The sequence below is a fragment of the Mesoplodon mirus genome (assembly GCF_964341445.2).
Source record: "Mesoplodon mirus genome assembly, chromosome: 11".
Taxonomy (NCBI): domain Eukaryota; kingdom Metazoa; phylum Chordata; class Mammalia; order Artiodactyla; family Ziphiidae; genus Mesoplodon; species Mesoplodon mirus.
Window position 1 is genome coordinate 36,374,891 of NC_138987.1, and position 69,827 is coordinate 36,444,717.

The 69,827-nt window shown below is 52.8% G+C and overlaps 3 protein-coding genes across 3 annotated transcripts in view; all 3 read right to left on the bottom strand.

Annotated features, from left to right (window-relative positions):
- DNAL4 (dynein axonemal light chain 4) overlaps nt 1-5,032 on the bottom strand; it is a 12,199-nt gene extending 7,167 nt beyond the window's left edge. The window contains exon 1 of the mRNA XM_082635855.1: nt 4,948-5,032. The gene's annotated coding sequence lies outside the window, so the exon portion shown is untranslated. The remainder of the gene's footprint in view (nt 1-4,947) is intronic.
- A 9,118-nt stretch (nt 5,033-14,150) lies between these two features.
- NPTXR (neuronal pentraxin receptor) lies at nt 14,151-36,128 on the bottom strand. Its single transcript, XM_082636584.1, has 5 exons — nt 35,223-36,128; nt 22,489-22,714; nt 21,443-21,690; nt 18,667-18,846; nt 14,151-18,355 (listed from the first exon to the last, which is right to left on the bottom strand). Exons 1-5 carry the CDS (start codon nt 35,793-35,795, stop codon nt 18,131-18,133), a joined length of 1,452 nt encoding a protein of 483 aa, XP_082492710.1. The 5' UTR covers nt 35,796-36,128; the 3' UTR covers nt 14,151-18,130.
- A 15,985-nt stretch (nt 36,129-52,113) lies between these two features.
- Nucleotides 52,114-62,254, bottom strand: CBX6 (chromobox 6). Its single transcript, XM_082636579.1, has 5 exons — nt 62,105-62,254; nt 61,881-61,924; nt 61,661-61,726; nt 61,452-61,518; nt 52,114-56,983 (listed from the first exon to the last, which is right to left on the bottom strand). The coding sequence occupies exons 1-5, from the start codon at nt 62,171-62,173 to the stop codon at nt 55,982-55,984; spliced, it is 1,248 nt and encodes a 415-aa protein (XP_082492705.1). The 5' UTR covers nt 62,174-62,254; the 3' UTR covers nt 52,114-55,981.
- Between the last annotated feature and the right edge of the window lie 7,573 nt (nt 62,255-69,827).

Below are 69,827 nucleotides of genomic sequence, written 5' to 3' on the forward strand. Positions count from 1 at the left end.
GACTCACAGAATGAAAAGGAACAGTTATAGATGATGTGTTTCCAAACCCAGAGAGGTAGGAGAATTTTTTATGATGCTGTATCATTACAGTACAGCTACAGTCATTCAGCCACGATTTTAAAACCCTGCTGATAGAATGCTACCGAAAATAGCAGAACTAGAGGTTTTAATAACCTTATAAATCTTCCATGCAAATGAGTGTGTGCCTGGCAGGATCAGGCCAGGAAGAAGTTGCGTTGGGTCTAAAAGAGAGCCCTTTAATAATGTAAGTGTGCCTCTGGCCAGGGCACTTGAATCTCCTGGGTACCAGAGCTTGACCGTCCTGGGGCCTGTCCTGGCACACAGAGCCAGAGGCAGCCTTGCTCCCTCTCTGCCCTTTATTCTCCTCCTTACCCAAGGGCCCCTCTGAAGCTTTACACAGCCTCGCCCATGTCTGATGCGAGGCTTCTCCTAGGAAACAGGAGGCAGAGGCGGGGCTCTCCATCTCATCCTCTTGTCAAAGCCTGTGCCCCTTGTTCTTCTGTGGCAATGACTTCAGTCCCTATTTATTATTTTGCTTTTGAAGTGTTTGGGAAGAATCCTTAAGAGGGTTAGGGGATGTGGGAAGGAGGAAGGAAAAGTGAATGAATTCTGGGAAATAAGGCCAAAAGTGTCAGCCAGCACCCCGACCCCCCACCCCAAGCCACTCAGCGCCTGGAACACGCTTGGCTCGTGGACCACGGCTCGCCACCCCTTACCACCTTCCGGCATCCGAGAGGTGGGAGACACGCTTGGAGCACGGCATCGTGCTCCACAGGCAGGTCTGACTTCACACCTCGGTCTGTCTCGGATAAGCGTTTACATCTCTAGGCCTTGGTTTTCTCATCTGGAAACTGGGCCTAAGAATAGACTCTGCCTCACAGTAAATGTCAGCTCTTGCTACTGGTGTGGAAGGAAGGGGAAGTGCAATGCCCTTCTTCATATTCCAGCCAACTAAACAGCTAAATGCTAGGCCAAACAAACCAACACTCACCGAGTTCCCCCCTCCCAGTGCTGTTAGTACTGAAGCAGGAAGGAGTCACAAGGAAATTTGGTAAACACAGTTGGGCCGGGGGCTGTGGTGTGGTGACACTGCGCTTTCACACTGACTGCCTCATTTCATCCCATAACAACCTGTGGGGGCGGCACCCGCTTCCAGTTCTCAGACAAGACACTGGGGCTCAGAGAGGTTTGGGGGCTGGCCTGTGGGCACACAGCCAGCAATGACAGAGCCAGGATCGGAGCCCATGTCTATTCTTCTGACGCTACCTTCTGTGCTTGCTTTCCTGTCACAAGCAAGTAGGAAACAAGACAGTAACACAAATAATGTCAAGCCTCGGCAGCCACTGGTCCAGCCCCCTGTCCAGGCAGGCCTCCTACTTCCAGCCGTAACGGGGCTACACACACACTCGGCACCTTGGTTATCCTCCTGCCTTTCCCTGACACGTCCGCCCTCTGACTTCTGGCAAACAAAGGGCAAAGCTCGTAAGGTGAGGAGAAAGGAACTTAAGGACTTGAGAGCATTCGTCTAAGATGTCAGTGGTGAAGTCAGGAAACAACACGGAAGATCTGGATTTCACAATCAGTTTAAAATGCATCTGGGAGGGAGACGCAAAAGGGAAGAGATATGGGAACGTATGTATATGTATAACTGATTCACTTTGTTATAAAGCAGAAACTAACACACCATTGTAAAGCAATTATACTCCAATAAAGATGTAAATAAATAAATAAATAAATAAATAATTAAAAAAAAATGCATCTGGGACTCCCCTGGTGGTGCACTGGTTAAGAATCTGCCTGCCAATGCAGGGAACACGGGTTCGATCCCTGGTCCGGGAAGGTCCCACATGCCGCGGAGCAACTAAGCCTGCCTGCCACAACTACTGAAGTCCGTGCGCCTAGAACCTGTGCTCCGCAACAAGAGAAGCCACCACAGTGAGAAGCCCGTGCACCGCCAGAAAGAGTAGCCCCCGCTTGCCGCAACTAGAGAAAGTCTGTGCAGCAACAAAGATCCAACGTAGCCAAAAATAAATAAATAAATAAATTTATTTATTTATTTAAAAAAATGCATCATCTACTATAAAAGAAAGTTTTAAGAGTAAGAAAGAGACGATCGCAGGATAAAGAACAGTCCTGCTCAAGAAAAGTTACCTTTCATGCACACAAAGGCTTTTTTTTTTTCACATCACCCTTATTTTTTCTCATTTCACTGAGGTCCAGTGAAAACTTCTGATGTGTCTTAAACCAGGGGGAGGGAAGGAAAGAAAGAGGGAGAGAGGGAGAGAGAAAGATGAGGAGGTAGAGACCAAGACATTTTCTTTATGTATAAGATGATGCAATAAACAACACTGACTCATGTGGTACACCCTCATGGACATACCCAAATCCAAACATTTTTGTCAGGATACAAAGTACAACAAAAAGCCATAACTATCACAGACATCAGCTCCACAGGAGAACAGATGCTTACTACAGACAGCGGATTACACAGTCTCCCACCCCCCACTTTCCCACCTACCTCCTCCTTTCCCACTCAAGAGAACAGATTTGCTTGAACGTAAGGGACTAAGAATGACGTTATCACAGAAATGAGTTGGAGTTTGCCCTGATTTACTTTTTAAAAAAAATCAGTCACAATTGCTAACTATTGGTGACATCTCACAACCAGTCACGACTCAGCAGTGCATCGTGAGTCCAGACAATCACCTGGGGCTGAAGGACTTGCTCTGTTCTCTGACAAGTCCAATGTCTGACACATGGCAGAAGCCCAACAAATATCTAAACTGTAATTAAATTATATTTCATTTGCCCCCTGGGAAGGGAGAGGACTTATCAAATCCATTCAATAACATTAGTCAAGCACTGACCTTGAGCAAGACAACAGGATGGGTGTTCATTTACTCCCCCTAAGAACTCTGTCAGATGGGCACTATTATCCCTGCTTCTCTGATGAACACTCAGGCTGAGAAAAGCAAAGTGACTTTCCACCCGGCTAATAAACAGAGGAGCTAGGATTCAATCAGCTATATATGACTTCAGGATTAAGCTTTTTCAACTACTCTGCTATAAACAAGAGACAGTCTCTGCTTTCAAGGAGCATACAATCCAATATGACAGACCAACACACATACACAAGGAATTAACTATGGTTCATGGCAGAAAGCAGTAAGTGCCACAAGCCGGGTGCAAAGGTAGAGGAAATAGGAGAATTCTGGAGGGGGCAGAGGACAGCAAGAAAAGCTTGGTGGTAGGGGCAGCATTTGAGTCAGACCTTAAAAGGTGAGCGGGAATCCTGATGGGTGGGCAAGGTGAGCAAGACCTTCCAGGCAGAGAGATGAACAAACACAGTGATGTCAAAGCAGAAAGCTCGAAGCGTTTTCTGGGAAAGTCCAACAGTCCAATTTGGCTTGAGGACAGAACTTGGCAAGGGAGAAAAGAGAAAGTAGGCTGGGAAAAAAGACTGGGGTCAGGTTGTGGATATATAGCAGGGCCCTAAGACCCAGGCTTAAGAAGTATGGATATTTTTAGTGGAGAAAGAGAAGCCCTTTGGAAGTGTCTTGGGGGCTGGTGACATGGTCATGTTTTGGGGCAATTATCCTGGTGGGCTGGGTTAACGGGAGGGGAGACTGGAGGTAGGAACACCAGTTAGGAAGCTACAGCCATGGCCAGGGTGACAGGCATTAAAAACTTGAACCAGGACGGTGGCTTTAGGCATAGAGAGAATGTGAGACCCTTGCAGAGGCACAATCAAAGACCCGACACTGCCTAAGTGGGATGGGCGTGGCAGAGTGACAGAGGATGCCCCAGGAGGATGGTGATGCCACTGAGACAGACAGGGGAAGTCAGGTAGAACAGATGGATAGATAAAGATGTGGGCTGGTCTGACTTTTGAACTCCTGAGTTTAAGCTGTTGGTGAGATACACAAATGGAGGTGTCTCATCAGGAGCAGGGAATCATGGAATCATGGATTATCAGGGGCAGGAGGGAAGCCATCAAGCCCAAGCATCACATCAATATATCAATCTCTACTCCAACCCCCACTCCCAAAGTCTCCCTAACCATGGAAGCCCAGGAGAAAGATCAGAGCTAGAGATGTGGATTTGTAGGAGAAACGGAGAAATGACAGCTGACCATAAGGGAGCTGGTGACACTTCTCAGACGGGGAAAATGTGCGGAAATAAGAGACAGAGGAAGGAAGTTCGTATTATCCTCAGAATCCCCAAAGGAGATGTGCTGCAGTATCCTAATTCTATATATACTCAGACTGGACTCCAGAGAGATTAGGTAACTTGCTAGGGTCCTGTAATTGGGAATCCAAATTAGGTTTGCCAAGTCCTTTTCACTACACCCGAAACTTCCCAAAAGGACCACATGGTCAGGGAAGCCTACAGTTGGGTCAAAGAATCACATCCTAGAACGTCAGCGTCAAAGAGACCTTAGAGATCATTCAACCTAACTTCCCGTTTACAAATAGGGAAACTGAGGCCAAAAAGGGAAATGACCAGCCTCGAGTCCCAGCACGTCGTCAACTGCCCAAGTGAAGCGGTCTGGGTGGAGGCGATGGCGACCACCGGCCCACCCGCGGGAGGAGGGGGTTACCCTGCGAAAGACAGGGGATCAAGGCGCGAGGAGGAGTTGGGTTAGGGAGGATGAGGGATCGTGAAGCTGGAGAGGACCTCGGGAGGGTAGGGAGGAGCGGCCTGCAGGGTCGCGACGGCGAAACTGTCTCGACAGAGCTCGCAGGTCCCCGAAGTGGTGGTGGAGGGAAATGGGGGTTGGGAGGACCTGGAACTGGGGACCAACAGGCAGGAGGCTGAGGTGGGGCCTCCGCGGTGGGCGAGGCCCCGCCCGCCCCGCAATGCCTCCCGGCCCCACTTCGGGCCGGCCCTCCCCGCCCGGCTGCCCACCGCTCCCCCAGGCCTCACCTGCTCCCGCGGGGGCCGGAGCCAGGGCCTCAGCGAGCGCACCCCCCCACCAGCGTTGTCAAGGAGGGAAACAAGAGTGTCTTAGCAACAGCAAGGAAGTCTTGCCCCCTCACCGGACGTTGACGGAAATTTTACTTCTTACTGGTGAATAAAAACGTCAATCAATGTTGAAGGGCCCACAACGTAGAGATTTGCGAGGAAAGGGGCGTGGCTTAGAGGTTGGGGAGGTGGGGCTTCACTTATAGTTGTCTTAAGTGGGCCTGAGGAGCCGGGCACCTTAAGAAGTTCTCCTTTCAGAGAAACTTTGAAAAGCAGTATTGCCTGGTGAGTTTCTTCTAGTCATTCGAAATAACAAATGCAATTTGTCGGTGTCGTGACCCTAAGATGCCACTTTATTGGGATCTCAAAAGCCTAATATTAAGTAGCATTATGTAGGGCTTTTACAATGAGTAATCGCACCTGATTCTCACCACAATGAGATGTGGTTACGAATACTATTCGAATAGTATTCGTAACCACATCCATCTGAACTAAGGTTCAGAGAGGTTAAGTAGCTTGTAAAAGGAAAAAATCAAGGTTAAGTTCCTGGAGAAGGAACCCAGGGGCTCTTGCACAGCAGCACACCCTCACATAGTTGCCTAGTGCTAGCCGTGGGAGACATTGTACCATCTGACCTAAAGATACCATTGTCCAGAGCCTGCCTTTTCTTTCCCTTAGGAGAAATTAATCTGAACATATGAGTACAACTAGGGAGAAGGGAAAGGGGAGAGGGGAGAAGAACCTGCAGATTCAATTATTTGATTGGTGGATCAAAGGGTCAGTGGGGTACTCCATATTTTAACCATTTACCCTATCATGATGGGTACTTTGGGTGGAACCCCACTTCACATTCGTTGGCATTTACTGGGAGCTCAGCCCTGGCCAGGTGCTGATGATTCAGAGGGGAGTAAGATGAGGACCTTGGTCCCAGAGAAGGCACTGTCCAGTGTGGGGAAAGTCTTGTCAACAAATAGATAGAGAGTAATTCATTCTACCTGTGCTCTGGTAGAGGTGTGGGCAAGGTGCTGGTTCTCTCCAAGGAGGGAGGAACTAACTCTCGGAACAGGTGGTGCTTGAGTTGGCTGAGTCTAAGATGACCAGCGGCTCGGAGGGTACACATAGTTCACTGGGGAACTGCTGGTGGTTCCATGAGGCCTGGGTAGATGATGAATGTGGTGCAAGTGGGAAGGGGGATGGTGAAGACAGTGGAGGTGAAGATGCAGAGGGGAGTAGGGTTTTGAATGCCAGGTTCAGAGAAGTGAGGTGAGAGTGGGGGAAAGTAGCTGCTGGAGGGTTTTAAGTAGGGCAGAAACATGGGCAGATTTGAGTTATGGAAAGATCACTTGGATGGAGAAGATGGTAGACTGGATTTGGAATGGGTAGGTGAAGGCAGGCACAGCAGGTTTAGCTTTGAGACTTGGAAGCTTGAGGTGCGCCAGGCCTTTGCCGATTCCCAACTTGCCTCCCTGGTGTGTTCTGAGGGTCCACAGGATGTCTGACTCAGCCTCCAGATTTCCTCAATCCTCTTTGCCAAGTTTCTCCAAGAGATGGAAGGTGGACTTTGAGGGGGATGAAGCTCTTGCTTCCGCCTCTGATCCAAACTTCTCCCAAAAGGGGTCCACATTTGCTGTCTTCTCTTTCTCACCTCCCATTCATTCTTCAGCCCACTGCAATCTGGCTTCCACTCCCACGACACCACCAAAATTCCCTCTTCCATGGTTACCAGTGACCTCCTGAAGAGCAGAATCCAATAGATCCTTTTAGTCTTTATCTTAGTGGACCCATCCCCCTGCTGGCATACATCTGTCGACTACACCCATCTACGTGAAATTCTCCACCCCAAAGATAGTGCCTGCAGAACTCTTTACAATGCAGATTCCAAGGCCCCACAGCATCAGAATAGTGAAGGGCAGTAATCTGTATTTTTCACAAGCACCCCTGGTGCACACTCGCCATTGAGAATCACTGCTCTATCCTAACACCTGGGGCACCTCATTCTCCTGGGTCTCCTCAAAACTCTCTTCCTTTCTGGCTCCTTCTTCCTTTGATCTCCGTGCCCACCTTGACCCTCCTCTTATCAATGGTCTCAAATTCCTTCCTACCCTAGGTCACCTGCTCATCAGCAGGAGTTCCCCTTGGTCATGCTGCCTAGAGTATTTACTGGAATTGAGGGTTGGGTGTGTATTTTGGAAAACCTCTCTGGTGATTCCAAACACTCTTCCAGGGAGTTATGTCACCCCACACACATCTTGTTGAGAATTGCTACCTTAAGGACTGTCCTTTAGGGATCTCAACCACTCCCACTGTTCCATTGTCAATGTCCTTGTAGATTCTGATGGCTCCTGTGTTTCTCTCTCCAGATTAGGCCTCTCACTGGAGCTACAGGCCTAAATATCCAAATGCCCCCTGGCCATCTCCACCAGAATGTCCCACAAACCCTTCAAACTCAGTGTCCCAAAGTGAACCCATCTTCCTCCAACTGGCTCTCTTGCATCCCCATCTCAGTAAATGGCACCACCACCACCGGCAGTTGCCTCCAGCAGAAATCCGGGAATCTTGTCCTTCCCCCTTCCGCCTACCGTCACCCACCTCAAATCAATCACAAGCCTGCTGATTCTAACTCCTATGTCCTGAGTACAGCCCCTTCTGGCCATCTTCATGGCACTCCTCATGTGCACAGCGCCACGATCCCACCTGTATTACTGCAATAACTTCCTAATAGGACTACCTGACTGCAGTCTTGCCCTTCTGTAATTCACCCTCTATACCACAGTCAATGTGATACTTCTAAAACCCACATTTCACCACTGTGTTCCTCTCTTTAACAACTGCTTCCCTCCCTCCACAGTTCCCCAGCGCCTACCAACTGACATCCAGATGCCACGACCTGGCATTCAAGCCTGTGGCGTGGCCCGTGGGCACCTCCATCTCCTTCTTGCGTCTCCTTCCCCTGTGCTTTATGCTCCAGCCACTCCAGCTCTCCTGGCTCTCCACACATTCCACACTGCTCCCCACCTCCCTGCATTTGCTCACGCATCCTCTCTGCCCACATTCTTCCTCTGCCCGTCCCTCCTTTTTGGCTGTAGGAGCTCATACTCTTTTGGTCTTAGCCTGCACACGTTGGGATTCCACCACTTGCGACCAGAAAAGTCCTTTGTACTCCGATCTCATCGGGTGCATGTTCCTGCCTCTGCTCTTCTCCGCTGTTTTATACTTGAGTTTAATTCTCTGTCTTCCCCTGCAAGCTCCTTGAGAGCAAGGACTTTGTCTTATTCATGTCCACATCTCGGTGTTTCACACAGGATCCAGCAGAGAGTAGGTGCTTTGTAAATGTTTCACGAATAACTATATGAATAAATGAATGGGGTGGATAGGATCCTACCCTACTTCTTCAGACTCAGCTCTTGTCGATCCCCAAGATTCAGCCTACATTCTAGCTACACCTCTTCATGCACTGTTCATGCTGTTTAGAGCGGTTAATGGTGGACAGCCTGGAATCAGTTAGCAACTGCATCAGCTGCAAGTAACAGATATTGGAAGGATAGTGACCTAAAATGACATAAATTTATTATCTTACAGTTCTGGAGTCAGAAGTCTGAAATGGGTCTCAGCAGGCTAAAATCAAGGTATCCCCAGGCCTGCATTCCTTCCTAGGCTCTAAGGAAGCCTATTTCTTTCCCTTTTTCAGTTTCTAAACACTTCCTGCCTTCCTCTGACACTGACTCTTCAGCCTCTTTCATATCTAAGGACCCTTGTGATTACCTTGGGCCCAAATCAGATAATCCTAGTTAATCTCTTTATCTCATGGTCATCTGATTAGCAACATTAATTCCATCTGCAACCTTACTTCCCTTTGCCTTGTGACAACATATTCACAAGTTCTGGGGATCAGGAAGTAGACATCTTTGGTGGGGGGAGGAGGGCATTATTTTACTTACTATAGTCAGTATGGGTAAAATTTTCACATGTAATTGAAAAGAATGTCTATTCTGTAGTTGCTCTGTTAGGTCAAGTTTGTTTATCATTTTGTTCAGATGTTCTATACTCATGCTGAACTGTTTTTCTTCTGCTAGCCCTATACATTATTGAGATAGGTGTGTTCAAATATCCCACGACAATTACAGACTTGTCAAAGTTTCCTTTGTTTCTATCAATTTTTACTTTAAATAATTATGCTGTTAATACACACATACAAATTTATAATTGTTATATCTTCCTAAGAGACTGACTCTTTATCATCATGAAATGTGCCTTTTATCTCTAGCAGTGATTCTTGTCTTAAAGTCTACTTTGAACTAAGTATAGCTACACCAACCTTCTTTGAATTAGTGTTTGCATGGTGTATATTTTTCTACCCTTTTAATTTCAACCTTTCTATAGACTTATTTTAAAGTCCATTTCGACAATATTAATATTTTCATTGGAATATTTATCTTTTAATATTTAATGTAATTACCCACTGATATTAAGTTTAGGTTTAAATCAATCACCTCACTATTTTCTACTTATCCCTCCCTTTCTGGGTTCCTTCTTTTCCCCTTTTTTGGCCTTCTTTGGATTTTTATTATTCTATTTCTTTCTCCTGTACTAACTGGTTAGTTACATATTCTTTTACAGTCTTTTTAGTGACTACCCTAGGAAAATTCAATATCAATCCTAGACTTGTTAAACTCTAATGTAAAATTAATACTTTTACTACTTCCAGGACCCTGCAAGGACATTAGAATATTTTAATTGCCTTTACCTCTTCCCACTTTTTAATTCTGTTGCTGCCATGAATTTCAAAGCTCACAGACATAATTTTTTTCCAATCAATACTAAGTTAGATTTAGCCACATATTCACCCTTTCCTTTGTTCTTCATTGGAATCTCCATACTTCATTTCAGGACCTTTTCCCTTTCTCCCTAAAGAATTTCCTTTAGTCTGTCCTTTAAGAGAAGCTCTGTTGGTAACAAAAAACTTTGGTAATAACTATTCTGTTTTTCCTTTGTCTGAAAACATCTTTATGTCATCCTCATTTTTGAAGGGTCTTCAATGAATATAGAGTTCTAGGGTGGCAGTTATTTCCTTTCAGCACTTTGAAGATGTCATTTTATTGTCTTCCTTTTTCCATTCCTTCTATTGAGAAGTTAGTGGTTGTTCTGGTCATCCATCCTTGGAAGGTAATGCATCTTTTCTCTCTGAGACCATTTAAGAATTTTTCTTTGTCTTTGATTTGCAGCTGTTTCACTATCAGAGTCCTAGTTAATGGTTTTCTTCGCATTTCTCATTCTTGAAGTTCCCTGAGACTCTTGAATCTCTGGCTTAATGTCTTTCAATGGTTTTTGGAAAATTCTCAGACATTGTCTATTCAAATATTATTTCTGCCCTATTTGCTCTCTCCATTTCTGGGGCTCCTTACATGTTAGATTTTTTCATTATGTCCCATATTAACCTTTTAAAAAAATATCTTTATTGGAATATAATTGCTTTACAATGTTGTGTTAGTTTCTGATGTAGAACAAAGTGTATATGTATACATATGTATACATATGTATATGTATATATGTATATATATATGTATACATATATCCCCATATCCCCTCCCTCTTGAGCCTCCCTCCCACCCTTCTAGGTTGTCACAAAGTATGGAGCTGATCTCCCTGTGCTATGCGGCTGCTTCCCATCCATTTTACGTTTGGTCGTGTGTATATGTCAATGCTACTTGCTCACTTCGTCTCAGCTTCCCCTTCTCCACCATGTCCTCAAGTCCATTATCTATGTCTGCGTCTTTATTCCTGCCCTGCCACTAGGTTCATCAGTACCGTTTTTTTAGATTTCATATATATGCATTAGCATACGGTATTTGTTTTTCTCTTTCTGACTTACTTCACTCTGTATGACAGACTCTAGGTCCATCCACCTCATTACAAATAACTCAATTTTGTTCCTTTTATGGCTGTGTAATATTCCATTGTATATATGTGCCACATCTTCTTTATCCATTCATCTGTCGATGGACACTTAGGTTGCTTCCATGTCCTGGCTATTGTAAATAGAGCTGCAATGAACATTGTGGTACATGACTCTGTTTGAATTATGGTTTTCTCAGGGTATATGCCCAGTAGTGGGATTGCTGGGTCATATGGTAGTTCTATTTTTAGATTTTTAAGGAACCTCCATACAGTTCTCCATAGTGGCTGTATCACTTTACATTCCCACCAACAGTGCAGGAGGGTTCCCTTTTCTTCAAACCTTCTCTAGCATTTATTTTTTCTAGATTTTTTGATGATGGCCATTCTGATGATGAGAGGTGATACCTCATTGAGGTTTTGATTTGCATTTCTCTAATGATTAGCGATGTTGAGCATCTTTTCATGTGTTTGTTGGCAATCAGTATGTCTTCTTTGGAAAAATGTCTGTTTAGGTCTTCCGCCCATTTTTGAATTGGGTTTTTTGTTTTTTAATATTGAGTTGCATGAGCTGCTTGTATATTTTGGAGATTAATCCTTTGTCAGTTGCTTCATTTGCAAATATTTTCTCCCATTCTGAGGGTTGTCTTTTTGCCTTGTTTATGGTTTCCTTTGCTGTGCAAAAGCTTTTAAGTTTCATTAGGTCCGATTTGTTTATTTTTGTTTTTATTTCCATTACTCTAAGAGATGGGTCAAAAAAGATCTTGCTGTGTGTGATTTATGTCATAGAGTGTTCTGCCTATGTTTTCCTCTAAGAGTTTTATAGTGTCTAGCCTTACATTTACTTTTTAAAAAAAGATTTAATTTTACTTATTTTGGGCTGCGTTGAGTCTTCGTTGCTGCACGCGGACTTTCTGTATTTGCGGAGGGCAGGGGCTACTCTTCGTTGTGGTGAGCGGCCTTCTCCTTGCAGTGGCTTCTCTTTGTTGCAGAGCACACGCTGTAGGCACGTGGGCTCAATAGTTGTGGCGCACGGGCTTAGTTGCTCCACGGCATGTGGGATCTTCCCAGACCAGGGATCGAACCCGTGTCCCCTGCACTGGCAGGCATATTCTTATCCACTGCGCCACCAGGGAAGTCCCTGGCCTTACGTTTACTTCTTTAATCCATTCTGAGTTTATTTTTGTGTATGGTGTTAGGAAGTGTTCTAATTTCATTCTTTTACATATAGCTGTCCAGTTTTCCCAGCACCACTTATTGAAGAGGCTGTCTTTTCTCCACTGTATATCCTTGCCTCTTTTGTCAAAGATAAGGTGACCATATGTGCATGGGTTTATCCATATTAATCTTATGCTTTTTTTCCTGTCCTTTCGTTCTTTCCCCTCTGTTTTTATTAAGGATCATTTCTTTTGAGGTCATAGAGTTCACAATTCCTTCTTCATCTGTGTCTGGGCTGCTGTTAGACTTACTGAGTTCATAAGCTCAGTTAATGTATTTTTCATTTCTAGAATTTTCATTTGAATATTTTTTTAGTTTACAGATCTCTGTTGAAATTCTATTTGTCATCTACATTCTTAGTTATATTAATCATAATTATTTTCAAGCCTGGGTCTTATAACTCCACTCTATGAATCTCCTATAGAGATCGTTTTAATATTAGACTTTTTATTTTGAGATAATTATAAATTCACATTAAGTTGCAAGAAATAATAGAGATTTTATGTGCCTTTATCCAGTTACCCCCAATGGTAATATCCTGCAAAACTATAATGCAATATCACAACTAAGATACTGACACTGACACGATATTATTCCAATTTCCCCAGTTTTACTTGTACCTGTGTGTATATGTGTGCATGTGTGCATGTGTGCCTGTGCGTGTGCATATGTGTGTTTATTTACTTCCATGCAATTTTATATGTGTAGGTCTATTGGCCCTTAAAATTTTTTTTTCTCTTGATTTTCAGTCATTCAGTTTTGTCTCCAGATATGTCTGATAATTTCTTATTGAATGCCAAACCTTGTGTAACAAAATATGTGAGTTTGGATAATGGTATCTTCCTCCAGAGAGACTTTACTTGCTGGAAAGGAAGAAACGCCCCTTGGAGATCTCTGACCATGAATTTAAAATGAGAGTCAACACACCTCGGAGCCCTGTGCCTTTCCACATCAGCGGTCAGCTGTGCAGGGGCTGGCACGAAGCAGGTAGACAGTGGGATTTAACCAAGGTTGGACAGTGCCAGCTGAGTGGGACAGAGGGAGAGGGTGATTGTAAGTAAATCAGTGCAAGAGAGGATAAACAAGGCATATCTGCCTGCAGCTTAATTTTGCTCAGTGGTAAGTAATTAAAAGCAATATTTTAAAGCAAATCTGGATTCATTCTGGAGCAGAATGTGGAAAGGAGTTTTACATATTACTCGGTAGACTTGAAATATGGTTTTCCTATTTGAAGTGCTGCTTCAGGCTATACCCTCTGCTCCTTATGAGGTGAATTTCTCTTGTTGGAAGTTTGGGAAACTTTGGGAAAGTCTGAGAAAGCTGTTCTGCTGGTGTGACCTGCCCCTGTTACCCCTGACTGGTGTCCTGGCATTTCACAGGGACCATCTAAGGTCCAACTAAGAGCAGTGATAATATTGCTGGAGCAGGAGGGTGGAGGCTGTGCCCCTAAGACGGTTGGCACAGGGAGGGCTGGGGACCAGATCAAGACCTCTCAGGGGTTGGGGGGGTGCTGGAGGGGTGGGTGAGGGTAGCAAACCCTGTGGCCGAGAGTCAGTCTAGAGGCCACACGAGTCAGAGGAGTCCAGGTAGACTGTGGGGAGGGGATGGGTTGAAATACAACAGGGCCCGCCCTCTCCCCTACCCCATCTCCCCAGGACCCCAAGGGAGGCAACACTCTGGGGGTCCAGGCAAGTAACTCAGGCAGATTGGGTCTCAGGGAACAAGTCAGGGACCTGGTTCCCATAACTGGGGCACGAGGTGGGGATGAGGTGTTAGGAATGAGGCCAAAGCCCAGTTATCAGAACTAGGACACTTTCCATGTGGGACCTGTGTTCTTTACATCCTTCCTGCATAAACCCTGGGAAAAGCGGTGTGTCTACACCTGGGACCTGGCAGAGCCTGGTTGGGGGGCACAGGTGGGTTTGGGTGAGGTTTTGGGGCACCAAGGTGGCACCTGTTCTGGCTTTGCCTACTGCCCTGCCCCAAGTAGTAGCCACTTCATTCCCTTCCGGCAGCCCCAGGGTAGCCCCACCCTTGCAAGAAGAGCCCCAGAATAAACATCATGTTTATTTTGAACATTCAAATTTACAGAAACAAAAAAGTAACAAAACCTTGACATATCATACACACACACACGCACACGCACGCACGCATGTTGCATCTCATGTCACTTTACAAAATCAGGCAGGAGGAGAGGGGGAGGCGGGTCGCCAGTAGGATGCACTAATTTCACAGTGTCCGACAGCTCGACATGCTCTCTCACTGCTCAGCCTGGGCCCATGTGAGCCCCTTCCCCACCCAGCAGGGTCGGGGGTGGTGCCGGGAGGAGGAGTTTAGAGTGGCAGGCAGCTGGGACAAAGAGGGTGAAGAGAGTGAGTCCATCTCTGGGACGGGTGTCCCTTCCCCAGTTTGCTCAGAGCAAGGGTGCTGGGAAATGTAGAAAAGGAGGGACCCATTTCAGGGGTGGGGGGGATGGGAACGGGGGCCACTGCGTCACGGAGAGAGCACTGAATGCAGAGTCAGGTCTCCCAGTGTCCCGGCTGGGTGCCCCCGGGCCCTGGCATCCTCTTCTGTAAGACGAGGGCTTTGGAGCCCTTCCTGCCCAAATCTGTGGTCCTGGGTCACGCACAATGGTGGCAAGGTGATCTGCTCCCTTGGGATGTTGATTAGGGGCACCATGTGCCACAAGGTGGGAAAACTGGCAGATAAGAGCTGTGAAGCACCTGGTGCAGGGCTGGACCCAAAGCAGGGGTTTGAGAAATATCAACTTTCTCCCCTTTGCAGCCTGGGATTCTCAGGAGACGCCCAGCTTCCTCTCCCCTTTCAGCTCTCCTGGAAACTCCAGCTGGTGAGAGCAGGGCAGCCCGCACAGGGACATGTTCCCTGAAGGGGCTGAGAACCCTCCCACGGCCTCACCCAAGGGGACCCTGGCCCTGGGGTCAGCCCATCCTGCATCTCTGTTCCTCTCGGTGGGGTGAATGGGGTCAGGAGCAATGGATGACCAAATCCCACTACACAGATAGTGGCAGTGCCTGTCCCCTCAGGCTGAGGGGTGGGTCCTGGATGTCACCTGCCTTGGTTTGAACTCTGGACTCTGTCACTTGCTGGCTGATTGACATGGGCAGGTTACTTAACCACACTGGGTCCCAGTTTCTCTACTTGTATAATGGGGCTAAGAACAATCCTAGCTTAGAACTGTTGTGAGAATAAATGAGTTGATCCCCGTGAGGTGCTCAGCATGACGCCTGACACTTAAAAAAGGCATAACAGACTCCAGCCTCATTTTCAGCCAGGAGTAGCTTGAGGATGCAACTGAGCACCATTTCTCTTCCCCGTCTTTTTGGCTGTGCCTGGGAGCAGCTGAAGGTCAAAACTGGAGTCCAAACAGCAGGCATTCAGCAAAGGTAAGAAGGATGATCAGTAGATGAAAGGAGGGGTGGGGACTTTGGGGCGTTCATCTTTCTGGAATGGAAATGGGGATCCAGGCCACTCACCAATGGCCCAGACTTAGAGCCTACAAGTGTCTCCAGTTTGTTCCTGTTCCCTCTGGAGGGATGACCAGGGTGACTCAGCACAGGTCAGATGTCTCATGATCACGAGAAAGCATAAAGGACTTGGGATGATGCCTTTGGGTGGGCTCAAGTGATCAAACAAGTTCTTTCACCTCCTTTTCAAGACCCTTTCTTTCCCCCAAGGCCTCCACAAAAGCTGTTCCCTTAAAAACAATAACAGAAACCCAATAAAACCCAGTGTCCCCGAAATCTAAGTTCTGAATTCCGCCGTCACCCCAGCAACAGCATATGTCATTATGAGACGCTTGACCCCCACTGGGGCTGACGTCATTGGCTGTTACCAGGGCAACCCAGATCTCGGCAGGTTCTGGCTGAAGTGCACCATCACTCCTTCTAGGCGGAGTTGGGCTGGAGGGGCTGAAAGGTCTTTCTGTGCTCTTGAAAAGGAAACGAGGATTTGGGGGTTGGAAGCAACAAGTTTTGGAAAAGCCTCCATGGCCCTGGGACCCACAGTCTGCAGTTCTTGCCTAGTGCCTCAGGCTAAGTGGACGTGGGGAACGGAGACAGGGACCCAACAGGGGGGCAAAAAGCCACCAGTACCCATCTGACTCAGGTAGCCAACAGCTGCCCAGACACCTGGTAGGTGACTGGCAAGGGGAGGGACACCTGTGTTCTCAGGTCTCCATTCCTGCCAGAGTGCCCGGGGATCACACCTCTCCTCCCCTACCTTCTGGGGATGGGGGGTGGGAATGCCAAGATGTTTGTATGTTTCATAAAGGAAGGTGGGCCAGTGGGCATGCTAGAAAGCATTCTGACCTCTCAAATATCCATTCTCTCAGGTATAGGCTGGACTCAAAGACTCTCATGGGCAGGAAATAGGGTGTGGGGGAAAGAGCACTGGGTTCTAGTCCTGGCTGTGCTCCATCGTGCTGCGTGATCCTGTGCAAGTCACTTGCCCTCTCTGAGCTCTTCTCCATCTGTACAAGCAAGAGGTCAGACTGGGTGGCTTTTCTCAGCTCTGATATTCTCCTACTCTCTTGGGCAAGCTGGTGGGGACTCAAGGGTAGGAACCAGGAAGCCACCAGCCCTTTGAGACACTCAGATAGGCAAGGGTGCCAGGCTGGGGGAATCCAGAAGAGCTGATCTTTACAATCTGTGTATGAGGTTGGTCTGCTTTGACCCTTGCCCTTGCCCCTGACTCTTCGGAGCCAGCTTCTGACCCTGACCCAGCCTAGCCAGATCCCATCTGCTGCCCAGTCCCAGGACCTACCTCTGCTGTGCCCCTCAGTCCTTAGGCAGGTTCTCAGGCTTGTCCCACCCTATCCACCTGAAATCACAGACCATCTCACTTTTGATCTGGAGAGCTCTCAGAAATGACTGAAGCAAGGGCCTCAGTTCATAAATGAGGAAGGTCAGCCCGGAGAGGGCGGGGGCTTACAGCAGGTGAGCAGCAGGGCTGACCAGGAACCAAGGGCTCCTCCTCCCCATCCAGTGCCCTGCACACTACTCCATGCTTCTCCCTACCCTCTCGGCTCCTTCTTTCCATCCCCCAAAGGCTGCAGGGCCACGCAGAGCGGGTAGGTATTGTGGGTCCCCTGGGGTATGTGCCTCTGTTCCATGCTGTCCCCAGCCCAGGCTGAAGTGGCCCAGGCCCTGTCCTGGATGTAGAAGGGGAGAGGTGACCATGCCAGTGGGCACAGCTGTGGATGGGCGCAAGGGGTGACTATGGCCCTTTGGCTTCCCGGAGTCTTGGTCCCTAACCCTCCAGGCTGAAGCTGGGAAGGGAGTGTCCTGGAAATTGAGGTGGGGCTGGGCCAGGCATGGAACCAACATTCAAACCACTGCACACGAAGAAACAAGGAAAGAGGAGGAAGAGAGGGGTGCAGGTGGGGGTGGGGTGGGGGGAGAGGCTCCATCAAGATCCCACCGCCCTTGACCGGCAGCTGGTAGAAAGATAAAGGAGGGCTGAATCTGAGTCTCCCACGGTTCTGTCATTCCCTCTCAGCTGGGGGACAGCTCTACAGCCTGTTATGGCCCTGAAGAGGAAGGGGACAGGCCTGTTGCATGGGGGACAAGAGGGCAGATAACCAGCCCTGCCACTGAGACAGTGGGCCCGTCCCCCATACACGACCTCATGGGAGGAGCTGTGAGATCAGTGGAATCAGTTGTGGTTGATGGACAGGGTGGAGTGGGAGGTGAGAGATGGCTCCACTCTAATGCCAGCGGTGGGGGTGGTGGTGAGAAGAGCTGTGGGCACTGACACGCACCCACTGCCAGGCCCTGGACTCCCCCCAGGCTTGACCTGTTGACTTGAGTTGCTTGTCCTCATCCGAGTGGGATTAGGGGAAAGCCATCAAGGGCAGGGCGTTCTGGAGGTGTGGGTAGAGGTGGCAGAAACGGGAGGCGTGGCCAGGAGTGGGGCAAGAAAGGAGGCCAGTGTGTGGGTAGGCTGAGGAAGCAATGTGACCCCGCCCCGGAAGGCCCCCGAATTGGCAGGCAAGGGGCCTGGATGAGGTGGCCCCTCATGCCTTGGCCCGTCCCTTGCAGACATCAAAGGCGGCCTTCGTTGCACCCCCAAAGGTCTCCACCAGCTTGTCTTCCCAGGGGATGATGTTGCCTAGCAGCGGCCCCGTACAGTTGGCAATGCCCAGGACCTGGGCAGGTGTCAGGGTGTGGTCCCAGAGGTTAAACTGGGCAATGTCACCCACGAAGGCCTGGGTGGCATCAAACCGGCCACCTAGGGTATCCTGGACCAAAAGAGCAGAGAGAAAGAAGAGAGACATGGAGTGAGGGAGCAGAAGAGACAGGCAGGCACTCAGAGTCAACCCCCTGTCCCTGCTGAAGTCCTAGCCCCTCCAGGTTCTAGCCCCGCCCCAAGGTTCTAGCCCTTTGGGCAAGTCTCTGCTCTCTCTGGGTCTCACTCAGTCTGGCCATCTGCAGAATGGTTGGGTCAGACTGAGTGCTCACTGCTGTGCTTTCAGGGACCCTCCACCTACCCCTCCTCCTCAGGGGCCCTGAGTGGGTGGGATATCTAGCTGCATCCCACCCTGAGCCTTACCTGCTCTTGGCCCAGGATAAGGATCCCATGAGGCTTGATGGGGTGCCAGGCGGCTAGGTTCTCACCAGAGCCCTGAAGCTCTCCATCCTGATAGGCAGACCACAGGCCGTCCCTTGTGGTCCAGGAGAGGCAGATGTGGTGCCAGCCATTGTCCTTCAGGCTCAGGGGCAGCTGGGCCACCTGAAAAGAGGTTCCCCCAGCCCCAGGTCAGAGGTGCCACAAGGCCCAAGGCTGGAGCAGTGGGATGGGGAATGGGGAGACCGGTGTCCCTCCTTCCAGGGACTGACCCAAGGCTTGACCCTCCCCTTCCTCTCAGCTCAGTGTCTTCCCAACCACTCTTTCCTCTTTCCCCACAATATATCAATATAATCAGGCAGCTTCACTCAGATCACAAGGGACTATTCAGTGTTGGTTTTCAGTTGTTTCTAGGTGGTTTATTCACTCTCTAACAGGCCTGCAAGGTCATGCAGGATGGGAGCTGAATCTCACAAGCCTACCTTCCCCTGAATACCACACAAAGTGCCTGGCACACAGCTGGGCTCAAGAAGTACTGGCAGTGGTAGAACAAGCCTTAGACTCAGAGGTCAGGCACTGCCAACCAACCCCCTGTGGGACCCTGGGGAGGCTGCCCTTTCCTCCCTGGGCTTTAGTCTCCTCATCCGTAAAGTTAGGGGTTTGGGCAAAGGATAGCAAATATGCAGCCACCTCTGCCTCCTCCTCCACCCAAGGCAGACATGGCTAATCAATCATGAGCCTAGACTCACCCTAGGAATCTTCCTCATCACAGTGCTCTCAGAAGCCACTGATGATTGATTAGAGTTGGCCTGTGATATGAAAGGTACTTGCTGCCTCTGGATTTGGGGCTCCCAAAGGGCTCTTTCATCTCCTAAGTTCTCTGACATCACAATTTATTGCAGCATTCTCTGAGGCCTACTTGGTGCCAGGCCTTGTTCTGGACACTGGGGGTATGGATCTGGTCCTGGTCATAAAATAAGCTGAGTCTGCACAGGAGGGAAGGACTTCAGGGACAATATTACAAGACAGAGTAACATAGGGGCCATCTGGGAGGTACAGAGGCTGTGAAGGCCCAGAGGGAGAGAGGGGTGTGGGAACAGAAGATGTGAAATCTAAACACATCTGGAAGTACAATGGACTCTGGCAACTCCGCTGCAAGGCAAACCAAGTGGCGGGGGGCACAGCAGAGGCAAAGGCTTAGAGGTTGGAATAAAATGAGTACTGTGAGTAGCTTGTGAGATTGGTGCTCAAAAGGCCCCAGAAGTTCAGGGAACTGGGCCCTGTCCAGGGTGCTGAATTCCTTTTACTAGAACTGAGTGCTAACCGTGGGCAGAGCCAAAAATGGCAGCCAGGGGGTGTATGAAGGGAACCAGGAGGCAGGATCTAGATGTCATCCAGCTACCCTGGTGGTCTTAGGACCTACTGGGCTACAAGGGAAATTCACTGTCCCCTGGGCCCATCTCCCTCCGCCTCCTCCAGGACACCCATGAAAGGCACCTCCTGCTAAGCAGGCTTCTGCTGGGTGTCAGCCACTCCTAGCAGCTCTCTGTGGCTGTGGCCTGGTCACAAGTGGGTGCAATATATGTTGCCTGCATTTTCAGGGAGTCTCAAAAGACCACCATGCCTGCAAGGCCCAAATCAATGTGGCAGGCCAGGGAAGATATTTTGGGGGAATGGGGTGATAAGATGCTCCCCTTCCTTCCCCCTTGATCACCATGCTCCTGCCACATCAATGCCCCCAGTCCCCCTACCTTGTCCTGCCCTGAAGCCAGGCTGGGGGAGGGGTGAGGGGGTGGGAGTCCTGGGCATGGGGCAGATGGGTGACCCAAGGGCAGAACAGTGGAGGGGTTAAGGGGTGGTTTCTGGAGCCCAAGACCCCAATTCACATCATCACCCCTTCACCAGCTATGTGGCCAGCGTGCATTATTTGCCCTCACTGAGCCTCAGCTTTTCCATCTGCAAAATGGGGATAATAGGGTATCTACCTCCTGGTACAGTTGGGTCAAGGGTGATAATATGGGTAAAGTATTTACTAGCACAGGGCACATTTATCGAAGTTTGTTAAATTCTAGGCTCTGCTCAAAGCCCTTTACATGTATTTAAGCCATTTATTTCTCACCACAGCCCTATGAGGTAGACAGTGTTATTCTTGCTTTACAGATGAGGAAAGTGAGGCATGGAGAGGGTAAGTGACTAGTCTAAGGTCACACAGTGGGTGAGTGGCAGAACTAGGCCTCACATCCAGCATGCAGCCCAGAGCCTGACCATGGCAGTATCCTACTCACCATGTAGGGGAGGAGCATGGGGCTGGTTGCAGGGGGGAGGGGGGCAAGGAATCCACTAGCACTCCCTCCTGCCCTTCCTCCCTCCCTCCCAGAGAGGTCCTTGGACATCACTTGCTTCTCTCTTTGTCCAGAAGAATGAGCAGGGCCCTGGGGGCAGACACTTGCAGCCCTGCTCCTATAGCTGCATCACTGGGGAAGTGTCTGAATCTCTGTGAGCCTCACATGCTCCTCTGTAAATGGCAAACCACCGCTGACAGCCTCTCTTGGACATGAGCTCCTCTTCGCAGCCCCGGGTCTGGCTTGTCTTGGATTCCCAAAACCCAGCCTGGCACACACCAGGCATTTCATGTGGGCTGATTCTGCTGAGCAGGAGAACTGAAAGGGCCCATCTGTTTGGGGCCCAGCACAGTACAGGTGCTCCTGAAAGGGCCCCCCTGTCCCGCCCCCCCATCCCTCCCACTCGGCCCCCCACTCACCTTGTCATTGATCAGCAGCTCCATGGGGTCATGGCCCGCCTCCAGCAGCACAATCTCGTTGGCCTGCCCGGGCACCGAGTAGGAGAAGGGGGTGCCCTGGCCAGTGCCGCCCGACCTGGACCGCAGCCACATGCAGACGCTGAAGGCATAGAGCTCGGGCAGTGCCTTCCGCACGCGGGCGTACATGTAGTTGTTGCGGATGGGGATGCTGATCTTGAAGGCATCTGGGGGACTGTAGGCTGAGGACCCTGAGGGGGGTGAGCAAGGGGGACACGGTGGGGGTCAGTGGACACTGATGGGGGGTGGGCAGGGCATACTCCAGAATGAGGGTTACTAGTCCCCTGGTAGCCCCAACTCATCTATAAGCCTCTCAAGGGTGCTCCTCACAAAGTTTAAAAGATGAAAGGTCCCTGAGAGCTCATGAGTCCTAAATCCACATCTTTCAGATGAGGAAAATGAGGCCTGGGGAGAGGAGGTGAGCTTCCAAGGTGACAGAGGAGCCAGGTCCCCTGATGCTCACACCTGTACACTGTCCAACATGTCATGTTTTTCTGACCCCCCGGCAGTGCCAGCCCCAGGTGTTAAACAAATGACAAAATTCTGACATTGAAGGTGCTACTGTGGTGGGTTAAATGCATGGACTTTGGAGTCAGACCTGGTTTAAGGTCTAGATCCGCTACTTACTGGCTGTGTGACCTTGGGCAAGTCACTTGACCTCTCTGAGCCTTATATTCCTCAGCTGTGAAATGGGGATAATAACACTACCACCCCTGTATGGTCTGTGAAGATTAAACCAGCTGATGTATCAAGTACTTAGCCCACTCCCAGAATACAATAAGGGCCAGAAAATGCTACCTGTTTACAATAATGATAACGCTCTCTCCCAATTATTCTCTCTTGGGTTTCACAGCCTCTTCCCCACCATCCCATCTAGCTTTAGCCTCTGGAGAGCATGAAAATGCTTTCCGAGTGAATCTGCCACCCTGAGGACCTATCTGAGGACCAAGGCCTCGCCTGCCATGCCCTCTGTGGGGCTCAGGACCCACCGCGCTCCAGTTCCGCTACACGGTCCTGCAGGGCACCCAGCTCCTTCTCCACCTCCTGCCGCTGCTGCTGGCTGCTGTGACCGAGGGCCACGCGCTCCTTCTCCAGCGCCAGCACCTTGGCCAGCAGCTGCCCCTCCAGCTCGTCCATCTCGGAGTGCAGGGTGGTGGGCACCACGGGCGCAGGGGCTGGGGCCGCTGAGAAGTTCACCCGGGCTGGAAGCTCCTGCTGCTTACGGGGCACAGAAAGGGACCACGAGGTCACTTGGAGGGAGGAAGGAAAGAGACAAAGGGCCCAGAGATGCCCACCACCCCTGCTGAGTGACCCCAGGTGAGCCTCAGCTTCCCCATATGTAAAATGGGATGGCAATACCAGCTTCAGGCAACAAACGTGTACTGGGTGTCTAGCAGGCTGTTTCCAGTGCTGATGCCTGACGGGGAGCTGAAAGCAGGCTGGCTTCTGCCCTCAGGACAGCTCAGCATATGGTGGGGTGGGGAGCTGGCAGTAGAGACTGTAACAGTCCCCTGGGTGGTCTAACGTGCAGTTGGGGTTGAGAGCCACTACTGAGTCCTTCATCATGGGCAGCCTATATCCCGATGGGTCCCTGAAGGGGTGGACTGTCTTAGTCTTCACTTAGTCACGTGTCAACCTTCTCTAAGGGGGTGCAAGGCTCTGTGTGAATACTGGGCAGACCCGGGGGGGCACAAATCAGGGGCTTCCGGAATACTGCTCCAGTGTTGCGGCCACTCCAGGCTATCATGTGGTTAAGATCACAGACTCTGGAGGCATACAGCCCAGGGTTCAAATCCAGCTCGAGAACCAACCTGCTGTGTGGCCTGGGGCAAATGCCTCCATCTCTCTGAACCCCTGGTTCCTCTCATGCAACACGGGACAACGGTACCTATTTAGAAGGATTGTGGGGATGATTACATGTGGTAAATGCCCATGAACAGAGCCTATTTACTGCACTTACTGTCTAGGGCAGCGTGTTCCAGGGTGGTCTCTGACACCCCCATCCTTCCCAGGATGAGGACAAAGTGTCTAGAGGCCCCCCTTTTTCCTGTCTTAAGACCCCAGCGGGAAGAACTGGGGCACAAGCCAGGGCACCTCTCCTTTCCCCCCCGCTGCCGCTGGAGGAAGCCCCTTCTGGGGTGGAGGAAGGCAGGCGAGGCCACAAGTCTTGACTCTGGGAGGGCGCAGCCTCTGGCAGACACATCACAGGAACGTGGGTAGGAAATTAATAATTCAGTGAGCTTCTAGCAGCCAAATTAGACCATCCCTGTCCCCTATCTCCCTTTTCCCCTCCTCCACGCTGCCTACTGACAGCCCAATGCTTCCTCACTGCCCAGGGGCCCTGGTGGTTCCCACTCCGCCTGCCCTGGGCCCTGACCACAGGCTTAGCCCCAGACCTGAGCTCACTGAATTCTCATGACTCCTTCACCGAGCAAATATTCAGTGAGCACCTACCATGGGCTGGGCACTGCACCAGGTGCTGAAGAGACGGCCGAGGGCCAAACAGAAAACCAAGAGCACAGCCTAGCGTTCCCTGAGTGCCACGTGCCTGAAGGGATGGCCCCACAGCTCAGGGCAAGTACAGAAGACCCCTCCCAGCTTCATTGACCCAATCCTGGCCTTGTTGGTCATTTGCTGTGTGACATTGGGCACATGTCTCCGAGCTCCATGTGATGAGGGGATATATGTGTCCCCTGCTTCAAAGTGCTGGGGGTGGGGAGGGCAGTGCAGGCAGAGTGGCACTGCCACACTCAGCGCCTGAGAGAAGGGAGCGGCCACCACAGACAGTGACGTGATCTTGCGCTGAGGAGCTGGAGGGACTGACACTTGGCTCCTCCATTCCACCCCAAGAGTGGCAGCAGGTGGGCTAACCTCTCTGGTGTCATTTGTCCTTCCCTATAAAGTGGGGACTTGGAGTGTTTGGCTCGCGGGGCTGTGATCAGGGGAGCCGAAGCCTGGCCCAGCGTGGGCCACTTTATCCCTCACAGTGTCCCATGGGAGAGGACACAGCCACCCCCCCCGACCCGTGCAGACACCTGCTCTGGCCCACCAGGTGGGGAGGCCAGGTGAGGGGGGCGGAGCACGGATGGATGAGCTGCTCGGTACACCCGGCCCCACCCATGTTACACTAATCTTCACTTTCCACTATCGGGGGGCTCCTTGTATGAATCCTGACTCTGGTGCTGACTGAACACAAAGCCTCAGTCTCCCCTTCCGTAAAACAGGGACAACGGGCCCTACTCTGTCCATCCACAGGACAGATGTAAGGATGGAAGAGTGGAAGTAACAGGTCCTCGTGGACTGTAAAAGCAGAATGCACACTGTGAGGCTTGTATACATCAGCTGATGGGGAGCTTGCTACCTCCAGAATCTTCCCTTGACCACAGACAGCTTATGGAGCGATAGGGCCAGCCACCCACTGCATCTGAGGTGACTGGACTTTCGGGAAACCTGGGACTGAGGCAATTAGCTCATGGATTGCCTTCCACGTCAGCACTGGGAGGGCCGGGACTGGGTCTCCTCGGGCCCAGCACCATTCCAGCCTCACTTTCCCTCCTTCCACTGGGCCTAGCTGGGCATGAGGGGCATACCCCTGAAGAAGAGTGTACCAGGCCCACCCTCAGCACTTCCCATGTATTTACTCGTGAATCCTCACAGCCACTTGTTTTGGTTGGTACTCTTAGTGTCCCCATTTCACAGATGGGGAAACCGAGGCAGAAGTCCTTTTGAATTTTCTACAGTGATGGGGCTGGGCAAAGCTGACCCTTCTGGAGCCAAAGCCTTCTCTCTCTAGCAAAGCGTCCTCCTCCCTTGGAGTGAGAAAGACCTGCCAGGAAGGAACAGGACGTCAAGTGCTATTTACACAGATGCTGTTGCGAGGAGACACAGCGCAGGCCGAGGGAGGTGGGCACACAAGCTGTTCTTTTGTCAGAGCCGCCAGCTCTGCAGGAAGGCCAGGGAGGAGGTGGGCTCATCGGATCCTGTGTGGCCCCCTCCCCACCCCAACGTCTGAATCAGAAGAACATGACTCCCCCCACTTTCCCATCTGCTGCGGGCGCGGGCTGTGCCGCGTGGACTTGGCCTGATGCCAAGTGGGCCCCCAGCACAAGACGATAGGGAGACGATGATGCCATCACCCCACAAGGGTCCTGATGAGGGCTCAGAATCCACTCCTGTCGTGCTGGGAGTCCAGGGTGGGGTTTGGTGTACGTATATGGGGCCTGGAGCCAGAGCCCAGCGTTCGGGTCCAGCTCAGGTAATGTGCCGGGCTCATTAGCACTCAGTAAAAAGAGGCCGACAGAGGCAGCTGTCCTCCTTGCCACACACTGCGTGCCAGGCCCTGCACTCCAGAAGCACTGTGCAAACATTCCACAACCCCTCTCGACAACCTGGGGAAGTAAGGAGGCCCACTTTACAGATGAGAGAGCAGAGGCTCAGAGAGGTGAAGTCATCTGCCTGAGGTCACACCGCTGCGAAGTCGCAGACCCAGGACCCCAGTCCAGCCCCTTCTGATTCCAGAACCTGTTCCCATTCCTCACGCCTACCCTGACAGTTCGTTGGTCTGCCAAATGGGCACGGTGTCGGCTGCCCTGCCTACCTCAAGGGCCAGCAGAAGAGGTTTTAGTGCCACGAGAAGGCTGGGAGGATCTGGCAGGTGGTGTCAGACCGCGCCTTGGGGCAGCTTCACAGAGGGGCCTGGATGCGAGGGACCTGCGTATGCAGGGTGGCTCTGAGGCTGGGGGCCGTGGGGAAGACCTTACCACCGTGTCCCCAGTGGGGACAGCTCCTTTCCTTGGGGGAGCAGAGGGAAGGTGCTGGATTTCGGGGTCAAGGTCCCACCCTCTGCACAGCTCACCCCCAGACAGCACAAGGCCCAGCTCCAGGGGCAGCAGGGCAGGGTGGCAAGAGAGCAGGCCCGGCGGCAGCGGTGTGGCTCGGGCCTCCCATCTCCCACATCTGCTCAGCCCCCAGTCCTGTGTGAGTCTGCCCGGGCTCGCACCCAGGCTCCGCCAGCCCAGTGACCTTGTTATGTAAAGCTTCCATGCCTCGGTTTCCCCATCAGCAAAAAGGGGTACAAAAATAATATTGTCTCATAGCATTGTAGTGAGAATTAAATAAGTTAATAGATATAATGCCCTTAGAGTTGGCACATGAAGCGCTACGCATCAGTTATTATTGTGGCTATTACTACTTAAACATGTAGGTTTAATACTACTGAAACAGCTCTTGAAGGAGCCTCCCCTCCACCTCTAAATTTTTTTAAAAAATCATTATATTGAGAAAAAAAGCAAGTTACAGAAGAACAGTTAGATGCCATTCACACAAAGTTGCAAAAATTCAAAACTAGATCATGTATATATAGAAGCATGAAGGAATGCACGGAGAGATCAATACAAATTCGGGACAGTGGTGACCCTCCGTCACCTGAGGGAGATGCTGAGGGGCATCAGCTGTTTGCAACTCTTCTGGGTCTTGAGCCTGGGTGGGGACCTGGATGGTAGTCCTTTGGTAGTCCTGGATGGTATAAACCTTTGTATATCTCTGAGGTACTTCACAATAAATTTCTTTTAAAAAACGGGGGAAAAATCCAAAAGCAGAGTCTCTGAGGGTGGAATCTAACCGTGAATCTTAACCATAGCCTCACTTGGCTCCTGCGCCCCCCACCCCAGCCCAGGCCACCATCATGAGGTTCCGACTCTGGCCCTTCTCCACACAGCAGCCAGAGGCAGGCACCTAATTGCAAATCCAAGCAGGTTGCTTGAAATCCTTCAAGAGCCCCCTTCTCCCACCAATACGTACCCTGCCCCTCTAATCTCAGCCCTGATGCACCCCCAGAGGCTACACTTCATTCCGACTGAAAGTCCCCAGCTCCCTCTCACCCTAGGGCCTCCGCACACGCTGTTCCTTCTGCCAAGAACACTCTTCCCACCCCCATCCCACCTCCTCTGGCCAATGCCTCCTCACCCTCCAGATGGCAGCTTCCCTGACGACTCAGCTAAGATGCGCCAAAGGGAAAGGGAAAGAGGGTGTCTCTGGAGGAACTACGAGTCCTCACTCACTCATTCATTCATTTATTCATCCATCTGTCAACATGTGCTGTGGCAACACGATGCCATGGGTACCAGCATGACTCTCAGGTCAGACAGGCCCGGGTCATTCCCAGGCTCCCCACTAACTGGATCTGTGGCCCTGGGCAAGCTGCTCAACTCCTTTGACCCTCGGTTTCCTCAACTGTAAAATGGGGATAATAATAGTATCTACATCTTAGGATATACATAATGACAAAATGAAAAAATATGTAAAGCCTGGCATATAAAAATGGCTGATAAAGAGTCATAACCATTATTATTTCCTGCTATTATTGAGAGAACAGGAGAGCATGGTGAGTAGTAACTGTGTGGATGTGGGCCCTGGAGCCAGACTGCCAAGGACTGAAATCCCAGCTGAGTGGGATTTCAAGGTTCTTAACCTCTCCGAGCCTCGGTTCTTAACCAAGGTGCTTAACCTCTCCGGCCAAGGTTCTTACCTCTCTGAGCCTCGGTTTCCTCATCTGTGAAATGGGGAGAGTAACGGTCCCATGGTTCTCATGGGGCTAAGTTGTAAGGCGCTTAGAACAGGCTGGCACAGAGGGCGTGCTCAGCCCTGATGCCTCTTACTAACTGCCAGGTGCTGTGGCTCCCTAGGCAAATAAGGCCAGCGCCTGCCACAGCAGTGCTCTCAGCTGGGGGGGAGGCTGTCTGGGAGCTGTGACAGGGACAGCACCCGCAAGAAGCTCTCTGTGGGGTGGGGTGGCGGGGGCATGGTGAGTCAGAGAAGGCCTCTCAGAGGGGCTGTCCTGCTCCCGCCTTCCTCCCCAGGAGCCGGCCCAGCGGGCTGCTCCGTCTCCATCTAACCCTGGCAGGGAAGGGGCAGGAGAGCAGGTGGCAGAGGCCGGACTGATCTTTGTCCTGGTCCCCACTGCCAATTTGCAGCTGGAATGGAAAGAAGACAAATGGACCTCTGTGCACCAAGGGTGCCAGGTCAGGGCAGTCGGTGTGTGGGCGGGGAGGAGGCCAGGAGAAGGGGAGATGGCTCCCAGAGGGTGTGCCCATACACCCTCCTGGGCTCTGAGGCCCCAGAGCAAGTGACTAGGCACCCCAACCCCAGGCCCCTTCTCCTCTCCCTTCAAGTACTCCCCGTCAAGCTGCCACAAAATTCTCTCTTAGGCCCTGCCTGCCCACGCACCTTCTGGGCCCTGGCCAAGAATCTGCAGCAGAGACTGAGCACCCCACCCTCAGCCCATTTTCATAGAAAATCCTGGCTGTCATCTTGGCTCAGTTCTGCCGTGCTGTGTGGCCTTGGGCAAGTCACTCAGCCTCTCTGAGCCTCAGCTTCCCCTGGAGTCAAACGAGGGGTGGGGGAGCACCCAAGAGCTTCCGCTTCGGGTTGGCTGCCTCGATCTCTGTCCCGAGTTCAGTGGGGATCACGTGCCCAACTGTCCTGGGGAAATCCAACGGCATTGTCACTCGAGGGGGTGGGGGAGCGCCAGCCCCTGATCTCGGTCCACCTCCCACAGGCAAGCACTTCACAAAATGCCCAACAAACATGAGAAAAGGTGCTCAACATCATAAGTCATCAGAGAAATACAAATTAAAACCACAATGAGTTCACTACACACCCACCAGAACGGGGAGTGTCTTTAAAATGACCATAGCAAGGTTGACAAGCTTCACAGCAGGTGGGTGTGCAAACACTCACTGCCACTTTGGAAAAGCGTTTGGCAGAAACTCCTAATGCTAAATATATGCCTCTCCTGGGACCCAGGCATCCCACTCCTGGGGATACATCCAGGAGAAATGAGGACTTTTAGCCAACCAGAGATATCACAAGTACATTCACGGCAGCTTTATCCGTAATAACCCCAAACCAGAAACAACCCAAATACCCATCCACAGAAGAATAGGTAAATAAATTAAGGTATCTCCACACATTGAAACACTACACAGCACTGAAAAATAACAAACCACAGTCACACATACCACAACTGAAGGTCAGACAATGTTGAAAGAGAACACCAGACACAAAGGGGTGCAGCTTCTCTGAGTCGATCTGAGTGACATTCAAACACAGAGAAAATTGACCTACAGTGACAGAAACTGGAACAGTGGTACCTCTGGGGAAGTATGGACTTTGGGGTCACAAAGGAGCCTTCTGGGGCGCCAGAAATGTCCTCTTATCTGGGTGGTGCTTTCATGGATGCAACCATACATACATTTTCACTGAGCTGTACACTTAAGATTTGTGTCTTTTTAAAGTAAGATATGTGAGCTCTTACACATATTGAAGGTAAGATATACCTTAAAAAAAACCAAAAAGGCCCACAGGTAAGTCCCTGTCTTCCGCCCAAGCGGCTCTTGCCAGGCTTGGAACGGCAGGAAGGGTCTCCTTTCCCAGGCGAAGGCCTGCGGGGATGAGAGGCCTCCAGGGCACAGGATGACAGAGAAAGAGGGGTTCTCTGGGTGTCCTGCCCACGCTTCCATCTGACAGATGGGGAAACAGGATCAGAGAGAAGAAGGAATTTTCTGAGGTCACAGTGAGCAGGTGGCAGAGCTGGGGTTTTTTAAAACCAAGGTTTCTTGCTAGAATGCAGGTTCCACGCTGGCAGGAGTAGGGGGTAAGGGCTTCTCAGTATGGGTGCCCCACCTGGAGATGGGGGGAGGCCAGCCACAGGGAGAGGGGCCATCGGGGTCTGCAGGTGGCCTAGAGGGCACTAGGTTCCACGTCCTCCAACAAAAGGCCGATGGGCAGAAGCTCTCTCACTGCACTCTGCTGGCCCCTTTTGTGGCCAAAGAGGCAGGGTCAAGGGAACCAGCCCCTGCAGAGCAGAAGCTTCCAGGATGGGCAGGAATGTAAGAGGAAAGCAAAAGCAACCCATAGACTTTTAAAAAGGCACCAAAAGATTCTATAAGCCACTTTGTTTATCTGCAGACTCCCCTGAGGAACTGGCGGTCTGAGAGTGTGTGGCTGGGGAGTCGGGGGCCACATAAACATGGAACCTCCATACTCCCCACCACAATTCCTAATCAGGAAACATCTGCTCAAGAGCTCAGAATTTAGAGCCCAAAGGGTCCAGACCAAACCCAACCCCTCCTAACCATTTTACAGATTAAAAAAATGAGGCCCAGAGAGAGAAAGTGATTAGCCTAAGGTCACAAGCAAGAAGAACTCAACTTTATGCCACCCAGCCTTCCTATTTCAGTGAATATTTAGAGCTGCAAGGTGTTTAGGGAGCATCTGCCCACTGTATCATTTTATGAAGGGGAAACAGAAGCCAGGGGTGGGGAGGGCAGGAGATGATTTGTCTGGCTCTGGTTCCTCCAGACTCTATGAGCCTCCATTTCTTTATCCGTAAAATGGGAATGCATACAGCCTGCTTCATAGGTCTGAAGACTGAATAAGCTAACATGTACATAGTAAGTGCCTAATCAATGTTACTTGTTATTACTTATTGTTTTCAGCCTCCTGATTATCTTGCCAGCCAGCACGACAAGCCTTTGAGGACTGGCCCTCATCACTCTCGTCCTATATGCTATGAGGCAGAAATGGTCCAGGGCACTATCCAACAAGAGGCCCTTCCCTCACCTGTCTTTCTCACTCTCCTGAAGATAGGTGAGGTCTGACCCCTCCAGATGGATCTAGAGTTAATGATGAAGAACAAGGGCTCTGGAGCCAAACACTGACAGGGTCAGATCCAGGTTCCAATGCTGTGTGAACTTGGGCCAGTTTCTTAACCTCTCTGAACCTTGGTTTCTTCATCTGTAAAAGGGGGATAGAATAGTGCCTTCCTCATGCAGATTTTATCAGGATTAAATGAGATAAAGAACAGCACCTGACACATGGTAAGTGCTCAGGAAGCATGAGCTATAATTGTTATTAGGTCCAGGAGCTTCTGCAACCGTCATCAGGGTGTTCCTTTTCATGGCTTCCACCCCAAGATGAGGGGAGGCAGCTAGCTTGCCAGGCAGGATTAAGAATGTGATTTATGTCAAAAAATTGCTGCTTAAATCTATCTTGAAATTTCATTTTACACATAAGTTAGTGCAAAAACAGAACACTGTAACACGCATACATGGCTGGCTGCCCCATAAATGGTCCTTTTGAAAAGTGGTTTTTGGCCACAGCCATAAAAGTCAATAGCATGTGGCCCAGTAATACCACTCCTGGGAATTCAGCCTAAAGAAATACTTCAACAGACTTAAAAAGAAAAAAACAAACAACTATCTGCATGAAATCGATCCTGCAATGAGCATGTAGAAGCAAAAATAATCAGAAACAACTTACATCTCCAGCAACAGGAGACAGTCGAAGGATTGATGGATGGTGGAGCCTGAGATGGATCCCAGGATATTATGGCCATTATTACAATGGTAATTACCAGCAACCCAGCAACTCAGGAACAATGTCGACACTTGGATAAAGGACCAAAGGGGGGGCGGTGCAAAAACAAATAAAATGGTGGAATTAAATATAACTCCCCCCGAAATCTTTTGACATTTTTTCAATTAACAACAAAAATAACAACAAAGATAAAAACATAGAAGACAAACAATTTCTCCTAAGCCCTCAAATGTGACTCCAACTCGAGGCCTGTGGAGAGAGGGTGGGCGAGGGGGACCTTTCCTCCCCTTTGGTAGTCAGCCCAGTGGGGTGGGGAAGGGAGTGATGCAGAGACGTGGGCATAGGAAGGAGACAGAAGGTGATCAGGGAAGGCCTCTAGGAGGAGGTGTACTCAGAGCAGACTTAAATGATGAGTATGGATATGCTGGGGGTAATCTAGGCAGAAGGAGAAGAAACTGGGAGATGGGCCAGATACAAAATGGCAGCCTGGGGGCAGGCTGAGTTTGCACCACAGGAGAGCCCCACGGGGTGGGCTTAAGGAAGATCCCTAGGGCTGCCTGGAGGAGGATGGATGGAGGGGTGTGCCTGGGCAGGTGGGAGACCAGCAAGGAGGCTGCTGCAAGGAGCCTCGGGGAGATGAGACCGACTGAAAGGGGGAGGGGAGGGGAGGAGCCCAGTATGGCTTCTCAGAGCGCACCTGAGTTCAGGTTGGGACATGATGAAGGTAGGGGGTTGGTGGGACATCCAGAGGGAGGTGCTCAGGAAGCAGTTGGATCTATTGGTCTGAAGCTTGGAGAGAAACCTGGGCTGGAGACAAAGTTGGTTTGGGGCATCACGGTGGAATGGTGTTGGAAAGCCTCAGGGTGTGGCTGAGTTCACCCAGGGAAAGTGAGAGGAAGGCCAGGAGGGGCGCACATGTTACAGGAGGAGGACCCAAGAGGGGACAGAGAAGCAGAGAGGGTGGAGGGGCAGGTGAGAGGTACCTAGAAGCCAACCACATGGGAGATTTGTAGGAGGGGATGATTAACGGGGTCAGATGTCGCAGAGGGGTCCAGAAAGGTAAGGACTGAAACATTCCCGTTCAATTTATCAACTGTGGTGACGTCACCACGAGCACTTTCAGTGTACCAAAGTGGGAGAGAGACTAGTGGTGAGAAAGTACACCCTGAAAACCTGGGGGCATCCTTCTGAGGCTTTTGGATGAGAACGGAAGGGAAAAACTAGTCAGTGGCTAAAAGGTGCATGGGGTCCAGCTGAGACCAGTAGTCTGACCCCGAGTCTGTTGGGCTCCAGACCCTGACCCCTGCCAAACACCCCAAAGAGACTGGCTCTGGTGCCTGCCAGGCTCAGAAGAACAGGCAGCCCCTCCACGTCCACTGCACTCAGAAAGCAGAAGGAGTGTGTACAGGGAAGCAGGACTCCCCCACCTAGGAGGCTGACCTGGTGCCAAATCCCAGCCACCAGGATACCCCCAACCTCAGTGGGCTAACCGGAAGGGAGCCCACCCTGCCAAATGCACAGGTGCAGGTCCAGGGCAAGCCCAGCCCTGCCAGCCCCAGACGTGGGAGGAACCATGGGTGCCATCTGGGTGTGGGGGCAGGGACTAGGGCAGGCAACAGGAAGTTTATTGAAGACCAGATCTTTTTTTTTTTTACATTAATAAATCTATTTCTAAAAGGAGGATTTGTTCCCATTTAAAATTTTGGCTATTTAAAAAATTGGTAATATTAGAGCTTAATGTTAAAAATAGCAATCAAATTGATTGAGCATACCTCTGCCAGACACTGTTCTGGGCCCTTCCAAAAGATTAACTCACTTAATCCTCCTAACACTCCAATGAAGTAGGTGCTAATACTGTCCCCATTTTACAGGTGAGGAAACTGGGACTTCCCTTCACTGCTGACTTTCTGTGTTTCCCTGATTATTTTCCTGCTCTCAGCTCTCATCCTAGAACTCCCCAGAACTGGAGTGGGAAAAGGGATGCTGCCAGCAGGTAAGACTCTGGGCTTTCCTCTTGTCTCTGTCACTCACCTTAGGAGGTCTCTGAGCCCCAGGTTTGGGGTTGGCTGTGACAGCTGCCTGGCTGTGCTGTGACACCCTGCATGGTGGGTGCTGACGCCAGCACGGACTTTCTGGAGGGCCACTGGGCCATGGGCGTGGCCAACCTTCCATACCAGCAGCAGCTCCTGTGCTGCTCGGCCAGGGATGTAACTGAGAAAGCCGTGGAGAGGAGGAGTCCCTGTCTTTCCTTCCTTCCAGCCATTCTCTTCCCTTTGACAGCTGCACTCAGTTTCGAAGGAGGTAATAAAGGGGGCAGCTGGTGCTGTGGCCTCTTTCTCCCCCCTCCTTCCACGGATCCAGTTTTGTTGCTAACCCCCTTCCCTGCAGTCTGGAAGTCGTGGATGGCTGGGGGTGGTCAGTGTCTCCAGATGTCTGTCCTGCCTAGTGTGTCCAGCTTCCCCTCCAGGTGGCCCCAAATAAGTTCTCACAGGGAGGTAGGGGTCTGGCAGCTTCAAAGGAGAAATGGCTGGCCCAGGATCACAGGACAGCCAAGAGGGGATTCCCCCTGTTGGATCCCTTGTGTCTGATCCTGAGCCTGGGCCAGGAACATCTGAAAAAGGTGAGTGTAGGGGGAGAGACCCAGGTGGGACCCTATTCTCCACTCAGCCCCCACCCCACAGCTGCCGGCTTCCAGGCATCTTGTCTGGGCTACCACCATCTGAGCTCCTGCTATCAAGCCTGTGGTCCGAGCCCAGGTGGGGGGCTTAGGGGTGGAGGCGGTGAGGGCCACCCACGTTTGGCTTATGAGACACTGTTCCCTGCTCTTCCGCAGGAGAGGAGGACCCCGAGTCCCTTGGACAGCGCTCCTATCTTCTGACCATAGGGACTGAGTGTGTGGCTGGTGCTGCTTTGAGGGTGTCTGAAAGAAGGAAATAAAACGGACATTTAACGAGGTCCTAGTACGTGCCTAGCATTTTCACGTACCTACATTTTCATCAATCCACACTACAGGTGGACACCGTTATACCCATTTTACAGACTCGGAAACTGAGGCTTACAGAGGAAAAAGGATCTGGAGCGAGCCTTTCCCGTGCGCCTCCTGTGCCTCAGTCACAGTGTCTGTCTGCGGCCTGTGTGCGCTACCGGACTCCTCCCTTCTCCCCCTGGGAGGCAGGACCAACCATCCCCTTTGCACAGACGGAAACCCGAGGCTCCGAGACTCGCGGGGGCTCCCCAGGGTCCCTCAGCCGGTGGTGGCGGCGGGACCTCGGGACGCTCTCGACTCCCTCGAGCGGCCCCTCCCACCCCCCGGCCAGGTCCCGACGGCGCGCGGCGCGACGCTCACCTCGATGCGGTCGATGCGGTCCCGGAGGGCGCGCACGGCGTCCTCCAGCTCGAGGATGAGCGCGGGCGAGTCCCAGGGCCCGTCGGCCATGGCGTCGCGGCGGGGCCCGGCGTCCTGGAGGCCGCGCGGCAGGCCGCTCTCGCAGCGGCCCAGCTTGCCGGTGAGCTCGCGGATGGTGTCCTGGTCGGCGCGGATGCGCGCTTCCTGCTGCAGCGCCGTCTGGCGTAGCTGCTCGGCCGTGCTCTGCAGCAGCAGCAGCTCCTCGCGCTCGCTCGGCGCCGCGTCCCCCTGCTCGGCCCCCGACGGGCAGGCAGCCGCCAGCGGCGTGCACAGGAAGCGGCTGAAGAGGGGCACGGGCGTCAGCGGGTGCGCGCTGGCCGCCGGAGCCCCGGGCAGCGCTGGGGGCCCGGCCGAGCCGCCCGCGCGGTGCAGCGCGCTCAGGCTGCGCTGCGGGCCCGGGGACGCGGCGGCGCCCGAGGCGTTGTCGGCGCCACCGGGCAGCGCCCGCGCCGGGCTGGCCGCCAGGGGCACGCTGGCGATGATGCAGATGACGGCACCGAGGAACGCCAGCATGCCCGCGGCCAGCAGCACGGCCAGGAACTTCAGCGTGAGGCGGGCGGCGGGGGCACCCGAGGCCCCCGGCAGGCGCGGCGGCGGGGTCGGGGCGCGGGGCCCGGGCGCGTGGGGCCGAGCGGGGCCGGAGCGGGAGCGGGAGCGGGAGGAGCCGGAGCCAAAGGTGTTGCCGCGGCCGCTGCTGCCGCCGCTCTGAGCCCGGGAAGCGCGAGGAGAAGAAGGCAACCGGCGGCGGGGAGGGGGAGCTGGCGCGGCGGCCCCGCCCCTCCGGCTCCTCCGGGCCGGCCCAGCCCCGCACCAGTTCCGTGCCGGGCGCCGAGTGAGGGCGCTGCCCGGGATGCGGCGAGAGCCTTATCCGCTGCCGTCACTGCGCAGAGGGCGGCGACCCAGTGGCCGGGCGGCGGGACTCCCGGGCGACCCCTACCCCACCCCACCTGTGCTCTGGCCCCCTCCTGGAGCCCATGATGCCGCCTGCTACCTTGCGGGGAGCTTTTCTCCGCGTCGGGCTCTGTGCTGAGAGAGCCAGGAGCTTGCTTACAATTAAGCTTCACCGTGGACACACTCACGGTACAAATGAGGAAACTGAGGCCCACAGGGGTCAGGTCGCTGTCCAAGATCACGCGGCTAGTATGCGCTGGAGCAGCATTTGAGCTCAGGAGCATCTGACTGGACCCGGACTATGGAATGGAGCTGGGGTGGGAGTGGGGAGAACAAGGAAAGAGGCCAGTGCTGGGGGCAGGGGACTGGAGATTTTGATCCAACCTCTCGTTATACTATGGCCACCTGCCTGTCATTTCCCACCCCCAACTCCCTGAAGGAGCAGAGGTCACTCCCCTTCAAAAAAAAGAAGAATCTTCCTGTGATTTCAGAGGGCGGCAGAAGTTCCCTCCTCTGAATCTTTGGGAGCACAGAACATCGAGGGTCCCAGAGAAGACCTCTCTCCCCACTGCAGACTGCATTAGCATGGCAAGACCCTGGTGGACATGTGGATCAGGCACTGGCTGGAACAAGCAGGCGTGGGCGAGGGCTCTGGTGTGGGGGTGATGCAGGAGGCTTTTACTTTCTCCTGTCAAAAAAAATCTATATATATTCTGTTGCAAATTAAAAATTAAAAATGTTTAAAAAAAATTCTACCATCCTTCACAATCCAGCTCCATCTCCAGTTTTCCACAAGGCATCTCCTGACCAGCATGGGTTCCCAGAGCTGGAAGGGTGTTCGGAAGGCTGGGTTAGAGGAGAGGGGCTATGGCTCGTGCGAGCACTGGCCAAGGCCACACCCAGGCCTGTCAACCTTCCAAGCCTGCATTCTTGACTTGAAGGGAAGGCTCACCCTGGGGCTCTGGACCACCATGGCTGCTGTGTGGTCTCTGCAGAGTGGTGGGGAGAGACCAGAACATTCCTCAGGAGGCAACAGCCCTGAGATACCCTGTTTGGCTATGTGGATCCTGCCCAGTGGTCCCTGGGCACATGTTCCACACACCCCACCCCACCCCCAGCCTCAGGATAATGCCTGCCCTGCTTACCCGATCTCTGGGAGTCAAAGGTTACCTGAGTTGTAAAGTAGGAGCAAATCAAATGCCAGCTCTGTACACGATGAACCCCCCCAGAGCCGTATGTGTGTGCATGTGAGTTAATACTCATTGGAGCAGTGACCTGGAAACCTGCCAAGCAGCACAGCTCGGAGGAAGCGCCTTCCCGATGGAGAGGTGGGCCAGGATCTCTGAAGGTGAAGGCAGGCAGTAGGGGCGCTGTGAAGTCATTCAGGTGCGTGAGGCATCGGGACTCCTGGTGCATCTACGTGTGTTCTGTGAAGACAGAAGCACACACATTACATCCGGGAAGGACAGAGGAGGCCAGGAGAGGGGGCTGCTGCCAAGAGCAGCAAAGCCTCTGTGGCTTGGGTACTAAATGGTACCACCTTTATGTGAGCTGCTCCATGAGAGATGGACAGCAGTTGGATAAGTGGGTCCAGAAGCTGGAGTTGAATTTTGTTTAAAGTGATTTGTTTATCCGCTAGAATGACTTTTTTTTTGGCTGCGCTGGGTCTTAGTTGAGGCATGCAGGATCTTTAATTGCGGCATGTGGGATCTTTAGTTGTGGCATACATGCAGGATCTAGTTCCCCAACCAGGGATCGAACCCAGGCCCCCTGCATTGGGAGCATGGAGTCTTACCCACTGGACCACCAGGGAAGTCCCTAGAATGACTTTTTAAATCTATGATATGAACACGTCACGCTCCTGCTTACAAACCTATTAGTGGCTCCCCATCCCCATCCCTTTGTGAAATAAAGTCCAAATTCCTTAAGAGGCAGTATTACCTAGTGGTCAAGGGCATGGATTCTGGAGCCAGAAGGCCTAGTTCAAACCCTGCCTCTAGCTGTTACCAGTTGCATGACCCAGTTTCCAAAGAGAGTAAAGTCTCAGGTCTTTGACAGTTCCTGACACCCTCTCTGTGCCTCAGTTTCTGCAATCTGTAAAATGGGGGAATAAGAGTACGTACAAAGCCTTAATAAACGTTGGGCCTTATTATGTTAGCTTCTCTTGGTTTATGAGACTGTTGGTAATCTGGACGTGGCTCACTCTTCCAGCCTCATCTCCTACCCTCACTGGCTGGAGCAGTACCAAACTGTGCATAATTCCCCCCAAACACCAGAATGTCTCCTATCTCTGCCTTTGTTCACGCTGTCCCCTGCCTGGAAGGTCACCCCCTCCTTCTTCCGTGATTCATCTCTATCCCCAGCATCCAGCATGGGGCCACGCCCAGGGCAGCTGCTTGGTGAATGTTTGTAGAACTGTTTCCTCCATGGGCAACCCTGGCTTCTGCTGGAGGTGGAGGGGGGAGATTAGGACAGGGAGGACTTGAAACCCATCTCTCTGGGGCTCTGGGAGAGACCCCCCTTGATCCTAACACAGAATTCCTCAAGAGGTGGTCAGAACAGGATTCTCAGGGGAACTTCCATAAGATTGCAATAGTCCTCACATTTTCCCTCTAAAGCTCACGTCTCTGAGGTTTTTATTTCTTTACTTCCATTCCATCCTTAGGGAAAGGGCATTCTGCCCTAAATGAACAAGTAGAGTCATTCATTCAAAATATATGTTTGGAGACCAACTTTGGACCAGGCATAGCGCCAGGCACTGGGGAGAGCTGGAAACAAGACAAGCTCACAAGTTTTATATTATAGTGGGGAGGCGAGCAGTAAATAAATGAATAATTAAATAAACAAGTTAATTTATAATAGCAATGAGAACGATAGGGAAATTTTAAAAGTGACATGATAGAAAGTTATAGGAAGTGTGTGTGGGGTGGGGAGTTAGGAGATGGGCATTACTTATAAGGTTGTCAGAAAAGGCGTGCATTTGAGCTGAGACCTAAATGACCTGAGAAACCAGCCATGTAAAACTTGGGGAAGGACTGAGTGTTCTAGACAAAGGGAACAGCTAGTGCAAAGGCCCTGAGGCAGAAATGAGTTTGATGTATATACCAGGAACAGAAAGAAGGCCAATGGAGCTGGAGCAGAGTGAACCCCCGGGGAGAAAGGAAGCTGGAGAGGAAGGCAGGGTGAGGTCAAGTGGGCCTTTACAGGTCAGGGGAAGGGAATGGGTTTGATTCTAAGCCCAACTGGAGGGCTTTAAGCAGGGAAGTAACACCATGTGGTTTGTGTTCGTAAAAGGTCAATGGTAGTTGTGTGAGGGCTGGGTCACAAAGGGATAGGAGAGGAAACACGGAGACCAAGTAGGGACCATGCAACCATCCAGATGAGAGGAATGAGGGGTTTGGAGGTCATGATGATGGAGAGAATTGGGTGGATTGTGGATTGATTTCAGAGGAAGAGTTTGTTAGTTGGATCCTTCGGGAAGCACACTTGAGATGGCATTAGACATGCAAGTGGTTGACTGGGGGCTAAAGCCTGGGAAAAATAAAGAGGAGAAAGACGAATTGGGAAGGTTGAACCTCAGACCTCCATGCAGATGTGACAAAGCCTTGGTCAACTTAACTGGGTGCTCCAGGGCCAACAATGCCCATCAGGGAAGTTTTGCACTGGGCAGAAATGCCCAGTCCCTAGTACCCTTTTCATGCCCAGCCATTAATTGGGCACTGCCCCAGAAGAGGGTGGCTTCAGCTCAAAAGCTGGGGTGATGTCCACACAAAAACCTGCATGTGGTTGTTTACAGAAGCTTTGTTCATAATTGCCAAGACTTGGAAGCAACCAGGATGCCCTTTGATATATCCAGACAATGGAATATTATCCAGCAATGAAAAGCCATGAAAAAACAAGGAGGTACCCTAAATGCATATTACTAAGTGAAAGAAGCCAGTCTGAAAAGGCTACATACTGTATGATTCCAATGGTATGACATTCTGGAAAAGGGAAAACAATGGAGATGGTGAAAAGATCAGTGGTTGCCAGGGATTATGGGGGAGGGAAGGATGAATCGGCAGAGCATAGAGGATTTTTAGGGCAGAGAAACTCTCCATGATACCATGATGGTGGATACATGTCAATATACATTTATCCAAACCCATAGAAAGTACACCACCAAGAGGGAACCCTAATGTAGACTATGGACATGGGGTGATAATGATGTGGCATTGTAGGTTCATTGATTGTAACAAATGTACCACTCTGGTGCAGGATGTTGCTAATGGGGGAGGCTGTGTATATATAAGGGCAGGGGTTGTATGGGAAACCTCTATACCTTCTGCTCAATATGCTGTGAACCTAAAACTGCTCTAACAAACCAACCAACCAACCAACCAACCAAAGCTGTGATGCATCCTGAAGGTGCCCTCCAAGGCTGCCCCAGCTCACCCCTTGCCCTGTGAAGATCTGCTTCTCCACACACAACCAGGGAGCAGCCCCTCTGAGGTACCCTGGGCCTCTCTTCCTTAGGGGACATTTAGAAGTGGGGGCTGGTAGGATGAACCACAGCCCCCATCACAGTTGTTCTCGGGACCCCAAAAGGAATTCACTGTCTCCCTCCTCCACCACCGAGTCTAAATTCCCCCTGCCTTCTGTTATTAGCTCTGCTGGGTAAAGGGGGGAAGAATATTCTTTCCTTCCCTAGCCTAGTAAAGTCCATGCACAACATATCTGCAAGCAGGGGAGGGAGGAAGTAGAATCGTATGGGGGCAATTTCAGACTATAAAAAAGTCATTGCTAAAAGAATGGGGGATTGGGTGCTAGTTAGGTAACTAGTTTCTGCCACAGGCACAAGGCAAAGCCAGACTTTGATCTCAGGGCTTAGGGTGACCGACTCACCCAGTTTCAGCACTGCAGGTCCTGTGTCCCAGGAAATCTCTCAGTCCTGGGCAGATCTGGCCAGTTAGCCATCCTAACTATCCCCAAATCGCACTCCCTCAGTGCTGGTACATAATGGACACTGAGCTACACATGACTCTCTCTCTTCCTGCCTTCCTCAGCCCCCGGGCTTCCCACTACTACAGGATCTCCCCCTTTACCTGTCTCCTGAAAGAGTGTGAGCTCCTCAAAGGCAAGGACCAGCTGTCATCCTCATCTCTGGGTCTCCGGGTCTGGCCCTTGTGGACACTCAAACTCCCAGAGAATGAAGACAACGCCTCCTGGGCCAAAGAACTTCCTTTCCCCAGGGGGTGGGGAGGTGGGGGCTGAGGACAAAGAGAGCTCCCTGTGCCCATCCTGGACATCCCCATCTCAAGGGTCCAGTCTCCACCCAGGGATGGGCTGTCCCTGGACTAGAGCCACCTCAGTTTCCTCATCTAAAAAGTGGGGCCATGGTACCTACCTCATAGGATTGTAATGAGAATTAGAAGACCACATGAGATGTCATACAGGAAACCTCCCAGGGACTCAGGGGCAGGGACCAGTTCTTACCATGCTGCTTTGTATTCCCAGGGCACTCAGTATGCCTGGCACTCAGTAGATGCCCAGTACATGCTACCCCCTTCCTTATTTATTCCTAGCCTGTATTGGGTGCTCAGTAAATGTTAATTTCCTTTTATACTTCTTTGCCTTGATTCCCCAGGTATGTACAGTGCCTCCCTCCATAGCTGCTCTGCCCTTTCTTCGTTCCCCTCCCACCCCCTTTCTGAGCAGAGTTGGGGAATCATTCAGACTAAGGCTCATATATGTGTTCAATCAACACATCCCAGACTGGGGCCTTCCAGGGGGAAGCAGGGCTCCGGTAAGGCCCAGAAATGTTTGTGTTTTAGCAGCAGATGCTGGGATTAGGAGCCCAACCAGAGAGGAGGGGCAGAAGCCTCGGAAGAGAGAGCTTTCCTCTCTGGGGAAGCCCAGAGAGTTCCATCCAGGGTTTTTACTTCCCTGGAAGCAGCGAAAGGAGCCAACCCACCTCTCAGGCTCGGGCAGGAAGCGAGGACATCTGTTCCCAGCTCAGGAGGGGCAGAGAAACAAGGAGGAAACGGGTGTCCTCCCTGTGGGGGACCTGGGAGTTGGCTGGAGCGTGTGTGCCTGAGTCCAGGCCCAGCTAAGAAGGACCAGAGGAGCGGCTGCCTAATAAGGCTGCATCCTCTCTCTGAGGCTGTAAGGGCTGGGGCCGGGGCTCTCACCGTCTCACCAGCATCCCAGATGCTCCCGGTTCCTCCTCGCCGTACTTTTTACCCTGCCAGATCCCCACCTGTGGCAACCCTGGAGCCCCGTATTCTAATCATCCCTAGTTCACACATAAGAAAGTTGAAATCAGAAGGGTTCAGCAATTTGACCAAGGTCCCCTGGTCACTGGGTGTACACCTGGAATTTGAACCCAGAAGTTTTCAGACCCCCTGTGGCATGTTCTCACTCTAAGAGTCAATCAGCCCTTGCCCCGTGAGGAAGCAGTACGTCCTGGGAGCTTCCTTCCTCCCTCAGCTTAGTGCCACCCCCTTTTCCTGGCGTTTCCCTGACCCCAGGAGCCCGCCTAAACCCATCAGCCACTGCAGCACCCCTCCTGCCCTCACCAGTGGTCCCAGTGCCAGTTTCCGTTGTACTGATCTGTAATTTGCGTTCCCCACAAGTTCAAGAACTTCTTAAGGTCTGGTACCAAGGCGGCTTCATATCTGGGTCACTGGCACCCAGCCTGTGTTCAGGATGTATTTGCTTCATGCACGATGGAACCTCAGGGCCAGTGGCCTTTACTCTAGCTCCTCTAGAAAAGGCAGTTTTTTGATGACTCCCAGGATTTTGCAGACACTGCACTTGGAGGCAGGAAAGCTGAGTTTTAGGGAACCTTCCTTTCTTAGTCTGTAAAATGGGTATGGGCAGTCCTGTGCTGCCTACAGATATGACGAAAGATGAAAGGCTTCCTGATGAAGGAGGATCGGGGGCACATGGACACTGCAGGGTCAGGCAGAAGTGTGTGATGGGGCTAGAGGCTAAGGTGGCGGGTACCTGGGACCTCACCTGGATGGCTGTTCATGTGTGTCCAGTGAGGAACCAAGGGTGCCTGGCAGCTACTCCTCAAATACCATCTGTTTCCTGATCTAGCACTGTGTACCCAAGGTGCTCCCTAGGGGAAGGTGGGGGCAGGTTGGGGAGACCCTCCTAGAGGCTAGAAGAAGGCAGAAGGCACGAGACCAGGGTAGAGTGGGCAGTCCTTCTGGCTGGACCCCTCCCTATTCCTGCCTGCCAAGCCTGCCAGCTCTCTTCTCGGTCCACCGTGGGGTGGGTCCAGGCTTGGGTCTCTCTCCTCACTGAAGTTTGTCTGCCACCAGCATTAGCTGTAGCCACAAGCAAATTGTACCCACACGCAATTTATTTTTCAGATACAGAAGCTGAGAAGCAGGGAAGGAAAGGGACTTTCCCAAGATTATACAGCAAGAAGGAAGCATTTGAGAATAATGATGATCACCAACACTGAAATGCTTCTTACTATGTTCCTAAGGGCTTTATATGTAATCATTTATTGTTTTTTTGTTTTGTTTTGTTTTGTTTTTTTGCGGTATGTGGGCCTCTCACTGTTGTGGCCTCTCCCGTTGCAGAGCACAGGCTCCGGACGTGCAGGCTCAGCGGCCATGGCTCACGGGCCTAGCTGCTCCACGGCATGTGGGATCTTCCCAGACCGGAGCACGAACCCGTGTCCCCTCCATTGGCAGGCGGACTCTCAACCACTGCGCCACCAGGGAAGCCCTATATGTAATCATTTAAAGACTCACAAAACCGTAGTGGAATAGGCATGCTGCTATCACGATCCACATGTTGCAGATAGTGATGCTGAAGCACAGAGAGGTTAAGCAACTTGTTTCAGGTCACTCAGCTGCCAACTCAAGGAGCTGGGATCCAAACAGAGACATCCAAGCTCATGACCACTAGGATAGACTGTCTCTCTGGATGAAAGCACAGTGCAGGGAAGGCTGTTCTGGCAGGCCTCAGCCCGGTAGACTAGGATGGGATTCAAGGGTCGGTAGGAACAGGAGAAGAAAGTAAAAGGGCCTGTTAGAAGGCTGAGGCAGTGAAGGGAGACACAGGATGAGCTGTGCTTGGCGGGCAGCAGGCAGAAAGAATTTTACCCTTTCTCAGTGGCTGCCTTGTTAACCTGTTCTGTTGACCCAAACTTCCCTACCTCTGGATGAGATCCTAGGCATATCTCAGAGCTTGTTCAGTCACTTTTGGGCTTTATCTTATGTTTTAGGTATTAAAATAGTTGGGTCTAATAGCAAAGCTCTAAGCTCTAGTCAAAGCTTCTTCTCTCCCCCAGCTCAAGTCTGCCTTAAATTCAAAGACCTATACAGCAGGAGGGAGGCACGGTGGGCTTTTCCTCTAAGACCCCAGTTTGGTCTGCTCCCCCTTTGCCCTTTCCCCCACTAGTTGCCTCTGGTTTCTCTAGGCCTGGAGCTTGAAGCAGGGAGGAGGGAGAGGTAACAAGGTAAGTCTGGCTTGGCTGGTTCAGGTGTCCTCAGGAGAGTCTATGTTCTCAGGTGGGTTAGGTGAGTGCCTGGGGGCTGGCTCTTTCTCCTTAGGGGCATTTTTGTGGGTTCCTCAAAGAGCCTGCATCACTAGGGATGTCCCACCTGCAGTTCCTACCTGGGCAAAGCATCCCCTGGCTGGCACTCACAACACCCCTTCAGCACCTGTCACTGGGGGTCCACCCAACATGAAGTCTTCTGATAGGATCACGTGCACCTTCCTTATTATTCCTCCCCACCACAACCCTCTTGGGGCTGGATCCTAATTCAAAATGACCTCAAACTAGCCGCCACCTCCAAGGTTCCCCCGGGACCCCAGGAAACATTCTTGCATCCTGGCCCCCAAATGCTGGGAGTGCAGACTGTCCCCAAAGCAGCTCAGTCCCTGCCTGCCTTGTGGAAACAGGGGACTCAAGCCAGCCTCTCACCTTTGTCCCTAGTCGCCTCACCTCCCAAATCCCAGTGGACACATGCCAGGCTCCCGTGCTCTCTGAAGCTCCCTCACTTGGCTTGAGTCTGGGGGGTGATGCCAACTGTATCTAAAGACAGTTCCCTCTCCAACCCCACCTCCCACATGGCTTCTTAGCCCCACGGCCTGGGAGGGCTGAGGGGCCAGGAGCATTTTTGTCCAGCTCCTCTGCAAGTCCACCCTTTGGAAGGGGGGTACTTGGTATACATTATCCCTAGCTTTGGGGTCTGGACTGGAGCGGGCAGCAGGGCTGAGGAGGAAGGGAGGGATCTGAGTGGCTTTTCCATTCGGGGGTCAGTGAGTCACAATGCTGGGGACTTGCTGGGAAGGGCTGAGTCAAAGACAAGGTGCAGGTTTCAGGCCCCGGTCAGGGAGGGTGGTGAGTCAGGCAGCTGTGGGGAGTGCCAATTTGCAGTCCAGAGTTTGGTTTTGAGCGTGGAGTTTGAGGGCATCACATGGAGATGCAGCAGAGTGACTGCAAGCACGGACGTTGAAGTCGGGGCTTTTGGATTTCAGTCCCAACTCCACAAGTTAGCACCACCTGGAGCAAGTGACCCAACCTGTCTCTCCAGTTTCCTTGGCTGTACCACGGGTGGGCAGCTCAGAGCCTGGCCCGTGGAGCCCTCAGCAGAGTTCCCTGCAATCCCACGAGGAAGGGAGTTATTACTCTCCTCCCCCATTTTATAGATGGGGAAACGGAGGCACAGAAGAGATGAGCAATATGGCCAGGGTCCCACTCAGGCAGGCAGTCCAGCTCCAGTGATTGGGCCCTCACCTACTAGGCTACACAGGGAGGATGCTGGCATGGTGGGTAAGGATGACTGCATGGGTTCAAACCCCACCTCTACCACGTAGGGATTTTTGAGCAAGTTACTTTGCCTTTCTGAGTTCAGTTCCCTCATCTATATGTTGTGGGTGCTGTGCTGTCTGGATTGTGAGGATTTAATGAGTCAGTCCTTGCGAAGTCCACTCTGTATGTATTAGTTATCCTTAGAGTCATTCTGAGTTGGAAAAGACAATTAGGGGAAGCCCTCTCCTCCATTTTACAGAAGAGAGGCCCAGAGAGGGTGACTGACCAGCCTGAGATCACACAGCTGGCAGAGCTCAGACTTGTCCACTGTTTTTCTACCATCGTTGAGCTGTTCCACGGGAGGAGGGCATCCAGAATTGGTGAGCAGAAGGCTAGAACTCCAGGACGGGAAGTCAGAGGAGTTGTTGACTCTGGCTACATGGGGAACGGAAGATGGCCCTTCTTACCCATGTGGTGCTTGAACAAAACCCTTTCTGACCCATCATGTTCAGTCCTCCCAAGTAACCGTGCCAAGCAGGGAGTCCTGGCCTCTTTTAATGCTGAGGAACACCGAGGCCTTGAGAGGGGAGTGTCCTGGCCACCTGAACCTGGACAAGGGTCCTCTTCACAGTGCCTGAGTTGTGAAAGGCAGGCAGGCGATGAGCAAGGGAGGGGGCCAGGGATGGGGAGGGCAGCCAGCCTCCATCAGGACGTTACTGCCTGGAAACCGAGCTGTGAGTGCCTGCAACGATTGCCTAGGGAGCCAGTGAGATGACAATCACTTTAATGAGTCCCTGTGGGGACAGAGTCCACGTGTGCCTCTTCCAAAGTGTGTCCTATTTCCTGGCTCGCAGATGGGAGTATCGGAGCCTTAACAGAGAACCCCTAGGGACCTCCAAGTCCACCCCAAAAGAGCATGTTGCTCGTTGGCAGGGGGCTTCGGCCTTATGACACAGCACTGAGAACCCCTGCCACCTGCTCTGTCCCATTTCCATCAGCCAACCTTGGCTCTGCATAAATGTTTCCCAGACCCTCTGGCTCATAAAGGCTGACTGCTGATGGCTGTCATTTAAATGCAGGCTCATGTCTTTGTCACACACTGAGCTCATTTTTGGAAAAGGCAGAGAAGAATTTGGTCTTTTGCTCTAATGATCACATCCCGTCTAGAGACCAGGGAGGGATCTGTTCCCACCCAGTTTCAACTCACAATGGCTGTGCTCCTCCTGTGTGACTGCCATCTACTAGCAGTTTTATATCAATCCTGGAATCTCATTGTTCTAAAGAGATTTCAGACGTTTGGGGAAGGAGCAAGATGTAGGTGAATGAGAGATCTGGGTTACTGTCCAAGTACACGAAGTTTTGTCTTTTAGTTATAATTTTGCTATTGATTTTTAACTTCTACATGATCTGTGATACCAACTTCTTGAAATTTATTGGGACTTGCTTTATGTCCTACTACATGATATTCATGATCATTTCTGGAAATCTTCAATGTGTGTTTGAAAATAACACGTCAGATGCGGGATTCTATATATGCTGTTTGTTGTTCTGCTGTTTGTGGCTTGCTTCTTTGTATGTTTTGTAATTTGGGATTGAGAGCTCATGTTAACAACGCTTTTATCTGTGAGTATCCCACGTGGCCTTTACTATGGGAATGTCCCTCCAGAGAGGGACATGCTCTGTGGGTGTAACTCACCCCACACTTGCTTTTTATATTAATTTCCAGACTTAGGAGTTCTGGGACTGTGTGGGCAATGCAAATCCAAACCTCAGATTTCGTCTGAGGGAAGGTCTAGAGTTATAATTTCTCAAGAGAGACTTCATTTTTATTTTTCCCACAGAGCCAAAAATGAGCCAACTTCTTTGACAACTCCTTCTGCTTTTTGCAAAAGGATTTTTTTTTTCGTTTTTGTTTTTTCCCCATTTGCTCTTTCACTGAGGATACGGGTCCAGCTTTACTCAGGTGTCTTAGTTCCAAATTTCTCTTGGAAGGGGCCCAAGGCCTTGTCTCCCATCCCTACATAGATATAAAATCCAAGCTTCTTGGTTACCAAGATCGGCAAAGGCCAACACCCCCCCACCCCTGTCCCTGTGCCACCCACCCTGTGGGGCAGCCTAAGGATCAGCATCTGCTTGTCACCCTGATTTTGGCTTCCTCTTTGTTTGTTTTTGGTCCCCGGGGATTTCTTTACTCTCTTGGAAGCTCAGTTGGGTATTTAAAAGAATACTATTTTCTTTAGTATCTCTAAGTATTGTGCTGAGCAGCTGGCTCTTCAGAAGCTTCTATCCATCACGCCCGAGACCTGGGTTCCACTCTTCTGCTTCTGAGTGACCCTGGGAAGCCCCCCTGCCCCTCATCCTCACCTGTCTGATGGGGTTCATCATCCCCCCAGCCACCTGCCTCACAACCTCACCCACATGAAAGGCATGAAATTGGGAGGGTAGAGGTGGCAGGCAGGGGCTGGATATCCCAGTGGTCTTGGCAGCTAAGCACCTAAGTCCTCATCCTGGTCCTTCCAGGATGTCTGGTGACCAGTCATCTCAGAGCTGAGGTGCACCTGGGGGCAAAGACTCTTCAGCAAAGGGACAGATTTCTCCAGCAGCACCTGGGAGGGCAGGAGTCTCAAATCTCTGGATGAAAATTCCTCCTGGCCCCTCTGTTGGATTCGCACCCAAGGTGTCCCAAAGTGCACTCAGCTTCACCCAGGCTGACTCCTCTGCCAGTCCCCCAGCCTGTGAGGCCAACACCCGCTCATATGCCTACAACAGATACCCAGGAGGTTTTCAGAGGGTCCCTTTCACAGCACTCAAAGCCAATCACCAAATACTCAATACTCTAAATCTCTCTGGCCACTTCCTGTCAGCCCCACGGCCTCGGCCACGTCCAGGCCTCATCATAGCTCATGAGGTGATTTCAAGTCCCGGCCTTTGTCCCTCCTCTGACGCTCAGAGGCTCAGATGTCTGGAGGCCAGGACGCCCGCTCACCCGCTGCTACCTTCCAGGCCCCACCCTGTGGGTGAGCTATCCTTGTGTGGCCTCTCCCAGCCAGAGGGCTTTGTGAAGTGTGAACCCTCAGAAGCCAGCAGCCTGAACAAGGAGGGTGCAGATGGGCACACAGGCTTGGGGTCTGGTTGAGGGGGGCTCGGCACTTAGATGCTGCCACCCTGACCCACCCCCTTCACTTCAGGTACAGCTTAACAAGGGCAGAAAAACCATTACACTTTCAGCTTCTATGAAACGACTGAATCATTTTGCAAAAGTGTCATTCTCATACCGTCTCAACCCCTACTCTCTACACCTTGCCCCAGATCCTGAGCTTCACCCCATGGCTGACCCGCACTCCTGGTGAGGCCCAGGAATAGGGCGAGGGAAGTGGGTGGGGGGACTGGTCAGACACTGCCTGGCAGACAAGCCCCATGACGCCAGCTCCGCATGTACAGCGCCCTCACTGACCTCAGACGGGGCACGTTGGGCTCCCTGAGCCGAGTTGCATGGTCTTGCCCGGTCCTCATCACGAACCCTCCCATCCACCTTAAGGAGCTGCCATGGTCACACTCATTCATCTGCAACTAATAGGCAGACATAGCTGCTAAGAGATGGCAGCAGGACTCGTGATAAGGGAGGGTCGTGACACTAATCCCTGAACGCACCCGCCTCCCAAGGGCAGCCCCCGTGTTCTCAATCCCAGAGAGATGGGCAGGGGCGGGGGGCAAAGACGTGTGCTGGAGGGAAGTCCCCCTCCACTGTGCCACTTGGGGCAAAGGAATTTCTTCAACCCCTGGCCCTTCTCGTGCCACTGGTCACCGGGGAGGGTGGGAGGGGTGGGAGGGGGAGATGGGAGAGCGCTCACCAGAGTTGCTGTTGTTGTTTAACTAAGTACCTACCGAATGAGCATTTCTGGAGAACAAAGCACTGAGCCAGGCAAGACGACAAGGTGGAAGCAAGGTAGGGGTGCACGTGGAGTAGGTGTCACGGAGGAGGTCAGCCCTGACTCCACACTGGGTCCCACCCCCCTCACCCATCTTCCCATCTCCCTGCCCGGCTTCTGTACGGAGACCAGTCTCAGACAGAGACATGCTCTTCTTTGACCAGGGCCAGCTGGATGAGTCACATTGGTGCCCCACGTCTACCGCCCGGCTGCTCCCAAGCCTCACTGACCGAGCTTGGTGACAGTTAGAAAAAGATGAATCAAGGGTCCATGTGCCAGGCACTGAGCTGCGACTTTTGCGTAGCGAGACGGGGGATGGAGAGGGGGCTCAGGCAGGGAGCTCTCCCCGGATAGAGTGGTGGGGAGGACTTCAGACCCGATCCTGAGGGCAGTGGGCTTCCTGAAGGCTCTCGGCAGGGCTGCCAGGCCCCTTCGGCATCCGCATCATGTGGAAGAGCGGGAGGGAGGTGCAGGGAGAGTGCGACAGGTCAGGGAGGTTTTGCCAAAGGAGCCGCGGTCAGGACAGGTGAGATGGGGGTGCAGGGTGGGGAGACCTTTGAGAGGCGAGCCTTGGTGGTTTCACAACAAGGGGGTGAGGGTGGTGGGGAAGGGGAGGCTTGGAAGGCGATACCTGGCGACACCTGTTCCAGGCCTGGCAAACGGGTGGCCGTGGAGGGATGGAGGTGCCTGCCGCTCACGGACATGGGCGGAGTGGCAAGCCCTTGAGGAAGGCAAGGGAATTTGCGGGGTCTGCTGCTCTTGGATCCCTGTGGGCGTCCAACGGGCTCCCCAAGGCTGCTCGTCTCATCAGAGAAGGCACACGAGCGCCCAGAAAACAGATGTTTCTCTGAGCTGAAGCAGCTTGTTAGCAAGGGCTACTACTGACAAGGGTAGCCCATGCCCCCAACCCTGGCCTGCTCCTTCCCAGGCCCTGTGGTGACCGGCTGGCTAGGGATCCAGTCCCCAGGGCCCCCTCTCTGCGGGTGCTGTGACTCCAACTGAGGGGCGGACAGTGGCGGGAGCCCCACCCCTCCCACGTGCCCGCTGACCAGGTAGTCTCCGGGTTCCAAGAAGTGGCACGCACCGCAGCTTACCTGTGTAGGGGGACTCCCCTCAAGCTCATCTCCCTCACGAGGTGGACGTGGGGTGGGAGGCGGGGAGCTTGGAATCGGGCCGGAGCACTGGCCTGCCACCCCTGAGGGCCAGGGGCCCCCTCTCCTCGCCGCACCCGCACCAGGAGAGGCACGGCCTGAGCTTTCTAAAGACCGCAGTCCCAGCTGGAAGAAATGAGACAGACCTGGGGCTAGACCTTAGCTTCGGAATGTGACAATTTATTTGGGGGGGCAAAAGAGGCTTTTCGCGCCCCCTTCCTGGCATTGATACGATATTGAAGAGCAGCAGAACAAAACATACAAGACAGAGTCATTAGCACAGACGCCCCTCCCCCGGCCCAGAAACAACCGAACCCGGAACAACAGAACCAAAAGCCACACCCAACACAAGGCGTCTTCTCCACCTGCAACCTTTGGGAGAGGGGCCTGTGGCCTGGGGACCCAGCCCCATGCTGAGGCGGCGTCCCCATCTCCGGTCTCCTGCTCACCCTACTAGTTTACTGTCTTGAACCACTGGAGGCAAAGTTTAGCCAGCTGGGAGCTGGATGGTTGAACCACAGACGAAGGCAACGACACTTCATTTTTAAAATGAGAGAGAGAAAAAAGAGACAGTGCCCCTCCCCAAATATAGAGCTATATATGTATATTTTATATATATAGAATTCATTCGTGCACAATTCATTAAATGAGCTTTTCAAAAATTAAAAAAAATTATAAGATACATTTCTTTAGGCCTTTGTGTTTTTAAATTAAAACCAACAACACGAAGTCTCCATCTCTACTCCACCCTACAGCAGGGGGAAGACCCAGAACCCTTGGTTCCTTCTACTGTGGCCTCTTGCAAGGGGGTCCCTCGTTAGACCACCAGCCCCCCTCTGCCTAGCCAGAGCTCTGCATACAGTAGGCGCTCAGTCACTGTTGGAGTGGGGTGCTGACTCCTTCAGGGCGGGATGGGGGGGACCCCACAGGCCTGGGAAGTGGGTGCCTCAGTCTCCACCCAGCCTGTCCCCCCTATTTTGGAGTCTTGGTGACTATCAGCAAGACAGGGTCAGGCTGGGGACACCCCCTCTCCTAGAGTTTTAGCCCCTAATTCTGGGCTTTCTGAATCTGAGAGGAGATGCAGACAGAGACAAAACGAAAACCTTTAAACACTTTTCTTTCTTTCTTTTTTCAAAAGTGATTCCTTAAACCATACAAGCCCTCAAGAGGCTGCCTTGGGCTAGTGCATGGGAGCCTGGAAGTGGGATTGACCAGGCAGGTTCCACTGTCCAGCGTGGGCCAAGTGCAAAAAAAACAAAAACAAAAACAAAAACAAAAAAACCAAACCAAAAACAACCAACAAAACCCCCAAAGGCAGAAAAGGCGGTGCGTCCACTTGGGTCCACCCAGAGGCTAGAAAGGCTGGTGGCAGCCCAGCTCCCCGAGCTAACGGTCTCCTCCTCTGGGCTGACTCCTCACCTGGGACCGCCTGGCTCAGGGGTACCCCCTGACTTTGCAGTGGCTCCAAGGCCCAGGTCCCCACCTTTTAAAGAGGCTTCCCCCAAAAGGCCAGAGCAGCTGGACTCTTCGCTCCAGTGAAGCAGCTTTGCCTCTCAGAGCCCCAGTTTCCTGGTCTTGTAAGTGGGGTGACCCCTCCCACCCTGCCTGCCTCACACTGAGGTTGGGGACTTGATCATCACCTCTTTCCAGAGCAGAGGAAGGCTGAAGCCCATTTTGACCCTGACCGCTTTGCAGGGTGAGAATGAAACGGGACTGTGGGAGGCTGGAGGCCCCAGTGCCAGCAACCTCGACCACCACCTAATCTTCAGCAGCTGCCTGGACACCAGCAGTGCTTTATGAAAAAGCTGTGTCGCCCAATACACCCATTTCACAGAAGGGCAAACTGAGGATCTGGGAGGGGAATGAGACAGGAATGGGTCCCAACTTCCCGCCTCAAACCAGAGACACCAGACCTCATCTCTTTCCTATGACATGGGGGTGGGGAGAGGGTGGCATCAGGGGGAGATGACCCCAGCCACTACTGAACATGGGAGGAGATCCGGCTTTGAGGGGTATTTCACATATAAAAATAAAGCAAACCAGACTGCAACTTCTGCTTGGTAATAGGCAAACGGAAAAGCAGCAATGGGGGAGGAAGGGCCCATGGGAGGCTGATCCGTGCAAGCGTGTGCTGGGGGGCCGTGGGACCCCACTCAGAGCCACCCTGGGAGAGAGGTAAGGAGGGCTCTGCTTGCTCTTGACCAGGTGCCCACTCAGGCCCTCAGGGGAGCTGCCCATCTGGGAGCAGTGTGCATGCATGCCTCTGCATGGGCTGGGGCAGGGCTGCACAGCTGGGGGTCAAGGGCAGCACCCTCCCTGTGAAAGGAGAAGGGGCACGCACTCCCTCTCCCTACGGCTACCCCCAACCCCCTCTGATCACCACCTAATACTCTCCCAGAGTCCGTAGCTCCTGTCTTCTTCCTGAAGCTTGCATCCCCTACCTGGCCAGGGAAGCTCGGGGGTGTCTTGGTCATTGGGGTGATGGGGAGGGAGATTCCCCCACGGGGTGGCGGTGGAGGGACAGTACGGCCCAACAGGCTGGCAAAGGAATGGAGGAAGGCAAGGAACCCAACTGTACCTACTCACCAGCCTTCCTGGAGAAAGTCACCAACGATGGGTCCCGGTGATGGTGGGACCCCTGTTGACTCCTACCTCCCCACATCTCAGCTCTATTTACCTGGCCCCTGCAGCTTCTGGCAAATTCCCTTGGGATCAGGGGTCAGGCTTCCCCTCAAGCGGGGACAGGTGTGGAGTCTGGGCCCAGCGCAGGAGGGAGGGCTTACCTTGCCTCGGGCCAAGGAAGGAGGGCAGTTGCCGTGCCTGGGAGCCTCCCAGCTGGGCCTGGGCCTCTATCCACGTTCCTAACATTGCCGCCTCACCTGTGCAATCACTGCGTTACTAGTTTTTCTTTAAATATCTCTTTCTCCCCACCCCACCCCCAAACCCCATAGGAATCCCACAATATTTTTTCTATTTCTTTTTTCCCCTCTTTTTTTGTTTTTTTTTTGTTTGTTTTTTGCAAAACTAATTCTTTCACTTTCCTGTCATAAAATCACCTCTGAAAACACAACTTCTTTACAAAAAAAGTCACGAAAGACACGGACTCTCAGGAAAACACATTTCTATGGTCTCTGGAAACACCTGTAACTGGCACCCAGGTGGACACTCACCTGGGGTGGGGGTCGGGGGGGAAATCCCCTCTAAGGACAGAGGAGAAATACCAGCCCTTATTTGGGGGGAAGCCAATTGGCACTTGGACGGCCACAGAGCCAACACAAAGGGCAGGGTGGGGAGGGGTCCAGGAGCACCAGTCCCCCAAACCCTGTGATGGCCCCCGTTCTACATCCTGGGACGGGGAGGGTTAGGGGCCCTGCCACAATCCCTGGTGGGGAGATTCGGAAGAAACAGTCCTCCCGTGCTTAGGACCAAGGCGTTTGTTTCCGAACTGGAATTCCCTTTCTGCCATCATGGCTCTCAGGCCACACACCAGGAAGCCACCTTGAGCCACGTGCAAGGACCCGCCACTCATGGCAAACTGAGTCTGGGCAGCGCCTCACTGCTGGCCAGCAGGGCTGTCTCCCCTGCCCACCAGACCCCTGGTCCCACACGTGCCCGCTCTCCTTAAGGACACAGGCCCCCTCTTCCGTCCCCCCCGCTTCGGCCACCCTGCCCTCCCAGTGCCCAGCCTAAAACTGGGGTTTTGGTCTCTGCCACTGGCATGGACACCTCAGCTCCCCGGCAGCAGAGGAAAGAGCAGCTGCCCAGGGCACCAGAGGCCTCCCGCTGCTTCAGGCAGGCTGGGCTGTGAGAAAGCCTGGGCGGTCGGAAGCAAGAGAGAGGGGGCCGGAGACCCTCGGAACGGTGTCCAGGCTTCCTACTCCCCCCCCCCCGAACACCCAGGAGCAAGAGGAGGCTTGGGACGGGGGTCTCCCCTCTGCCTCGGTCCCCACCATGCCACGTCTGACCACCCCAAAGGAGAAGGGCGTGGGATGCGTGCCCCCGCACACGCGGGCTGGGAGGATCGGCCTCCACAGCAAACTCCTCAGACCTGGGCCAGGTCCCAGGCCCGGCTGATGGCAAGGGAGGGTTCCAGGCCTTCGATCTGACGACCTTACTGTGAGGAACCCTAAAGGGCGCAGCCTCGAGAGCCGGGCCCTGCGGCCAACGCACACACGGATCCACGCAGACCCGCCCAGGACGGCAGGCGCATGCGCAATCGGAAAGTCCGCGCAGCAGGCTCTTGTAGCACCTTTGGTCGAGAACTGAGGGGCCTTTAGATGCTGGGAGGCCGTGGCAGGTGAGGTCCATGCCAGTCCCTCCCGCCTCTGAGAGCGGGATGAGGAAAGAGATGGGTGGGTGAGGCCCACGGGGGCCTGCTTGGGTCTCGTCCGAAAGTGGGCCCTGCTCTTGCCGCCCTCGTGGGTGGGGGCAGAGGGGCCAAGGCCGCCTTCACCTCAACCTCTGTCTGGGCTTTCCCATCCCTGCCCCTCCTTCCCAGACATCTGGAGGAAGGAAAGGGATGGTGCCCATGCTGGGATGGGGTCCCCTAAAGGGCCCCAGCAGCTGCCGGGTTAGCACCGAGAAATCAGATGCTGTGAGCGAGAGCTGGAAGCAAGCTGGGGAGAGATGGGATGTGGAGGGGGCAGCTGAACCCCAAGTTCTGGGGCTCCCCAGGAGCCACCCAGCAGGCCCCACTGTGCGTGGGCAGGGAGGGGGCCAAGAGACAAGAGAGAGGACTTCCCAGTGTCCTGGCCCCACCCTAGCCCCACCCCGTTCCAGGACCGCCCCTCCCACTGGGCTTCAGGGGGCTCCAACTGCCCAGCCCCATCCCGGGGTCAACACCGAGCCATTTGAAACAAGCAAAGCACAGGCAGGGTTGTCTGAGGGCGGGGGCGGGGGCGGGGGCGGGAGCAAGAGTATGACTTTGGGCAGGAGGGCCCCCCAAACCCCCCTCCTTGGTGGAGCCCCTCACTTGCTCTGCCCACTGCTGCCACCCCCCGCTGCGGCGCCTGCTACCCCAGCAGCCACCTTCTCGAAATCCTCAGGGTTGCAGAATTCCTTGATAGTGACCGTCAGGAGATTGCTGGTGACATCGGTGACGACCACGTTGGAGCAGGGTGACATCTCAGGGCGCCAGTCTCCAGCCTCGGGCTCTGAGGCGGCGCCGGCAGGCTGAGGGGCCGCGGGAAGGGCCTGGCTGGCAGCCGCAGTGACGTCGGGAGGCGCCCGCTTGCTGGTGGCCGCCGCCTCGGGAGGGATGGACAGGTCAAGCACCTCGGGCTCCCGCCAGTCGGGGGCAGATGGACTCGTGGTCTCGGGGAGCAGCTTGGGGGGCGCGTCATCCGGGTCGGAGGAGGACTGCGGGGTCGGCGAAGGGCAGCCGGAGGAGCTGGAGCTGCGGGCGTCGTACGGGGCACTGGGGGCTGCCAGGAGCAGCCCCTGGCCAGGGGTGGCAGCGATGTCGGCCTTGGTGGCTGGCGGGGGCGGCAGAGGGCCGGGCGGGGGCTTGTTGTACATCGCGAAGGCGCCGAACTTCATGTGGCGGATCTGCGTGCGCAGGACGCTCTCGCTGAACTTCTTGCTCTTGCCGATGACGCGGTTCCGTGAGGGGACTTTGGGGCGGGCAAGGGCCCCGGCCCCCTGCCCGGCGCCGCCTCCGCCCGTGCCCTTGTCGATCACCTTCAGGTTCAGGATGATGCGGTTCCGCTTGGGCTCCCGAGGCTTGACCTTGCGGTTGATGATGCGCACGGTCTCGGAGAAGGGTGAGATGGGCGGGCGCAGGCCGGGGCTGCCCCCCTGGGGGTCTGGGCGGGGCAGGGGGCGGCGGGACATGCGGTGGCAGCGGCGGATGTCCTTCTTGAGCCGGTGCACGGCCGCGCTGGAATGCAGCTTGGGCGAGGAGGCGCTGGCGGTCGGCTTGACCGAGAAATGCACATCACTGATGCGGAGGGCCTCCGCCTGGGCCCGCGCCTGTGGGACAGAGGGAGGCAGTGGCTGAGGGCTCGCCGCCCGCTGACCTCCTCTGGACACCCCTGCACCAGCCACCCACAAGTATGGTCTCAAGAAGCCATCCTGAGAGCACTTAAGAAATCAGTGGTGCTCTTGACCTTGCCTTAGCGATAAAAGGAAAACAGGTTCAGACGGGTGACACAAAGTGTGGAAGGTTGGAGGGCAAGTCAGACCCTCATCCAGGCCCAACTGCAAGACTAACTTTCCAAGTTAGGCCGTGGGTCTGAGGGACAGACAGACGGGTCGGTGGCTGCCCTTGCTGACACAGAGGAGTGTCAATAGCCAGGACACTGCACGGAAAGAAGCCCCTGATCAACCCCGCCCTGGGAGGATCCCAACCCAGTGCTCCTCCATGGACTAATTTTTGGTGACAGAAAGGCGAGGGCGACCCCTCCCACCTTCACCCCATACCCCAGCCCTCCGGACCTATTAGCAGATGCCCTGAGCTCCTTTTCTGCCTCTGAACAGGAGGCACCTCCAGCTCATCATCAGCTCTGGGACAGACCTTGGCCCCTCCTCCTCACTCCCAGCACCCCACTCCCCCCCGCCCCCACTTCCCCTCCTGGGTCTGATTCATCTGACTGCCCAGGGTCTGGCTCAGGGCCTGGGTCTGAGCAAATTGGTACCAACAGACTCCAAAGCCAGCACCTAAAGCCTGGTTGGCATCCACCCCAGGTAGACATGGGTTTGGTGGGGATGGACTAAGACATGGGATCAGCCACTTCATATTCTCTCTGCCAAGATGGCCTGGGGACAGGATGGCTGAGCAGAAGTCTGCGGGGAGCAAGGGATACTGTCCCAGGCTCCTGGGCCCAGCTGCACATACTCCCAGGGGTGAAATCTATAAAGCCCCGCCAGGGCTCTGCAGCAGCTCACCTTCTGTCTCATGGAATGCGAGGTGTGTGTGTGTGGGGGCGGGGGCAGGGCCCTCGACTCCAGGTCTAGGGCAAGAGACTCACAAGGTTATGTAAGCCATCCTCCACGACCAGTCCTTCCTTCACTAAGAAAGTACTCATGAGTCACGTGCCAGCTGCTTAGGGCTACAACTATGACCACACACAGCTTCTACCCCTAGGGGGCTGTGCTCCACGGAGAAGAGAAGTAACAGGCCATTAGGGTGCAGGGTGATTCAATACAACAGAGGAAGTACAGGGTCCAGAGGAGCACAGATCAGTTCCCAGTTGTGGAGGATGAAGCCTAAGTAGGAAAAAACCCTGGTCCTTCCTGAGCTGACTGTGCCCCAGGTGGCCTGCTGAAGGGGCCCTGCTAAGACAAATGGTGGAGGCAGAGAGAGCCCAGCGATGAGAGGATGGAGTGGCCAAGGGACCGAAAGCAATGGCTGGACAGAGTGTAGAGATGGATGACCAGTCTGTGTTCTATACAGATACCCTGGTTCCTGGTGGGAAGAGGGACCATTAGGTGGTGACTGCCTCCAGCCAGGTGAGATAGGGGTGGCTGAGAGGAAGGACACATTCCCATGATCAGTCTGTGAGCTCCCCAAGAGGGGGGTCTGTGGTTTAGGGTCTCTCCACCTCCCACCCCCACAGTGCTGGATGCTTGACTAGTACCTGGGAGGTAGCCTGTACACCTCTCAGATAAGACTAGACTGTATTTGACCACAACCCCCAGAAGAGGTGTTTGTGGACTTACATGCTGAATCAGCGAGGATGTCACTTAGAAGGTAGGAGAGGCACTTTACTGCCACATGGTCCTCCCAGCCCTGCTGGGGGTTTCCTGGGGTGGCTTAGTTAACCATCCCTCCAGCCACTAGGTGGCAGCACACGTGGGCCCGACCTGCCCTGTGCCAGGGCTGCCAGCTCCTCCTGCCCCGAGCCAGTGGAGCCAGGGACTGGTTCCCTCACACCCCTTCCCAGACAAAGGCAGGGGAAAGCCAGCCTTCCCTTGGCATAGCAACAAGGGCTTTTTGCAGGTTCATCCCCCATGGAGTTTAGGGGATTCCCCACTCTGATCCCCAGGGGTTGGTGGTTATTCTCTCTGCATGCTGTCTGAGCGGGACCTCTGTAAGTATGGTTCTGCCGGAGTCCAGCAGTGATGCATGGCCCCTGGGGACTGGCAAAGAGCGCAGGCAAGGCAAACACCAGATCCAGGATGAAACCCCAGCTTAGTGGGCCTCCTCTGACCACAGTATATGTTACCTGGTTAACACAGTGCCTGGCACACAGCAAGCACTCGAAGAATACTAGACTATCCAAGGGGCGGGGCGGGTGCTTATGAGCAGTAATCTTTTTCTAATGTATGGTTTCCAACCTTTCTACAAAAATATTTACTTTATAATGTCTACACATTATTATTCTTTAAAAGGGGCTGGTTCACCCTTCCTCCTCCTCTCCTCTCTTCTCCCCAGGTTGAGAATTCTTTGAAGGTGGGACCTGGGTCTGCCTGTGGATTAAAACTGGTAACCACAGCCCAAGGCATTTATTGCACTCTGACTGTGTGACAGGCATGGCTCTGAGGGGTTGGCATGTACTATACATAGATAACGTGGAAGGTTAAAGACCTGGACTCTACCACTCACTCTCTGTGACCACGGGCAAGTTATTTAACCTCTCTGGCCTCAGTTTTTCTATCTACAAAATGGGGATAATGCAACCTACCTCAGGGGCTCCTGTTCTCTTCAGAATAGTTCCCTGCAGAAAGTGAGTGCTATCTGAGTGTAATTTGTTTACTATACACACTTGTCCTCTTGGTGACCCACAGAGCAATGGGTTCAGACCAAGCTGATCTCCATCACCCCTTGCAAATATCTCTCTCCCATGCTACCTGTTTTTAAGGTCCAGATCAAGGTTCTCTCATCTGCCTCTGCATCCCCTGCCCCACCAACTCTACAGCCTTGTTTCCTTTTTGTGTGTGTATGTGTGTGTGTCCATCTTGCTCCCTTAACCTGACGTGTACTCTCTGAGGGACAGGGTTAAGAAAAGGAGACATGATGAAGCCAGGAAGCTGGGTGGTGGGAGCTCAGGTAAATCACCTCCCCTCCCTGGACCTTGATCTTCTCATCTGCAAAATAGGGATAATATTCCCTACTTCATAGGGTTGTTGAGAGATTTAAAGGAGATAATCCATGTGGGGGTCAGCACTGTGTTAGGCCCATAGCCAGCTCAGGAGATACAGCTATTAAAAAAGAAAAGCATTTTGTGAATCGATGCTCATGGTCATTACTCACTTCCCCGCTAGAGGGCACTCCAGCTGCACTGAGAGGCTGTCACACGGCCCACTGGCCCTCCAGCTGCTCTGCCCCATCCCTCCGAAGAAGCATCAAGAGTTAAGGTTACTCCACAGATCCCCTAAGATGTGTGTAATTTGGCGACAAGGGTCACAGAAATATGTAATTCTGGAAACCATTATTTCTTTCACTTCTGCACAGTTCTTTTGGGGGGTGGGGGGCTGGAGAGCCCCCCCAAATTGGGCTTTGAGCCTTTAAGACAAATTGGAGATTCTGAGTTCTGCATTGTGCACAGCCTCTTTTCTGCAGAGTCCTGCCTGCCCTTCCCGTGCCAACTGCCACAAAGTCACAGGCTGTAGGGGTGGGAAGGGGCCCTGAGACAACCTTAGCACTAGTTGTGGGGGGACTGTGGTTGCCCACGGAGGCCCGCCTGCAGCCTTGCCTGCCACCTTGGGTCATCTCACCTTCCCTTCCCAGGCTCTGTTCTTTCTCACTAAAAAAATTAAAATAAACACCAAAAAAACTCTAAGATGGCTTCCTCTGGAGCTAGGTCGCCCTCCCTTGCCGAGGCTAATGTGCTCTGCTTTTACTCTCCCACTCTCCATCCTCATTAGAGCCTCCAGAGACAGCCAGAAGTGGGCAAAACTGAGAACCAGTGGCCCAGGCTGGGTGATAAAATTCAAAGTGAAGTGATTTAAGGTCAAATTCAAGTTGGATCCCTCTGTCAGGAGGGGAGGCATACAGAACAAATCCTGAGAGAGGGAAGCTGCGGGCAGGGAGGCAGGTGCCCCCCCACCAAAGCCTCTCCCTGTTCCCCACGATGAGGGAGACCAAATTCACTCTCCCCCTGGGTTCTACTTCCAGGCAAAGCCCTACCAGCTCAAGGCTGGGGGAGATGAGGGTTCTCACGTGCAGAAGCCACCCCTCCCTGCCATCCCCTCAGGTGGGCACCCCACCTGCCTCACCCACCCGCTTCCTGTTGGCCTCCCCAGACCCTGGTTTTGTCAGCGAGGATTATCCTTCCCCCTTGTCCCCATTCCCAGGCCCCTCTTGCTGAAGCTGGAGCTGGCCAGGGCCTGCTGCCAGGGGCTCTTCGGGGGCTCACAACCACCCCTTGCCCAGCTGGGGCCCCTCTGGAAAGACCCGCCCGCCTGGGCGGCCGCGGATCTGTCCCTCCCCTGCAGGCCCCGTGTTGCGCCCGGGCTGGGGGCCCGAGAGGGGCCTGCTGGGGCTGGGCCAGGTTACCTTCAGGAGGAAAGTTTTGGGTTTGGGTCCCCTCTTCTTGGGCCCATACAGCTCACGCTCCCTCTCCCTGCGGCCGAGAAACGCCAGAGGTTAAAAAGAGCCCCTTCCTGGGCCCCACTCCGCGCTGCCCTCCCCGGCTCTCCCGCTTCCCCGCGCGGCGCCCCAGCCGAGCCTCAGCCCCGCCGCCCCTGCCAGCTTCCCAAACTCACTTCTGCTCGAAGGCTGCAATGAGCCGCGAGTCCAGGATGTTCTCCTCCGGCTCCCAAGTGCTGTACCTGCCGAGTTACGCATGCACAAAATAAAAAAGAAAACCAGGGAGCCAGAGGCACATGCGAGAGAGCAAATGTGCGCACCCTCCAACGGAAAAAAAAAAGGCCCCGGTGTGCGCTGCCTCCCTTCCCCCTCACCCCTGGATCCCGTGACACTCACTTGATGGCCCACCCCTTCCATTTCACCAGGTACTCGATGCGTCCCTGAAAAACAGAGAAGGAAAAAAGGGGGGAGTGGGGGTGGGGAAGATGCGGGGACGCGAGGAGGCGGCTGCGCGGGGGTGGGCGAGAAAGCCCGGGTTAGCGGGACCGCTTCGCCCCGATGGCCCGCGGATCTGAGGACCGGCTGCGGGGCTAGGCGTCCCGCCCTGGGAGGCGGCTAACCTTTCGGATCCGGCGTTTGATGATGGATTCGGCCGCGAAGACCCGCTCGCCCACTGCAGACAGCTCCATCTTGCTCAGCGGCACCCACAGCCCATAATACTCCCTGCTCCCGCGGCCGGTGCTGCACCGCTCGCGCACGCGCCACAGCGCCCAGGCTCGGCGGGCGGGCGCGCGGCGGGGCGCGCGCTCGCGTTCCAGCTGCGGGCCATCACGTGACCCTCTGGGCTGGCGCGCCGTTGCCAGGACCTTCTCCTCCCCCGGGGCGGTTGCTAGGGAAAGTGAGCGCACGCGGGGCGGGGGCGCGCGCTGGTTCTTAAAGGGGCCTAGCCTGGTTGGGGGAACCAGCGCCGGAGGCCGGGAGGGAGATGCTTGGCCTGCGCGAAGCCGGGCTGGGGGCGGTGCAGTCTTACAAACACTTTCTCATTCCCCTCTGCATCTTCTCGGCCCCCGCGAGCTGACAACTTCTCCCTCTGAATCCTCCCTTACAAGTCTCTCCCGGACCCGGGAGGGGAAGGGCAGTGGAGTCTCTGCAGCCGCTGCTCATCCTCCCAGCAGAAGTTTGCAAACAGTTAAATATGATACAGCAGAAATGCATTTGCTGTTGCCTGGCCAGGCCCTGCGGGAATTTCTTTAAAACATTGCCCCCCACCCCACCCCTTATCCATTATTTATGTATTCGTGGGAGTGTGGTTTTGTAACCAGTTCAGATGAATTAAAACAAAAACGCCACCGCAGGAAAGGGTGGGGGAGGCAGTGAATGGGGCCGAGGAAGGCCGGGGTGATCCTTTGCATCTGTTTTTCTGCCGGGGTCTTGGGCGGCACCTGCCCTCTCCCGGGAGGTCGGGTGAAGACGCAGCGAGGAAGATGTGGAGCGGTTCGGAAGAGAGAGGCCGCGGGGTGACAACGAACTCCCCACATACCAGATTGGGCCCGAAGCGGGTCATCATTGGGTCATTCGGCAGAAGCCGCCCTTGCGGTCACGTCTGTATGTTTTCTAATTCCCAGGCCCCGTGCCGCGTCACCCTCCTGCCTCCTACAGTTCCTCTAATGGTTCCGCCATTGCTCACGGGGAGACCAGAGCCCAGCTTCCTATTTGGGGAGGGGCTGGGAGACCTAGGCTGTCTTGGAAGGGACGCAAAGTAGCCCTGCCACACAAAACGCTCCATTTCTTTTATTTTGTATTATTTCAACTTTATTTTTTTTTAAATCACACCAACAGTCCTGTACTTTGTAAATTTTTTAAAAGTAAGAAAAAAAGCAACCGTCTATGATCTCCATCAAACCATTAACCTCTTCACGGATCTTCTTCCAGCCTCTGTCCTATGCCTATATAAACACACATATATATGCACATATATACACTGTATATAGATGATTTAGATATATTTAAATTCTTTCTTTTTAGCAAAATGGGGTCATATCACACTAGCTGGAATCCATTTGTCTCTCTTTTTTTTTTTTTTTTTTTTTTTTTTTGCGGTATGCGGGCCTCTCACTGTTGTGGCCTCTCCCGTTGCGGAGCACAGGCTCCGGATGCGCAGGCCCAGCGGCCATGGCTCACGGGCCCAGCCGCTCCGCGGCATATGGGATCCTCCCAGACCGGGGCACGAACCCGTATCCCCTGCATCGGCAGGCGGACTCTCAACCACTGCGCCACCAGGGAGGCCCCATTTGTCTCTCTTAATGAGATAAAGTGGACCTCTTTTGGTGTCACTAAGTACAGATTTCCCCATCATTTTAGTGGCTGTGGTGGGGTTGCGACGGAGGTGGAGAGAAACGGGAATGTGGTAAGGCTCAGGGGTGTCTCTTGCGCTCATGATTTATTTATTTATTGGAAAGGAGAATTTTTACATGTCTGTGGTGCAATACCAATTCTTGTGGTTTCAAGTCAACCGCGTCAAAATTTCTGCTTCTCACTCCTGCATGTCTGCTGATTTGTCCAGTTATTACCTTGGGAAAAATCCCCCTCCCCCCTGAAAATCGACATGCTCTTGAGAGAGAGCTATTTGCTGGCCAGCCCAAAGTGGGCTCCTGTGTAAGGATAGAGCTGCCCTCCTGGGGGTGGTGTGGGTGGATGGACAGGTAAGCTATGTGGATATGAGTGTGTGTGTGTGTGTGTGTGTGTGTGTGTGTGTTCTCAGGCTGAGGGACACAGGCAGCCGGATGAAGCGGGTAAGCATCAATCCATTTGTTCGTTCATTCAGCAGCTTTTGTGAGCCCTTTTTGAGGCTTTGTGTTAAACTGTCAGAAACAAAGGTGCCCCAGGCTTGAGGAGCTCTCAGGTGACTGCTATGCAATGTGATTAGTGCTGGAATAAAAATGTATTCATTTCTTATGGCTGCTGTAATGGTACCACAAACTCAGTGGCTTAAAACAACACAAATGTATTATCTTACAGTTCTGGAGGTCAGAAGTCCCCCATTGGTGTCATTGGGCTCTAGGGAGAGAATCCATTCCTTGCCTCTTCCAGCTTCTAGCAGCTGCTGGCATTCATTGGCTCATGGCTGCATCACTCTAGTATTTACTTTTGCCTTCCCTTGACTGACCAACTGCCTCTTTCTCATAAGGACCTTTGTGATTACATTGGGCCCATCCAGATAATCGAGGATAATCTTCCCATCTCGACACCCTTACCTTATCTGCAAAGTCCTTTTCACCATAGGGTAACATATTACATAGGGTATATAAGGTATCATGTTCATAGGTTCTGGGAATTAGAATGTGGACGTCTTCGGGTGGGTGGAGCATTATTCAACCTGCCACAAACAGTAGGTATAGGATGCCCTGGGAGTCTAGATGTATTAGTCAAAGTTCTCCAGAAACAGAACCAATAGGATATATGTAGAGATATATAAGAGGAGATTTATTATAGGAATTGGTTCACATAGTTATAGAGGCCTAAGAAGTCCACTGTCTGCAAACTGAAGAACCAGGGAAGCTGGTAGCAGAAGGCCTGAGAACCAGGGGGCTGCTGGTATAAGTCCCCAAGTCTAAGGGTGTGAGGAACTCCAATATGTGAGGGCAGGAGAAGATGAATGTCCGGGCTCAAAAAGAGAGGGAATTTGCCGTTCCTCTGTCTTTTGGTTCTATTCAGGCCCTCAGTGGATACCATGGTGCCTGTCCATGTTGGTGAGAGTGGACCTCTTTATTTGGTGCACTGAATCTAATGCAGACCTGTGAGCAATAATGTTTACTAGCTATCTGGGCATCCCGTAGCCCAGGCATGCTGACACATAAAATGAACCATTGTACTAGATAAGGGAACAGCCCACTGCCTGGAGGAAGGGAGGCTGGGAAGGCTTCTCAGAGGTGGGGACATTTAATTTGGAACTTGAAAGATGAAGAGGAGTTTGCCTGCTAGTGAAGAATAAGAAAGACATCCCAGGTAGAGGGGTCAGTAGAGCAAGAGCTTCCATGAGAGAAAGTCCCTTCCACCTCTTCCACAGTCTGAGATTTGGTCCAACACCACAAGGTGTTCAATAAATATTTGTTGGATACATGAATGGGCCATTGAAGGGATTTTTCTTTTTCTTTCTTTTTTAGTTTTTATTGGAGTACAGTTGATTTACAATGTTGTGTTACTTTCTGCTGTACAGCAAAGTGAATCAGTTACACATATACATATACCCACTCTTTCTTAGATCCTTTTCCCATATACGTCATTACAGAGTACTGAGTAGAGTTCCCTGTGCTATACAGTAATTCCTTATTAGTTATCTATTTCATATATAATAGTGTGCATATGTTGATCTCCCCCTCCCATTTATCCCTCCCCACCTTGAAGGGATTATTTAAGAGTAAGTTTGACCCTATAACATATGTGTGGATTCAGATCCAGCAAACACCACTGAGTGTCCCCTTCCATCCCTGGGTTGGGCTCTAGGAACTCAGGTGCACAGAGGGATGAAGGTGCAAACAGGTGTGATGTGAGCTGTGCAACTTTTAGTTGTCAGCCTCAGAGAGGGTAAAATGGGGGTAACCATGCCTATCTTGTAAGTTTATTGTGAGGATAATGAGATAACATAAGTATGGCACCTGGAGCTCTGTCCGGCACATAGTAGGTATGTGATAGTGGGAGTGTATGTATATGCCCTAGACCAGCTCATAGCTAGAGAAATACACACACACACACACACACACACAATGTATATACAAGTTTTTCTTCCACTGAAACTCAGTTCATTGGATCAGTTCTAGAAATTGAAACTGTATTGGTCAAAAATAACACCAAACGCTTTACATGGCATTCATCGTGTTTCAAGGACTCCTCCAAGTGCTTTACATATGATATTAACTAATTGAATTCTCAGAATAATCGTATGAGGTAGATACTATTATTATTCCACTTCACTGTTGAGGATACTGGGTTCCTACCCAAACATGGAAGATGCTGAGATGAACAAAACTTAAGTTCTACATCCATTAGATGCCCTTCATCTCCTCCTGGTACCAGCTGAGATCTACCATGTGATGTAATTTGACTTACAAAACTATGGACACAAAAAGCTGAAGATGTGCAGTCAGGTGACAATATGAGTCCCAAAGAGTGGAACCATGTATAGTTCCTTCTGAAGTATTGTGCTGTGAAATTATGTGCCCCCAAAGAAAGGCTAACTATTTTTAGAAAGAGAGCAGTAGAGACTTTTGGAAATATGCCTGAATACGGTCATAATTGGGCAAAGGATACAGGGAATGCCAATTTTGGCAGAGGGATCTTTTGGAAACGCAGTTCTGACCAAGTCAGTCCTCCATGTAAGACTTTTCAACACTGGAAGGAGCTAAAATATCAACGTGGTCGGGGGGAAAGCCTCTCAGTGGCTCATCGCTGTCTCTAGAAAGCAACCTGAGCTCTTTCTCATGGCGAAGGGGCCCTTCATGATGGTTTCCACTCCCTGCCCCCATCCCAGACAACCCCTTCCTTTGGTCTCATCAGATCACCTGCTGTTTCCTGAATGGTCTCTGCTTTTTCACACTTTTGCATCTTTGGTTCATCTGGGAAGCATCACGTATCTTTCAAAACACAGTCCTGGGGTGTCCTTGTGTATGAAGCCATATCTGGTCCCCCAGATAGAACTGGCCAGGCTTCCTTGGCCCCATTTTGAGTATTTGCAGAGTTCCAGGAGCACTGAAGAGTTCTGTTGGGTCACTTGTCATCTCCTCCTACAAACCATGATCTCCCTGAGGGCAGGGTCCCCTATACCCCTCACTTCCCTGACATTGGGTAGCCAACCAACTAATATTTACTGAGTGCCACCCATGTACCCAGCACTATTCTAGGTGCTGGAGATCTGGCAGAGAAAAGACAGATCCCTGCCCTCAAGAATCTTAGATTCTTATGAGGGCAGCAGACAGACATCGAACACACAAGACAAGGAGATGATTTTCAGGCCAGATATGTATTATAAAAAGACAAAGATCGCATGGTAGGGAGGAACAGGGTAGGTGGATGGGGTGCTCAGGTGGGTGGTCAGAGCAGGTCTTTTGCGGGGCCATATCTGAGATGAGCCCTGCATGAGGAAAAGGAGGCAGCTACAAAGACCTGGGAGTTTTCCAAGCAGAAGGAGCAGCAGGTGCAAAGGCCCTGAGGCAGGGACATGCTCAGCATATCTGAGGGACAGAAGGAAGCCTGGGGGGCTGAAGTGGAGACTGAGATCTTCCAGGAAGGCAGGGCGCCCATGTGCAGAGGCCACGAAGGAGAGCTTGGGCATTGTTCTGAGTGCAGTAAGGAAGCTCCAGGAGAGAACTCACGGCGAGAGGAGAAGGGTCCTGACACAGCGAGGTTAACACAGAGGCAAAGCCTTGGGCGGTTGGAGTGGTCCTGAGAGCCAAGTTGTGGCTGCTTCTCAAATCAGCCACGGCCCAGCCTCCTGGATGTAAGTCCAGGGCAGAGGCAGAGGGCTGTAGATAAAAAGGGAAAGAGCTGCATCAGGAATCTCCAAGCTTGGGCACCCTCTAACAGAGGTGAGCCAGGGGGAGGAAGCCGTTCCCCTGGTCTGCTGGTTCGTTAAGCTTCTCTACAAAGACACCCCAAAGTAGAACGATTTGTTTCTCTCTTCAACAACCCTCTGGCTGTTGAGGCTGGCGGCCCCCAGCGAGGTCAGCAGGACTGAACTGGGGGGAGGTGGTCAAGGCCATGATTGGGAGAAGCTGACTCCTGACAATTACAGATAGAATCCAGGGCCGATTCCATCTCCTGTGGGCCCCCTGGCCATGGCGAACCCTCCCTCTTCTAGTGAATGCAAAACAGATGAGAAGAAATACAAAGTTCACGGCTGTTCTCTTTCCTCTCCCAGCAGAGTGAAGCCAGCTCTGTGCAAACTTGCCCTCTTCCTGCTCTTCCTGTTTTGCTGAGAAAGTCCCCCCACCCCCGCCTCGAATACTTTTTGGTTGTTTGGGAGGGGATGTTAATTTCTCCAGGTCCTTTTTCACTGGGAGGAAAGGTTAGTGCAACCTGACAGGTGGTGCCGGGAAGCTGCATCTGGGAGAAAGAGAAGCAAGAGGCCGGTGTTCCTTTTGGTTTCATCCAGCCAGTTCTGCCAAGCCGCGTGGCCCCCGCCCTGGGGCAGTGGGCCAGCATGAGGGCCAGAGAAGGCTGGCTGCTGCCATAGGCTGCTGGCTGCCTGCCCTCCTCACCATCCTGGCTTCATCCCCTCTCCTGCTCACAGAGGGGACCAGTGTCACCCCAGAGCTGGCAGACCTGGCTGGAGAAGGAGAACCTCTCACTGTGTCCCATCACCTTTGCCTTTTTCTCTTTGTCTCCTTCCCTGGGGGCTCGAGGGGAAGTGATAGTAAAGACGAAAATCTTACTGTGACACAGCGGTCCTGGCTGGGCCTGTTTAAATATAAACTTCTAGGGCTTCCCTGGTGGCGCAGTGGTTGAGAGTCCGCCTGCCGATGCAGGGGACACGGGTTCGTGCCCCGGTCCGGGAGGATCCCACGTGCCGCGGAGCGGCTGGGCCCGTGAGCCATGGCCGCTGAGCCTGCGCGTCCGGAGCCTGTGCTCCGCAGCGGGAGAGGCCGCAACAGTGAGAGGCCCGCGTATGGCAGAAAAAAAAAAACAAAAAAAAGATAAACTTCTAGGGGTTCATTTAGAAAGAATCCCTCTGATGGATTTATTGAGTTCTGCCTGGGAATTGCACACCCCGCAGAGAAAGCTGCTGTGTCCAGCTTCGCAGCCCAGATCCAGTGGGAGGGGAGTGGGTCTCAGCCTTTACTGGGAGGGGTTTCCCAGGGGTGTGAGTTCTCAGGTGAGCAGGTAGGCTGCAGCCAGAGGACAAAAGAATGTGTCGCCCTGATTATGAAGTTTATAAGCAGTCACTCTGGTAGAGGCCCCCGGCTGTGGGGGGCTGCCCCCGACCTTTGTCACCAGCCAAGTTCATCACCGTTCCTCCAAGGCTGTCAGAGAGTATTCCAGTATTGTTTATATGACCCCGATTTGTAAGGTGGACTCTTCCACCTGGGCAGTCCTGCTGTCGGGCACAGGCCTTCACCTGGAGGGGGTGCCCGTGAGGACTTTGCCAAAGAGAATTTGCATCCTGATCTTCCTGTTCTGAGCCCTGGAAGGAGCAGGAGGCCTGGGGCACCTCGGCCTCAGACTCTGGGTTAGGTCTTCAGACCACCGTCTCTCAAAGAGAAATGGGACATCTCTCTGGGGGACACCGTGGGCCACAACCTTAGTTGCAGGAGGGCTGGGGACGCTTCTGTCCTCCAAGTCCTGTGGGAC

What these genes read in the sequence shown, in the direction of transcription:
- CBX6 (XM_082636579.1), bottom strand. Translation starts at nt 62,173, where the DNA reads ATGGAGCTGTCTGCAGTGGGCGAGCGGGTCTTCGCGGCCGAATCCATC. An exon ending in TGGAAGGGGTGGGCCATCAA is followed by an intron (nt 61,727 to 61,880) that starts GTGAGTGTCACG and finishes GTAACTCGGCAG; the next exon opens with GTACAGCACTTGGGAGCCGG. An exon ending in CCAAAACTTTCCTCCTGAAG is followed by an intron (nt 56,984 to 61,451) that starts GTAACCTGGCCC and finishes TCTGTCCCACAG; the next exon opens with GCGCGGGCCCAGGCGGAGGC.
- NPTXR (XM_082636584.1), bottom strand. Translation starts at nt 35,795, where the DNA reads ATGCTGGCGTTCCTCGGTGCCGTCATCTGCATCATCGCCAGCGTGCCC. An exon ending in ACCGCATCGACCGCATCGAG is followed by an intron (nt 22,715 to 35,222) that starts GTGAGCGTCGCG and finishes CCCCGTAAGCAG; the next exon opens with CAGGAGCTTCCAGCCCGGGT. An exon ending in TGTAGCGGAACTGGAGCGCG is followed by an intron (nt 21,691 to 22,488) that starts GTGGGTCCTGAG and finishes CACCCCCCTCAG; the next exon opens with GGTCCTCAGCCTACAGTCCC.